The sequence below is a fragment of the Coffea arabica genome, chromosome 11c, assembly GCF_036785885.1.
Source record: "Coffea arabica cultivar ET-39 chromosome 11c, Coffea Arabica ET-39 HiFi, whole genome shotgun sequence".
NCBI lineage: Eukaryota > Viridiplantae > Streptophyta > Magnoliopsida > Gentianales > Rubiaceae > Coffea > Coffea arabica.
In genome coordinates, this window is record NC_092330.1 from 37,744,952 (window position 1) to 37,795,423 (window position 50,472).

At 34.4% G+C, this 50,472-nt stretch overlaps 4 protein-coding genes across 7 annotated transcripts; all 4 read right to left on the reverse strand.

Annotated features, from left to right (window-relative positions):
• Nucleotides 1-4,253: 4,253 nt before the first annotated feature.
• LOC113717655 (HMG-Y-related protein A) lies at nt 4,254-5,839 on the reverse strand. The gene is made up of 2 exons (XM_027242431.2): nt 5,480-5,839; nt 4,254-5,041 (listed from the first exon to the last, which is right to left on the reverse strand). Exons 1-2 carry the CDS (start codon nt 5,588-5,590, stop codon nt 4,532-4,534), a joined length of 621 nt encoding a protein of 206 aa, XP_027098232.2. The 5' UTR covers nt 5,591-5,839; the 3' UTR covers nt 4,254-4,531.
• A 1,999-nt stretch (nt 5,840-7,838) lies between these two features.
• Nucleotides 7,839-12,347, reverse strand: LOC140016914 (cysteine-rich receptor-like protein kinase 43). Of its 3 annotated transcripts, none has more exons than XM_072071085.1 (6): nt 12,134-12,347; nt 11,863-11,999; nt 11,413-11,623; nt 9,683-9,917; nt 9,385-9,535; nt 7,839-8,525 (listed from the first exon to the last, which is right to left on the reverse strand). In XM_072071085.1, the coding sequence occupies exons 1-6, from the start codon at nt 12,195-12,197 to the stop codon at nt 8,121-8,123; spliced, it is 1,203 nt and encodes a 400-aa protein (XP_071927186.1). In that variant the 5' UTR covers nt 12,198-12,347; the 3' UTR covers nt 7,839-8,120. The 3 variants fall into 3 exon arrangements, with proteins under 3 accessions (XP_071927186.1, XP_071927187.1, XP_071927185.1); XM_072071086.1 differs by having other exon boundaries at nt 7,839-8,429; nt 9,683-9,920; XM_072071084.1 differs by having other exon boundaries at nt 9,683-9,920.
• A 14,664-nt stretch (nt 12,348-27,011) lies between these two features.
• LOC113719014 (myosin-binding protein 2) lies at nt 27,012-31,206 on the reverse strand. 2 transcript variants are annotated; one of them, XM_072070799.1, is made up of 4 exons: nt 29,690-31,206; nt 29,387-29,569; nt 27,855-29,268; nt 27,012-27,727 (listed from the first exon to the last, which is right to left on the reverse strand). In XM_072070799.1, the coding sequence occupies exons 1-3, from the start codon at nt 31,044-31,046 to the stop codon at nt 27,887-27,889; spliced, it is 2,922 nt and encodes a 973-aa protein (XP_071926900.1). In that variant the 5' UTR covers nt 31,047-31,206; the 3' UTR covers nt 27,012-27,727; nt 27,855-27,886. The 2 variants fall into 2 exon arrangements, with proteins under 2 accessions (XP_071926900.1, XP_027099790.2); XM_027243989.2 differs by having other exon boundaries at nt 27,851-29,268.
• A 9,794-nt stretch (nt 31,207-41,000) lies between these two features.
• Nucleotides 41,001-47,905, reverse strand: LOC113716819 (putative clathrin assembly protein At2g01600). The gene is made up of 15 exons (XM_027241302.2): nt 47,601-47,905; nt 47,433-47,502; nt 46,921-47,018; nt 45,053-45,191; nt 44,776-44,903; nt 43,938-44,030; nt 43,742-43,792; nt 43,261-43,326; nt 43,102-43,167; nt 42,893-42,973; nt 42,719-42,799; nt 42,454-42,624; nt 42,276-42,351; nt 42,067-42,179; nt 41,001-41,606 (listed from the first exon to the last, which is right to left on the reverse strand). Exons 1-15 carry the CDS (start codon nt 47,688-47,690, stop codon nt 41,253-41,255), a joined length of 1,677 nt encoding a protein of 558 aa, XP_027097103.2. The 5' UTR covers nt 47,691-47,905; the 3' UTR covers nt 41,001-41,252.
• Between the last annotated feature and the right edge of the window lie 2,567 nt (nt 47,906-50,472).

A 50,472-nucleotide genomic window follows, 5' to 3' on the forward strand; every position in this document is an offset into this window, starting at 1 on the left:
TGACAATAGAACACGGACATGTCATCGAGATTCGAGAAGATCCAAAACGCAAACAGCCTAAAGTACCCAATCAGATACCAACCTGTACTAGAGCGAACTCAAAGACCAATCCAATAACACCTTGTCTATTATTTGGGCGCAGGTAAAAGGATCAAATCCTTTTATCTGCATTTTAATTTAGGATTTCCCCAAAAAAATTCGTCCCGTGCATCCAGCTGGATCGATGGTGATTCAATTCCCTGAATTCCTCCCTTGATCCCCTTCTTCCCCTAGTATAGAGTAAAAGTAGTTGTAGATTAAAATCTATCATATCCGACCAAAAAAAAAAAAACACATTGTCATAGCAGCGAAACGTTTTTGGAGTCCAAATGCAACCCTCCCCTAATATAGAGTAAGAGTAAGTCTAGATTAAAATCTATTGTGTTTGGCAAAAAAAAAAAATAATAATAATAACACTTTGTCACAACTGCAAAACGATTTGGAGTCCAAATGCAAAATGCTACCTTTTGTTTTGTTAACTTATTTGGAAGCATTTAACTCTTAAGGGTTTATTTAACCGGTGTCGGCGTGTATTCGTTAACACATTTAAATCACATTTAATCTATTACGTGAATATATATATTAATAATTATTATCATACTCTATATTTATCAACTTTTCCAATTTAGCATTCTTTTTTTTTCAAAATATTTATCTAAATCACACTTATCCAACTATATGAATACACATACTAATAATTGTGGGTTTGTCTAACGGGTGCTCATTCATTTATAAAAAGGAAAATAAATAAATATAAGGGAAGGTATATAATATTAAATAGGAAAAGTATATTAATGAAATGAAGGGTAATAATTATTAATATATTATATGAATATTAGATGTGTTAACATGTACCTAATAGGCATTCGTTAGAAACATTCAATAATTATTACCCATTTTGTATTAATCAACTTATCCAATTTCACTTTTTTTTTTTCCAAAATATTTATTTGCTTACCCTTTTACATGAATACACGCATTAGACAGACCTTGTTAAAAAAGATCTTACAATCAGTGAAAAAATACTCACTCTTGAAAAATCTTCATTAGAAAAATGGTGCAATCAATCTAGCTCCCTTTTTTGACCTGTTATTAGTGCAGATTTCGTTGTTTAATGAAATTGTGGTGTGTTTAATCTGGCTCCATCTAATAAACACGTAATTAGCTTGCCGAATTTATTATTGTAAACTGTCCTTCCCCATATGTCTTCATAGTAGTAGTAGAATGAAAACGCTTTGTTGATAAAACTGATGACTTGAAACCAGCAAACGAGTCCAAAAAATCCTAAGTGCAAACCATAGCGAACAAACAAAATGTTATGAAAACAACTTCAATCGGCGAGAAAACGGACAATGGACTCATGGACCATGTTTAATAGTAATGAGTTAGAGGTTAAATCAGATTACTACAACTAAGTGCATTTAAAGTTTAGCAGTAATAAATATATCCTAGGCCTCGTTTTCAAAGACCAATGATTAGGGGCTACTCCGGACTGTTGTTTCTGATTGGACTAAGGTTCTCTTTCATTCATGTGAAATGAAACAAAACCGAAAGCAACAAAATATTAGTCAGCTATGAGAATTTTGTTAGCAAAACAATATGCAACATACAAGATTATTTGCTGATATAGATATATATATATATATATATATATATATATGAAGAATTTTAAGGTTTTTAACTTTGTAAATTAGAACATTAAAAAAGCTAGCTTCCAAACTCTATTGTCTGGAAAGTGAATTATTTGCTCAAACTTATTTGTTTAAGTCATCAACGCATTTCTCAATTACCTTTTTTATTTTACAGATATTTACATCAAAAAAAGTGCTACAGTATTTGACCATATTAACATAATGACGTTGAAATCTAATCTCCACGTAAATATTAAAGCTGATTGGAGTAGGATTTGTAAGTAATTCATTTATTGGTAGTAGGAAGATTAAAACTGATAAAAACAAGTTCTTGGATCGGTCTATTCTATTTTTTCTAAATCTATCTCTTTTTTCCATCGATAGAAAAAGAAACACACACAATTAGATTAGAAACACTCAGGAGTTATCGTCAAATTGGGTCCAAAGACCGATCTAAGTTCTGAATCCATCTCAATATGGCTTGTTTTGACAAAATAGTCTGCTAAAAAGCCAGTTAGCAACTGATGAGTCATTCATCAATCCAACTTTGAATATTTGTCCGCAACCAACCATTAGGACATGAAGCCAACCAAAAATGAGGAAAGTGACAGCGATGTACTTTCGCCTCCTTGGTTTAGTTCCCATTCGTGTTTGCCAATGGATTCACGATACTTAGGATTGAAGTTTTGTTACAGTTGTACACTTGTTGTTTTTACTATTCACGATAATGTGTAGTTTTATTTGATTTGTGTTTGCGTATCTTAATTCAATGTTATGCAGGTGAATGTACATTGAATCTTGAAAAAGCAAAAAAAAAAACTACTCCCTCCGTCCCACTTTGATAGTCTTGTTTTCCTTTTTTGTCTGTCCCAAATTGTAGTCCACTTTTCTATTAAGAAATGTAGTAATCTTTCAAATTGTCTAAAATACCCTTATTAAATATCTTGTTATTAATACATTGTTATTAAATACTAACCCACTACATTGAATACATTGAGCTATTCCAATACTAACCCATTAGCTGTAACTGATATTAATTGGCACTCTTCGTGATTAGTATAAGGGTATTTTAGGGAATTATTACTCTAAATTTATGTTTCCAATCAAATTAATTACACTTTCTTAATCTGTGTGAAAAAAAAACAAGACTAACAAAACGGGACGGAGGGAGTATACTAATTGTGTTCAATTATGCCAAAAAATAAAGCCCATTAATCCCAAATTTGCTTCAGCAAAACCCGTGTTTGGCATCCATATGGCTTCTCAAACACAAGCCTACTTGCAGCAATGAGTAGTGTTTCTATACGAAAATAGTAATAATCAAAAAAACCACCAATGAAACTAATGACATGACTAAAATATGAATTGTGGCCTATATTATTGTAACTTTTGCAATTAATAGTTTTCATGATATTAGATAGGTTGAACTTTGAAGCATGTATTATTCTTTAACCAACCCAGAAAGGAAAAAATTCAAACTGCCATACATCACATAGTTATGATATATGTTTTTCAATCACCTTTTTGTCTCACATATATTACAGTATATTTTTCTTTAAAAACTTCAAAAACTTGCAAGCTTTAAAGCAAAATAATAAGTTGGGTTTAAAGCAAAATATATATTTTTGTTTGTATGGATATACTAAGTTGGGTTTTTACAGAGAAAAGCAAAATAATATACAACTATATGAGTTTGGCATGATCGTTTGATAAAGAGTTTTTATAGAAAAATATACTATAACGATTTGATGTATGTGATATAAAAAAAAAATTGAGAAATGTAATTTACAACAAACGTAAAAATTTTTCTGCGAAAACTAACAATCCAAACGACTTGTATTGATTGAGAAATATATTCACAACAAACATAACAATTTTTCGGTGAAAACTAACAATCCAAACAACTTGTCAAAAAAGGAATAAAATAAACCTTTACTGTTAAATATCCATCCAATCAATTACTGTCAATTGAAAATATGATCTCACTTCAGACAAACCTTCTGAGACGAAGACATAAAGCAAGAAAATACTCTACATTCTACCATAAAATAGCAGCAGCCAAAATTAAACACCTCCATTGTTTGTTTTTTGTACCCATCCAATTAAATTAGCGCCCAGGTTTGGTTCCCATCCTCAAAAGGAAAAAGAAATACTCCTAGCAGCGTACTAAAATTCAAACCCGAGGACTTGTTTGTCCCATAAAATTCAAACAATTTAACCAAAATTCAAATGCTTTGCTCTCCCGCTTCAACCAAAATTCAGACCGCCAACAAAACCCCCCCCCTCCCCCCTCTTTTCATTTTCCAGCCTGGTTTTTTTCTCCTTTTGAATAAACACAAGGCACCAACCCCATTTCAGATCTAACCACTCACGTAATGATGACAAATCCAATTAAAGAAACAAATAAAGAGCCAAGTTCACCCATGTCCTCAAAACCTTCCTCTTTTAAATTTCTACTAGTACAATTATCAATCAATGCAGAAGTAAAAAAAAAAAAATTCCCAGAATGTCACTTTTTTACAAGGAATAAAAAACACAAAAGAAAAGAAAAAGAAAAAGAAAAAGTAGGAAAAACAGAATTAATTTAAAATAAAAGAGGCTAAAGAAGCCTCCCTCAACTGCCGCTCCATTAATTAAATTTACATACATCGGCCCAATTACATCGTCACAAAGTCACAACAACACCCCCTAAAGGGCACCCCTCCTGTCTCGGCCCCATCCAACCAGAAAACACGGCCTAAATTAAATTAACCCAAACTACAAGGACTAAAAAAATTAAAAAAAGGAAAACTCAAAAAAAAAATTTAAAATTTAACCCGACAATTAGCACTACGACCCCTAAAAACTACTTCGCCTTTCAATCAAGCCCCTACGGTAGCGGTCGCAGCAGGTTTCACTTTCGGCGGCCTTCCTCTGCCCCTGGGAGCCCCACTCGGAGCTCCGGCGGAAGTCGAAACAGGCCCAGCTCCAGTCTTCGCCGCCTTGGGAGGCCGCCCGCGCTTCCTCCCGGACCCCGTCGAGCTCGGAGCGGTTTTCTTCTTCGGCGGAGCGGGAGGTGCGAGGGGATCCGTGACCTTGGGCGGGCGGCCGCGGGGGCGGGGAGGAGGTGGGACGTAGCCGGGTGGGAGAGCTGGCTTGGGCTTGGGTGGACGGCCTCGGCCACGGCGGGGAGGGGCATTCGGGTCCGGCTTGAGGTAGTTGTTTTTGAGCATGGCGAGCTGGCCGGTGGCCTTCATTCTATTGAGATGGTGGGTCAGCAACGTGGAGTGAGCAGGGGGGAGGTTTCCATAGGTGGATTCGATGTGCTTTGAGATTGTGGATTTGTTGGAGCCGTTCTTGTCGTTCAATGCTTCGATTGCTGATAAGATCATCTGCCAAAGGAAAAATCCAGATTTAACGAAATTATCAGTCAGATTCTTTTGAGAAAAGTATGTTTTTTAAGCTAAGAATTAGGTGAAAAAAGGTCATTTTGGCCCCCAAAAAATGGATAAGAACAAGAAAATGCAGTAAATCTCGGGAGTAAATGCTGGTTTCTTAGCAGAAAATGGGAGGAAAAAAACAAAAAAGAAAAGGAAAATGGGGGAAAATGTTGAAATGGGTTCCCTTTACTTCCCACCAAAAAAAAAAAAAAAGAAAAAACTGAAAATTTTTGGGAAAAAATCCCAGTTGAATTTCAAAATTTTGAAACTTAACATAAATTTTTTTAAACAAAAAAACCCCATTTAAAACCCCAAAAAAAGGAAAATAAAGTAAATAAAGTTATTTCACTAGGGAAAAAAAAAAAGAAAAAAAGGGTTTGATAAATTCACCTCAGGGTAAGGAGGGAGAGCTGGAGCTGGGGCTGGGGCTGGAGCTGGAGGAGGAGGAACTGGGGCTGAGCAAATATTTTCATTATTACTTTTGGGCTCTTCAGTAGCCATGCTGCTACAGGAGAAATTCCAGAAAATTCAAAGAAAAACGCCACACAAAAAAATTTTTAAAAAATCAAAATTAATTTTTTTTTTCCTTCTAGGAGGGAGGACTGAGGAGAGGAAAATTGGATTTGGATTTGGTTGAAAGAAATACGAAAGGATGAGATTTATTTAAAGGGAACTGTGAAACGAGAGAGACAGAGAGAGGAAAGAGTTATGTAGGGAGAGATCGGAAATGGGATCGTTGAGGAGAAAGTAAAGAAGGGGCTTCAGACTTTCAGTAGTGTTTTTCTGAGCTGATCCAACGGCTGGGGAGTGGCTATCGGGGTTTTAATCCAACGGTTTTCGTTCCTTTCAATTTTCTTTACCCGGATCGATGACGTGGCTGTCCATTTCTTTATCTATTTCGAAATCTTCTTTTTTACTCTGTTGAAATTACCAAAATGCTCCTCGATTTTAATGAATTCAACGTAAGGTTTTTAAAATATTGCGATGAAATCAAGTGCACGAAAAATTGATCCCACGTTGCAACGTGTCGAAATTTTATTGGATGGATTGAAGATAATCCAATGGCCTAGTAGGAAACCTGGGAGTAGGTGAAGAAGGGTGCAGAGGAGTATTATCTAAGGGATCTTCGGTCTAACATGCGAGTGCGTGAAACTGGGGTCCGCATTCGAATGATGGAAGCAGAGGGGACCCACGTAAAAGGGGTCGGGTTTGGGTCAATTGGATTGGGATTTTGGTGGGGGAGTTTGTGATATGGTGTACTTGAGGAGCACGTCGCTATAGTAAGGAGTAATTTAGGTGGGCCCAGATTTTCAATTGGTTGGCTGACCTGAGTTTTGACTTTTTGAGAATTTTCAATTGAGATGTGATGATTATCACAGCTGTGGATGTGGGGATAAAGATTCAAGACGCAAAGGACCGTACCATGTGCTTTACTTCTAGGAAGATGCCTTGGATTTAGCAGATTGATACCTTGATGGTCCCTTGATGATGTACTCTCTTTAGTGTCTACGAGGGCATGTTTGAGTAACTCTAATCCTGATTACAAGAAAACTCTTTAACTGCTAATGGAGCATTGGTTGTAACAACTAACAAGTTGGAAAAATCCTACGCTAAACTACATTTCGATTTAAAAGACAGACACGAATTAGATGATGATTTACCTTCTTAATTAAAGGAATTCCCTTTGCGTCTGACACTTAAAAATACGATAATTTTCAGTCACATTTTATGCTTGAAGTCCTACATAATTACATACATTAGGTGTTAGTGAATATTAGCACACTGGTACGTTTCAAGGGTAGAGAATTTATGACTCTAGCACAATAATTCTCTTAATTTTCAAGTATATAGATCTAGGTGTTAGAGATTTTTGGTTCAAATTTCGGTGCCGAGTCTTCCGCCTTTCCATTTTTTAAGTTTCACTTCTCTCTAGAGAAATTTTTTTTTTTTTAAAAAGGGTACACGTTTTATAGAGGATTCTTTTATTTTGAATTCTAAAGGCGAAGGTGTATTTTGCCTTTAAAAGTTTAAAGTTTTTACGTAATAGTAGTGTATGCACAACAAAGGGTGAGGTTAATCTCAAACTTTGATAGTGAACTCCACCCTCTTTTCTTGTTTACTTATATAGGAAAAAACCTTTAATAAAATGAAAGAATGTAGTGATAGGTGAAACGTGGGTAAAAAATATTAATCACGAAATATGACTAGTACAGAATTAAGCATTATTGTCAAACAATTGTCAATTTATAAAACATTTTAGTTTATAATGAATTATGTCAATTTACTTAGTATATGTTATGAGACATATCTTGAATACTTTATGCATTGAAAACTTAATATGAGATTTGATTGCCACATAGTATATATATATAGTGGTAATGATTTTGGTCACCACTTAACTAAATATCAAATAAATTGATTAAGGAGCTATCAATTTATGATCAAGTTACTTAAATTGATTAAGGAGAATACATACAGGTTTAGCATTGAACAGTATACAAAAGTTTGTACAGAGCTGTCCCTTGTTGCCTCTTTTGGAGAACCGCACAAGTTTCACAAGGCAGAGAGCCAGAGTAGGAACCATGTTGAATGTCTATATTCTGAAGCCAAAATTTTTTTAAAAAAAAAAGGATAAATGATTTGCCAAAAAATTTTTGGAATAATGATTCAGGTTCAAGGACGAAAGAACAAAGAGTAAATTGATGTTAAGTACTGTTCATAAACAACAACTTAATAACCAAGGAAAATCTGCTGAAGAAGAGGGCCCAGGCATGCTTGTTATAAAAGCTCCCCAAATCTTTCTAATCTTCCTGCTACAACACAATGTGCAAAAAACTCGAGCTCAAGTACAATGGCATGCAGCCAAGTTTTTGACCATATCTCTAGCAATATGATTTGACTCTGTTCTATTATCATTTTACCTTACACAACTCTATTTCCATCTAATCATGAGCTTCTATCGACTAATGAATTGAAAAAATAATCACACAGACCTATTATGCACAAAAGAATTAGCAAAATCTTCTCTGAATCAAGTGGAATGGTGCATGGGACGTTTTCCTTTTCGATCTGATCTTGGATTCGTTAATGCTGATGTGGTTGTTGTCGCGGTTACGCTGTTTGTTTTGGTTGTGGAGGTAAACGAATGAGAGTTGGAGGCACCAGAAGTTCCTGTAGTGGATGATACAGCAAGAGGCTTGTGAGACTTCCTGTATCTGGAACCAGGGTATCCAGGTCTTGTTGGCTCTTCCAGAGTGCCTGGCTTTCTTGACAGCATCACCACAACACGACGCATTTTTGGCCGTAAACGCGGATCAGATTGAACGCAGAGCAACCCAATCTGTATGCAAACTGATATCTGATCAGGATTCACTGATGTTACCAATGATGGATCCACAATTTCCAAGTGCTTGCCTTTCTTGTAAAGCTTGTAGGCCTATCCAGAGTAAAAGTTTATTCAACAGACATCTTCCCAAACTTATTTTGCTCGATAAAGGAATAATGATAACTAAGTGATCGCGAGTCTCTTTACGTTATAGAAGCACCATGTGGTAAACCATCAACAAATAACATTTAACTTGCAAGTAGAAATGTTGCTTTTTGAATTTAGCAGATCAGATAGCATAGATGATGAATGAGTTTGAATAGCTGAAACATCTCCCAGAGTTATCCGACCTAACTGGATTCATCTGTCTCCTTCCTCAGAAAAATGTCCCTTTTAGAATAATCCAATCTTAAAAGCACAAGTGAAAAAAGCCATAACAATAATTGTGAGAGCAGCTTTATTTATTTATTCTAGGTCTGGTATTAGATATCTGCTACATTTACCTTTAAAATTTTAAAAGAAGCTCAAGTACGGCACATGAAAGTTCATTAATAAGATCAAGAATTACGTTTATTAACAGCTTCAACTTTGTGAAGACTTTGAAAAAGGTTCACGATTTATCCCTTCTTTTAACCAACCATTTTCCACTTTTACTATGTGAAACAGATCCTAATCTGCAAATTCCTCCGGATGGTAGATTGAGGACTCAGCGCAATCACTATGTCAAAAAGCATAACAGTATCAATCATTCTCTCAAGCTACAGTTTCTCTCTCTCTCAAAATATGAATATATATTAGTAAACTGCTTAATGAACCACACATGCAAAGTTTAAGTAGACATTGGCCAGGAAAATTAGAGAGTCATGTGTAATATATATTAAATAGAAGGGAAGAGAGTTATAAAATCTAGATAACAGAAAATAATTGCTTTCCTAATATAATCTTGGGATAGGTGGTGCAAAACTCTTACCCATTCGAGAAGGCTCGTGGACTCAGTATCTCTGTTGAAGGTAGAATTCTTCTGACCACTTATCAGCTCCAGAACTACGACCCCAAAACTATATACATCTGCCTTTATAGATAGATTTCCGTGCATGACATACTCTGGTGCCATGTAACCACTGTGTCCAAGTTGAACAAGAAGGTTATAAACTTCGCAATCTAGTAGCAAGCTAGAGGAGACTGTGAGGGGAATTTGATCACCAATTCAAATGGCTGAACAACGACTCACAGTAGACTAAAATATACCGAATGGAGTGATTACATACTTGGTTCCAGCTGCACGGGTGTTAACATGCGTGCCATCTTCGTTGAACAGACGGGCCAAACCAAAATCAGCAATTTTGGGCAAATATTTATCATCCAGTAGGATATTGCTAGCTTTTATGTCAAGATGGATGATGCAACTATGTGCATCTTCATGAAGGTATAGAAGACCCTTGGCCACACCCACTATGATGTCATGCCTCCTGTTCCAATCCAGTGCATCTCGTCCACTAGACTCTACTTCAAAAGCATTACGGTCAATGTCAATAAACCAACAATAACATCTTAAATAGTATTTAAAGCTTCCAAATGTAAATCATAAGAATGGAACATCTGAATGAAATGAGTATCTTTACTATGTGGACCAGCAAAACACAACAATTTGTCATTGTCAATATTGTTTAGGCATCAAGCTTATGCAGATATTGCTGGTCTTTGGAAGCAAGCACACAACTTCTTGTTGTAGGATGGGGCTTGATACATGATTTCAAGTAAAATCTAGGCAATGTGGAGAAAAATACTGCAGCAGTTATCAGTTAATTCGAAATGGACTATTGATGTCGTCAGAGAACATCAATAGTTATGCCAGATAGCCTGGAGATTCAATTATACCCAAGGAGGGTAATGCATCATCAATGAAACAGTTCAATCAAATAAAACTTAAATCTTCAGACACATTCAAAATGCAATAGCTTTGAAATTACTCTGCCTAAAGCAACAGTCAGCTTATCCTACAACGTTCCTTATTCCTCACTGTTTTGGTTCTAAAATCTTCCCACTCATGTCTTGAATTTCGTAGCATTATACTTGTAGTATTATCCAAAACTGGTTGTCTTAAATTGTCCTTCAGTAAATCTGGAAGCCGTCAATCAGTCGCTCAAAGAGAACTAAATGAACTCCACTTAGCACAAAATTCTCTTTTCAAAAAAAAAAAAATCTGTTTTTTGTTCCAACAAATTTTTGAGGCGAAAAAGAATGTGAGATGAACTCCACTTAGCACAAAATTCTCTTTTCTTAAAAAAATCTGTTTTTTGTTCCAACAAATTTTTGAGGCGAAAAAGAATGTGAGAAGTAGTCCATTATTGAATACACATAGATACAACTATGGAGTTGAAAAATGGAAAACAACAGTCATTTTGCAATATTTAGCAGGCCAAGTAACTCAAGTGGAGCTTATTAATACCTGGCCAATCCTAATTTGATTAACAGATGGCTAAAATGTTGAGCCAAAGCTTGCTGGAGCATTGAATCTCTTAGTTTAAATGGTCAGGGATATCAAGCTCCAGTCAACTGAGTGTGTGCCAAATCGTATGAATCTGACTATATGCCCAAAAATTAGTCAAGCATACCAGCGACAAAGTTAGCATTTGGCCATTAAATAGAACAATCTTCCCAGCAGACATAAACTGATGCTTAAACGATTGCTTTATAACACTGCCAAGTCCACAAATTCCCACTCATATGCGGAGGAACAAAATCACACAAACAATATACAACTGCAATAAACTCAAAGACTCAAATCACTAAACCTTCAAGTTCGATATGAATAATATGAAACACAGTAATTGCAGAAGTGGACGCCTATTCTTATAGTTCTATACTGTAAGAATTCCACCGTGTCTTTCATCACTACAGCATGCATTTCATCTAAAATCCAATGATTGATTTCACTAATGGAGTAATCAACACATAAATTCAACCAAAACTCGAGAGGCTGGCTAATAGAACTTACTAAAGAGAAGCTTGTCAAGGCTTTCATTCGCTACAAACTCATAAACAAGCAGTTTTTCAGGACCATGAGCACAATATCCTAACAAATTCACCACGTTTCTGTGCTGGACTCGAGCCAACAACTTGGCCTCATTCATGAACTCTTTCTTCCCTTGCCTAGAACTCTGTGACAGCTTCTTCACAGCTATTTCCCTCCCATCATCCAATTTCCCCTATTTAAATAAAGAGCCAAAAGCAAATCCATCAACCAAATAAAATAAAAAAGAGGGAAGATATAACCCTCCAACCAAATTCATTTCTTTTTTGAAATTTCCAAAAAAGAATTAAAAAAAAAATCAAAACTTGATCACTTTTCCTTGAGTTCTCCCCTTTTGATGAAAACCCAAATCACAAAAGACAAATTTGGATTGAAATTCTAAAAAAAGATTAAATTTTGCTGATCATTACCAACCTTGTAAACAGGGCCAAAGCCACCTTCACCAAGCTTATTACTACGATGGAAATTCTTGGTAGCAGCAACAAGAACTTGAAACTGGAATTGCTTTTGTTCTTGTGCTGCAATCTTCTCCAAATCCTCTTCTTTTTGCCCTGTTTGATTAATCAAAATTCAAGTCAAGCAATTCAAGAAAACATCCCACAAAACAGAGTAAAGAGACAGAGCAACTATAAACCTTAATTGAATAGAAAAGAGATTCTGATAAGTGAACCAACAAAAATTTTACCTCTACTGTTCTTTGGAACAAAGGCTTTGATGAGGCCCTGGAGAAAGGCCTTTGACTTAATCATGGCTGCTTTGCATTGCCATGAAGAATAGAAGAGTCAAGAAGCAGCAAAAAGGTGCGGTTTGAATCTTGCGATGGGTTCAGAATTCTTATAATTTTCTAATTAGATGAGCAATAGTAAGATTGAAAATGTCACGTTGATCTCAGGTTAAGGTTAATGTGTATATATAAAAAAGGCCCAAGGAAAATGGAAACGCGGGCAGTTAGATATCTTCAATAAATTGAACGCGTTGACTTCGACAGTCTGCGGTAGCCCAAAAGTCAAACAGTCGCTAATAATACGAGTGATATAAAGAAACAAAAAGAAAAAGAAGAAATAAAGAATTTTATTTATGAGAATTTGGGTAGAAGATTATTTGAAATTTGTTTTGGAATAATACTGAAAATATTTCAAATACTACGTTTTATTTTTTGTTTTAAAAATTTTAAAGAGCAAAAAGAAGAAAAAATTTGAATGTGTAAAATTCATTTCTTTAAATTTGAAAATTTTGCTATGATCTTTACCTAATTATACTGCTCTTATCCAAACTTCATCTAAAAATACTCTGCTTTGCTCCCAAAATTTCACCTATGTGATATTGGACAAAATATATTTTTAACTGTGCTTGGATAGAAGGTTATTTAGAAAAACTTTTAAAATAATGTGTATACAAAAAGTGTATACGAATTCTCTTGTAATTTTTATTTCTCATTCTTGTATATGTTCTTCACATGGACGCATAAAATTCCTTAAACATATCTTTAGATTTAAGCATACTTTTTCTCAACTTTCATATTATTCAACAGAATGTAAAAATTACACAAAAAAAAAAAAAACAATCTTTGACTTGAATAAACTTCTCCAAGAAATTACATGCATTCAGGACTTTTCTTTTTTGAATTGAACATGACATATTAAGTGACGCGTGGTAGTTGTAGTATGAAGAATGTGGGGAAGCCATAATGGCCACAGAAAGGTCCATCATCAGGTATGCAGAAAACCAGATAATGACATGACGCCCCGCCCATAGACGAAGGTTGAGTGTGAAATAGCCAATCCCATGAACACGTTGGCCCAATAATCCTTTAAATCAAAACCACGGGTCAAAATAATTATATCAAAACTATCGATAATCCGATAGGTTGGACATTATGTATCCTTTTCTTTTCCTTCTTTGTTTCGATGCGGGATATTTTACTCCTTTTCTCTAGATCTTTGCCCTTTCTTAGAGTCCGTTATAATCCAAACTATTTATTGAGTCGTATACAAATTCTAGAAGTGACAACCTTTACAATTATAATTGTAACTACATACTTAGTCGTGCGCAAATTATAAAGGTGATTCACTCGAGTTCTAGAGATGATTCCGGTCTAATGTGACACTGTCTCTAGTAGATTCTAGAGGTAGTTTCAATGATTGAATGTGACACTTAATCATGTATAATACTTAGTTCTTACACTCATTTGCGTAGTCGAAATCATAATAACACTTGATCCTAGATTTATCCAGCACAGAGATCACGCATGGTTAGCTTTGATACCATTTGTAATGCTCCGCGCCCAACGGACTGGTTCAATAACCTTTTAAATTAGAATTACTCAAAATGATTAATCCAAAATTAAACCTGACGAAATCTTACATACCCTAACCTTTTCCTTCTTTGTCCCGACGGGGGACATTTCATCTCAAACTATCCTGTGGGTACAAGACATGTCAGCCCATCGAATTCTTTCAAGCTTTTTCTTTCTTTTGGTTTGAAGTTATTCTGTAGCAGGTTAAAACTTTAAAGAACTATTCAAAAAAAGAAGAAACGAGGATTTGTAGATTAAAAATCCCACCAAGGATTTCGGAAAAGTCTGTAAATGATATTTCTGTCCAAATGCTTAGCCCGAAAAGAAGAAAACTAGATAGCTTCCCGCACAAGAAAATTATGAATGCGAACCTGTAATGCCAAAGAGAGTTATTGGCAGGCTATGTTATTTGGAAAGGGAGAAATGATGATTTGAAAACTGCATTTTCGGTGCTGAAAAATGATAGAAACATATAATTAACTCCTTGGTACAATAACTCTGGGAATTTTCTATGTTGAAAACAAGGTAAAGACATGAATAAAGAGGCTCAATAGCAGTCTTTTAATTCTGTGTACCAGTCAAGAAGAATATAATCCTAAGATTACTTTACCAAGGTGGATTTTCCACGCTACGAGAAATGTTTGTATAATAAAAACGCGAACAAACAGCAGAATAAGCTATTCTAACACATATAAAAATATGTGGAAAGAGGAGAATAAATATACAACAAATACTCAACTTAGATGCTTTCTCTCAAATCCATTTTTCAACACTCAGTTCAATTATTTAAAACTCAACTCAACTCGATTTTTCAAGACTATACTTTTCTCAACTCTCTCTTCGAGAAATAATCTACTGGCACTACTGTGTATATATAGATCTCCATGTTACCTAATATAAACCTAAAAGATGTTGGAAACCGAGAGTGATTTAGACTTGGACATTTCCTAATCTCCTATGGAAACCTAACCTAATCACATAGACTAGTTAAACGCAATTGACCGAGGACTTGACTTCATGGAATTTAAGGAAACTATAGTAAGCCTAGACACCAAAACAAGAAACTAACACAATTAGGTAATAAAATAGTTTAGTTTAATTTTCTTCATTGCCTTCCTTAAATCAACTTCATCATTGTGATCATCTCCAATGCTATCTCGAATTTGGATCTTCATGAACGATCCAATCGCTGCATGAATAATGTGAAACACCAACTTACCATTGACATTCAATTTTGGCTTCATACGTGGTAGGAGGCAAAGCTTGTATTTAAATATGAAGGACCAATTTGCTTCGTTTTAAATGTGAGGGGCAAAAAGAATATTTTTATGAAATGTGAGGGATGAAACATGTCATTTTTCCAAATTTAATTAATTGAAAACTAAGGGTTTAGTGCTTGAGAGTTTCAGCACTATTTCGTTCTTTTGGAGAAGCAAATGGATTTTAATTAAGATTTTTTAATTGCTTTAATTTATTTGTTGGAAATATGTTTTTGCGAGTGATCTATTAATTCTACCCCCAAAATTTGTAATCGGGTTGTTAGATGGTTTGATTCACAACTGATAGTTTATTTCTAGAATGTAAAAACTTGGGTTTTTAAATGTGAAGAACCAATTTACTTCGTTTTAAATGTAAGGGATGAAAAGAATATTTTTACGAAATGTGAGGGATGAAATAGATCATTTTCTCATTAAATTTTGTAATTGACTTTTTAAACATCTATTGTTGGATGAAAGACATGTTTTTGTATTGAAAGAAGCTTCTATCAAATTCCTATTGGGGTTTTTCTTGGTCATCATAATAGTAGGGATGTAGATTTAGGGTGAGGGGATGTGAATTTAGCCCATGATCTTTGACTTGAATAAACTTCTCCAATAGTTACATGCATTCAGTACCTCTCTTTTTTGAATTCAACGTCTTCATACTCTTTTAGTAGTATTATCAAAATTCATGGCACTCCAATTATTGCCAATGTTGGTCCATTTCCTTTTCCGAAAAAAAAAATGGATTATCATTAACAAAAAATGACTTACAAATAAAAACCTCCCCATGCACTGGCAGAAATCAGAGGTTAGGATTTGGGAGGGCAAGACTAATGAAGATGTAACTTAAGTAGACACTCCTAAATTTTTGTAAAGAACTTAGGAGGCAGAGTTCAACGTTTATAAAGGAAATAAGTAAAAACTGTGTTAGTTCTTAAAGAAACATGAAAGGATTTTTAAAATCATATATGTCAACATTTTAAAATTTTTTAGAAAATGTAAAAGAATTTTAAATCTTGGGTGCCCTTACCAGCGTCGCATGCACTAATGGTCATTGTAGGCACAGGACAGCACTTCAGAAATTGGAGAAAGAGAAAATTGGGAAATATAATTGAGATAATGAATGGGATAAGGACATTGAAGCTGACCAAATAATGTCGAGTGCATGAATGACGAACAAGGAATGTGTTCAGAGCTTGACTGAATGACCAAATGTCACTTTTGGTTTCCTCAGACAATAATAGATAGAAATTATCATCTTTTGCGCAGAAAATAAGGGGAAAAAAAATTGTGTGTCGTGGTTTTCTATGTTTACGCTCTAATGTCGCTGTACAAGTGACTAACCTGTCCATTTGGGTAAATGAGTCATTATCGGAACTTTGATGCACGGCAACGATTTTCTTCTCAAACGACAAATAGACTTTCCACTAATTGAAAGACTATAAATGTTCACATGGAAAAGGATAAATCTATTATTTTCTTGTTTTTTTTTAAATACTGTAACATTAACGCTAGTCATTTGCAGTTGTCGAGTAAGTTTTGATCCAGTAATTAAAGTTGAGATCCTAAAAATTAAAATCCTGAATTCTAATCCCCCGATCCTCTCCCTCAACTTCTTAAATCTCATCCCTTTCCTATTGAAATTTAAAAAAAAAAAAAAAAGTCATTAGGCAATTATGCTGTGCTACACATGATGCATGAGTATGAAAATGAAATGAGTGCTATAGACGCTAGCTTTGGTATCTGGCACCAAGACTTTTCGAAGGAAATGGCACCAAGACTTAGAATTAAACTTGTACTCTTACAACATTTTTGGTGTTTGCTTTTGACCCCAATGGCCCGGCGCTAGAGCAGTTATTAGGTGTAGAAATATGCTGGCGGTAGCCCTCCTCCAGTCGCCAGTCTATTTTGTCCTCCGGCTGCGCTTGTATTAAACCAATCAAACATATCCAGGTAAAGTGGCTAGAAAAGCACAAGTGCTGTTGTTTACAGCTTTGACGCCTGGTGCGATCCTTGAGGGTAGATGCAATGGTCCCATTATACATTGTGAGTACAAAAATGACTAAGCATTTACTAGAGAAAGAGTGTGATTCTTAGAAGTTGCTATTTATTCTGAATTTAGTGTTTACATGGTTAATTTTGAGACTCAGAAAAATTGCTCCAACAGTTAAGATTCACTACTATATATAAGTTTCAATTAGTTGTTCTTTAGCTTTTCTTCTTTTCTTTTTTTTTTAAAGTTGTTCCTAAGCTTCTCGTGCACTATTATATACAGGTGATCCTGGCACATTTGATGTGTGTGCACTTGCTAAGCTTTTGATTCTATTATTGAAGAAAATGAATGAGAATTAGTTTTACGTAAAATAAATTTTTTGGGGTCGGTTATGCATAAATAGTTAAAAGCCTTAGTAGTAGGAAGTTTTTTTAATGTAGTACTCTCTTTTTTTTTTTTCGACACAGGGGTGTTCGAAACCATTGGACCCGACTAATCCCCTGCGGCTGTGAAAACCCCGCCCCAAGATTCACAACGCGTTAGCTCCCCGGGGGTCGATCTAGTGACCTGCCCCTTATGAGGGGACTACGGAAACCAGTCGATCTGCCCGGGGGAGAGCTTAGTGTAGTACTCTCTTTGGGTAGTTTTTTAAGTAGCATTGCGCCTAGTGAAGTAAGGGTAAACATTGGTAAAACATTAAAAGTGACGCTCATTTTTAACACCCAAAAAAAAAAAAAAGGGTTGTGGAGCTTTCTGTGTGGTAAATATATTAGGCTACATTTTCTTATCTTTTACACCTTGCTGGCTTTTGATTTTGATTACAACTCCAACACCATCACAAGGGAAGTTTTGGCATTTTCAACCTGAAAATTTAATGATTGTGGAAATGCATATGGTTAGGTGAAGTATGATGTTACCATTGTAGTTTCAGATTGACTTCACGCTTTCGGTCATAACATATTAGACAGCCAAACTAATATAAGCGTGTAAAATATCATCGTCAAGACTGATTCAATTCATGTCTCAATTAAATAAGGTTCGAAACCTCCATACTTACATTAAAAAAAAAAAAAAAAAATATATATATATATATATATATATATATATATATATATAAATATAAGCAAAACTTGTTTCTTCCTTGTTTGTATAAATTTGGAGAGAGTAACTTGATGGAGATGCTTGTTTGATTTCATCATTCTGGTGATTCATTTCGCAAAACTTTGATATCTATATAGTTAGATGAAGCATATGGTTAAAAATCGGAATAATTGGCGTTACACTTTTTCTGCGATGGAATGCCAATGTAAAGAAATCATTCCTTCTTTGTACGGGTTTGGAGAAAGTAATTTGGCGTAGATATATTTTTTCGGGCAAATTTCACTTTACCCCTATGTGATTTAGCATTTTTCACATAACCTCCCTATGGTTTCAAAAGCTATACACAACCCCCTTATGGTTTGGATTAAAGTGTCAAAGTGACGGGAATGATCATTCATAACGGCGTCACCTAAAATTTCAAAAATACCCTTATGTAAAGTTGAAATTTATTTATTAACCAAGGGGGGTTATGTGTATATTTTGAAAATCAAAAGGGGGTTATATGGTAAAGTATTAAACCATAAAGGGGTTATATGGTAAAATATAAAAATCATACGGGGTTAATGTGTCATATATTTATAAGGGTAATTTCGACATTTTTAGAAGTTCCGTTACGAGTGACTACTTCCGTTACTTTGACACTTTAATCCAAATCATGAGGGGGTTATGTATAGCTTTTGATATCATAGGGAGTTATGTAAAAAAAAGGTAAACTACAGGGGGTAGAATGTAATTTACCCTATTTTTTTCTTTTGGGTTAAGTTTGAAAGTTGATAAATTCATCAAAAAATTCATCTTATCACATTCACAGACAATATATAGCCATTGGAACCAAATCCAATGAACGAAACCCAATGCCATGGCCCATGGAACATGCGTATATTGACCAAGCACCATTTAGCAATTTCACTGACATTTAACTAGAAAAGAAACGTGAGGAGACGAGTCCCGGAAGCATTGAACTCGTAGATTGACCAAAGAGGCTGCGTCTTCCATTTTGGACTTCAAAAAGGCAAAACCCATTAAGATATACATATATTGGCAACTAAATGATTCAGATTCGAATAGTTGGAATAAAAAAAAAATTACCTTTGAAGATTTTTTTTTTTTTGTAAGTTATATTTGAGATTGTGCGTATTTTTGGAGTTGTTATTGTAGACTCCACAGTCAAAAACAGTTTTTTTTTTTAATAAAAAGAATATTCATATGGAGTTGTTATTTAAATTTTCTAGATCAAAACAATTTAGCGACTAGAACTTAGGCAATATAATGATTCACTGACCAAACAGGAGGTGGATAACTCTTTGTAGAAAATACTTTTTGGTGGAATTTAGTTCAAGAATCGAAACAACTAATTATAAGTGAAGCCCAGCTTCCAATTGGACAAAATTGGAATTTATTTTGGCATTATAAGCACTTGGATTGAATTTCCAATACAAATTTCACAACAGAACAGAGCAAAGCTGCCTAGTAATTTAACACCAAGTTTTAAGTAAGTTAAACAATGTCAAATTTTGTTTACCGAGTAATCCTAGAATTATCCTACATTAAAGGTTACAAAAATGTGTGTTTGGATTTTGAAAAATTGCTATGTTTTCCGTAAACACATTTTCCAATCACCTTTTTACCTCACATATATCAAATCACTACACTAATTTTTCTACAAAAAAGCCCAGAATAATGCAATCTAAACAAAGCAGTGCTCATGATGCAATATCAATTGGATTGATTATCTTTTGTGCTGAATTTTACACTGATGGAATTGCAGAAGTACGTATGAATTTTTATGATGTCATTACCCATTTTTTTGGTCAAGAAATATGAACGAATCTTTACCCCATTCACGTAAGAGTAGAAGATGTACTTTAGTTATTGTTGTATATAACATTAATCCATACTTAGTCATGCTCAAATGAAGAAAATTTCTACGGTCAATACTTACAACATATTCATATATACGTATGCTTTGACAAACTTGTATGTAGGATTTTTTTTTATTAATGTCAAGAATAGATAAAAATTGATGTCTTATGCTAGAGAAAATTTCAACGAAGAAAAAAAATATTAATTAGGGTTTCCTTTTTTTTTTTCTTTTTGCTTTAAACTTCTAGAAAAAGTCGTTCACAAAATAATATGTGACCATTTCTCACTCCGCTTTTCACATTTGACTTTAGTCTGTTAACTTAAAGCTCTTAAACTCAAATTCATAAAATAACCAAAGTCAACCATTATGGTTTAGAGTCTGTTTGTTTCAATGTAAAATTTTTTACCGAGGAGAACATTTTCAATGAAAATAATTTTCGTGAAAAAAATTTCATTTCCCTTTATTTTCAGGTGTTTGGTGCAGTTTTATGAAAATGTACCACAAAACTAAAACCTACAAGAAGAAGGACTCCTCCAATTACCACCATCCCATGTACATTGGATTTACTATCTCAACCCAGAGATTCATCCAATCTCCAAATCTATCAAACTCTAGAATTGGGAATTCATACTTTCTCAAACCAATTACACAGCATACCAATGAAGATTCAAATTCCTAATATGTCAACGAAAATTGCTTCGGTAATTAAAACCCTATAATTGATCAAACATCATATGGAAAAGTAGCACTTGAATTCTAGTACAAACTTTTCTGCACAATAGTCTTCCAAATTTCTCCTTCACTTTTCCAAATTTCTCTCACCCAAAAACTTATCAAGACCCACTCTTGGTATGCATTGTTTATGCTGGCATGGGAGGAAAGGAGTCAGGGGCGGAGCCAGAAAAAAATCTTAATGGGGGCAAAAATAACATTAAAATTTTTTATCTATTCTTTTTCTAATTTTTTAAGCAAAAAAAAAGTCTCATGCATAAAATCACCGTTTCACAAGTTAAAATATTTATCAAATAACCCATTTATTAGTTATTACATTAACTAAATAATTTTCAAATTTCTTTAAAACGGTAATAGTCTCATGCTCTAGAAATATATTTGCAAACAAATTTAAAATAATAATAATAATAAGTAATTGTTTAGAACCTGATTTTGATGGTCTCCTAAAGTTGGTGAAAAGAGCTGCAAAATGTGATAGATCCAAGTCCTAGAAGATCAATTGATTCTGGTGCAATATCTAAATAGGATGAAGTGGTCAAAAGAAAGAGTAACAAGCTTTGGTTGTGGGAAAAAAAAAGGACTCTCCTATGTATGTTAGGAAGTGGGGACAACCGAGAGTAGGATGAGGAAAGGGAAAGTACATGATAATTGGATGAAGTGATAAAAAGAAAAAGTAGTTGGCTTGAGTGTGGAAGAAGAGGAGCCGGTTGTGAAGGGAAATGGGGGACCACAGGAGTAAAGGGAACTTGGGGAGTGGGTACCAAAAGAAATGACTGATATAATTGGTACTTGGCCCTGTTGGTGGGAAAATGGGAACTAGAGGAGGAAAGTAAATGATATAAATTTTAGGGTTAATTACATTTACCTCCCCTGAGGTTTGACCAAATAACGAATCGATCCCTGAGATTTGACCAAATAACAAAAAGGTCCCTCAACCGTTAGTCTTTGCCGTTGACTGTTAGGGTTAATTACATTTACCCCCCTGAAATTTGACCAAATAATGAATCGATCCCTAAAATTTGTCCAAATAACAGATTCCTCCCCCACACTAACTTCTGTAACTTATATGTAACGGAAATAGCCAAAAGTCTGAATAACCCTTATTGATTTCCATCAAATTTTTGACCTATCGATTTTTGTGTTTTCAGAAAAAAATTTTGGTTAACAGATAAAATTTTGAATCCAATAAATTATTAATTTATTTAACAGATAAAATCAGAGTAAATTTTGATAGACCTTGTAATGCAAAATTTGCCATACACGTATTTTGTAATTTGGTGAAATAGTGTGACAAATTTTGGATTACATGGGGTAATACCCATTATCCCATAAAATACCAGTGCTTTACGACTTTTCCCAATTATATGAACAAAGTACCTATTTTTTCAAAAAATAATTTATTTAAAAGATAAAGTAAAATTAAAATTTCTAGCAAATAAGAGGGTTGAAAATGTAGTATGCATTTTTTCTTTCCATAATGTACTAGCTCCTTATACTTTTCCTATATTATATAAATGAAGTACCGGATTTCTATTGGCATTTTACTCTATTTATTAGTAACCCATTGTAAAACCAAACTAGCAGAAGGCTTTTCTACACAAAACACTTTGTCATGGCCGATTAAATAGTCAAAGGATATTTGAGAATTTGGTAATGGTCTCATTTTTGAAAATCATGTCCGTCTCATTTTTGTGGTGGATTGAGTGAACCTTACATTGCTTCTATAAATTTTCTTTCATCGCTCAATTGTCGGTTTCCTTTTTTCACTCTACTTTTTTTTTCCATTTCTTTCTTTGCTTTTCACATTTTAATTTCTTTTTTGTTTTCTAAGCTTTTCTTCTTTCTTCATTTTCTTTCTTTTGTTCCTTTATGCGCATATTTTATCAAGTTTGATTATTACATGCTTGGTTTTTTTCTTTTATACTGGTTAAAAACTGTTTTATTTAAGTAATAAACTCTTTGTTTAATTCGTTATTATTGAAACCACCTTCGATTTTTTTAACGGTAAGTTTTCTCTAACTACAAGTTTTACAAAGAGGGTAAATATGATATTTTACTACTTCTATTTAAGTGTCTTTGACGAGATTACTTAAAAAGGAGATACATGTAATATTACCACACCACAGGGATTTAAAAGTAGTTTGGTCAAACCACAAGGGAGATAGATGTAATTAATCCTTAAAAATTTGATGGAAATCAATAAGGGTTATTTAGATTTTTGGTTATTTCCGTTACATATAAGTGACAGAAGTTAGTGTGGGGGAGGAATCTGTTATTTGGTCAAATTTTAGGGATCGATTCGTTATTTGGTCAAATCTCAAGGGGGTAAATGTAATTAACCCTAACAGTCAACGGCAAAGACTAACGGTTGAGGGACCTTTTTGTTATTTGGTCAAATCTCAGGGATCGATTTGTTATCTGGTCAAACCTCAGGGGAGGTAAATGTAATTAACCCTAAATTTTATGACCCATTCTTTCACATTTTTTCTTAAAAAAATTCTGAGAGCACCTTTAAAATTATATCAAAATTGTAGATGTATTATAAGAATTTAAGGAGGGCAGTGGGGGCCCGTGTCCCTAGTGCCCCCACTTTAAATCCGCCCGTGAAAGGAGTAGAATTGGCGAAGATGAGGAGGAGGGAAAGGTGGTTGACAATGGTATTTTTCATTGCAGGTGTAAGGATGCATTTTTAACGATGGTCTCAGTTTGGTATTTCTTATTGGGAAAATCGTCCAAAACGTCCCTCACATTTTATAAAATGACTTTTTTCGTCCCTCACTTTTAAAAGTATAATTTTATATCCCTTACATATTCACATCGGTCAAATTTAGTCCCTAACTAGGTTTCCGATCATTTTTTGGCCGGAATCCATCATGTGCAAGGCACATGATTATTTTTGAAGGGTGAATTTGTCAAATTATATTTTACATAATCTAATATATAGTCCTCCACATTTTATAAAACAAATTTTTTCGTCCCTTACATTTTATAAAATGATTTTTTCATCCCTCACATTTCACAAAATGAATTTCTCCATTCCTCACATTTCAAAAAATGAATATTTCCATCCTTCACTAATTATGTGTGTAAGGGAAACCCTAAAAAAAAAAAAACATGTGTGTAAATACAATTTGTTTAAACACATGTATATGTCTATTTGATTTTGCTTAATAATACAAATAACATAAATATATGTATGTGTCTTTTTTATTTCACTTAACAATATAAATACCATATATTATACGTGATCATTTGATTTCATCTAGTATTAGCTAGTAAAAAATTTTGCATTCATTGTCAAGTTGCCCAATGAAGCTATTTTCGGTCAAAATACAATAATAATATGCAAATTAAGATTCTATTGGTAAATATTAGTCATAATCATACAAAAAGAGAAGATAGCCCACAAGTTGGGTCCAATTACATGTGTTTATGCTATTATTATTAAACAAAATCAAATAGACATATACATGTGTTTAAAAAAAATGTATTCATACACATAATTAGTGAGAAATGAAAAATTCATTTTTTGAAATGTGAGGGATGGAGAAATTCATTTTGTGAAATGTGAAGGATGAAAAAAATCATTTTATAAAATGTGAGGGACGAAAAAATTTATTTTATAAAATGTGGAGGACTATAGATCAGATTATGTAAAATAAAATTTGACAAATTTACCCTTCAAAAATGATCACGTGCCTTGCACATGATGGATTCCGGCAAAAAAATGATCGGAAACCTAGTTAGGGACTAAATTTGACCGATGTGAATATGTAAGGGATATAAAATTATACTTTTAAAAGTAAGGGACGAAAAAAGTTATTTTATAAAATGTGAGGGACGTTTTGGACGATTTTCCCTTTCTTATTTGTTATGAGTATTTTGATAAGTAGGCGCTGAAATGATTGATACGCTAAGTTTGATGGAAATTAACTTCCGTATGCCTGCTCCGTAAGTCATTTTACATCTTGTAGCGTAAAAGATTTTACACTGGAAAATATTTTCCCCACATCTTTTGCTGCCAAACACCAGAAAATCCGAAAACTATTTTCTGGAAAATATTTTCAGTTCAAACAACCAGACTCTTAATCAAGAAAAAGTTCCTTCTTAAAAATTACAAAAAAAACTTTCCTCTTTTTTGGGTGGAATGGCAATATGATATTCAATTAAAGAACAAGAAAGAAAATGGCCATTTACATTTAGGCCGATACTAAACAAGTGGACACAGGGACTTTGGTGCTCAATTTGTTAAAGAAAATTAAGCTAATCCTCCAACTAAATAACAATTGAGAAAACACATAAAATCATTACACAAAAGGTATCCATCAATCACCAAAAAACAATAAATTGTTCATACACAAAGAGGATAAATGGTACTGATCATTGTTATTCTTCTACAGTTCTAGTAGGCCATTAGGAATCTATCAAAATAAAATATTTGCAAGTACATATTACTAAAACACTGTCTTTTTTTTTTTCTTTTGATAAAAAACATTGAAATTTCATTAACTTTCCAACAAATTCACCATTAAAAATGGCGCGAAAAAGTCTGAAGGATTTCTCCACCAAAAGAGATGATCACGTATGAATTTAAAACGCTATCTTAAATAACTCAATTGGGTGCATAATTCCTGCTAAACATTAGATTTGCAAAGCATATTCCCTAATGATTACCCTCGCGATGATGATTGGATTAAAAACTGTTTCAAGACGGCGGTAGCCTGTGGAGAACTGGCCTCCTTCATGACTCCATGTGCAGCCTTGCTGTAGATAATGCAGTCGTACAGTTTCATGCAGTTTTAATTATCTGGTAGTGCTCCCTCGTTAAGTTTAGGCAGAAAGTTTCCAGAGTTGCTTAAGGAGCAAAGTTGCCAACAGGAGGATTATCCGTATCAAAGCCTTAATGATTAATGAGTATTATCAACTAAAAGAAACATGCAGTACTGACCTGCCATCAGATCAGTGATGTAGATTAAATCGTGTTGGACGATTTCCAGTAATCTGCTGATGAAATTTGTTTTTTTATAAAAAAAAAAAATTATTTGCGGAGTCTTTTTCGCATGATGGGTTTTTGAGAAAAAACTTTGTGGTATACAATTTGCTTGGGTAATCTGCATCTCAAGCAAATTGTTACGCGCAGGGCATGCAGATTGCCAAAAAAGGAACTGATTGGTTAACATATATCATGTCAAGTTTGGTACCAGAATGAGACACAGTGTTACATTCTACATCAATTAAAGATGGAAAAGAAGAAAAGGAAAGAAAAGAAAAAACCCCACATAAAGTGGTATAGTAATTCATCAAACAATGGCCACAATTTATTAGTGATTCTACACCAAAGATAGGGGTGAAAAGACGTGATAATTTATCAGATAGTGCACCCCAATTTATGCATGTACCTTTTACGAGAAAAAGGAGAAACTACATGCAGTGAAAGTTGAGGCCAGAATGAGGGCCATTGATGATTTGATGGTACTATAAACCTTTTTGGGATCATTTTTCTCTTGTACATGAACAAAATATCAAGGAACATCACTCATTTGACAGAACGATTTTTCTTGGGTTCACTACTCGTACATTTGATTCAAGAAAGAGGTGGATTTGATTTAGTAAAAGCAACCAGGCACCATTCCTGATTCCCCTCCCCAACCAAAAGAAGTGTGTTTTTTCTTTCTTTAAGATATGCTAAAGCAAATGGTAGGACAAAACACGGCCAGCTAGCAGAACATGTATGTGATATGTCTGATATTATGTTGCTGTCTATCACATATTCACATATTCCTAAAGAAAAGGCTTTTTCCACTGTCACTACACATAAAATATAATCACAAGAAATCATTAGCATCTTCTATATGCAAAGCTTGCATCTTTAATCATTCTGTTAAAACGCTGCCTTAGCTGTAAAACCATTTTACTATTCTGTTCGGTTTGGGATTAGTGATTGAGCTTTTAGTTGCATGTTCTTTTCAGTCTATACCTAACAAAGGTTGTTTATGCTTAAAGCATAATCAATACTGACAGCAACTCTTTTGCTTCCTTTTTTCAAAATCTAACTATTACTGTCCTACCATGTCTTGTAACAAGTCAAACCGATGAAGAATAAGCAGACCATAGTTAACAATGCTATAAATCAGAAAAATTTATCTGGTTTAGAACTAGAATATTAACTAGGACGAATTTCACAAGGTAATTTGTGATACAGTAAGATATATATATATATATATGTTGGCTTGGGACTCCATAAGCCTATATTCTGAGCTGACCAAAGTTTCCACCATATCAGCTGACAACTTCTTGCTATAGACAAACATATACTTACTTAAACACTCATTTTACATACTTACAAGTGGATACAGAGAGTGGATACAGAGTATTCACCGACTAACTTTGCCCTTCATATAATAAACAAACCTCTTGATGAAACGATGCAAAGATGAGATAGGAAAAGGGAAGTTTTTTACTCCTCTTTCCCTTACCTCGAAAATAATAAAACTAAAACTGGAAAAAAAAAGAAGAAAGAAAACAAAAAAACAAAAGCAGGATTTGCTACTCCTAAATGCCTAGAAATAATCTAGTCCTACCCACCTGGCACTGGAATCTTTAGTTGGATATCTCCAGCTTTGCAAGCCAGGACTTTTCCTCACAAAATACAAATGACAGGACGGACTCGTTCACTAGACTACACACAGATACATTCATCTTCCCCCTTTCCCTCAAAAGGAGGTGATGGACACCGCCCCCCACAAAAATTTGGGTGTATATTGATGGACTCAATAACCAGGGGAAACAAAAGAACAAAGTTCAGGCAGACACTTCAACTTCCTGTCCACCAAGATTTCCAAAATGTTGACCATTGATACCAGGAGCCTCCTCTTCCACTGAAGGGACTTCCCATGACAGTTTCACTTATGACTGACCCAAAATTTTTTTGGAATTTCATACAGCTATCTCAATGATGACCAGAGGATCATCCTCTGCACTTCTTCTTCCCTCGCAAGTCCATTGCTGCAACTGAACCCCAGAAATGCCGTCTGATATGCATTGACAAATTGGACAAAGAATACATCAGACAAATGTTTGTGTTCACCAACGTATCAATGAAAGAAGATAGTAAAATTTAAAATGACATGTATGGGCTAAAGGTGCAATATTACCAACCATCTTCTTTGGCATGATGTTGAAGTTCAATCTCATACTATAGCGCCATCACTGAAGTTTCTAGCTCGAAGCTCAACATTTCTCAAGTCTCGAAGATGTTGTAGTATTTCTTGAAGAAGATCCATTCCTTTGTCACCTTTCTTCAAGGAACTTATGCAATGTTTTAAGAACTCCCTATCTGCTTCAAGAGCTTGTAGCCTTTCATACAGATGATCCACCTCTTCCTCAATGGCCACGTTCTTGTCTTCCACTTCTAGATTTCTCATATCCAAATCATGCACCCCATTAGGATGATCAAAACCATTTAGATCTCCATTTAGTTCCACGTCTCCATTTTCATCACTGATTGCATCAAAAATAGGAAGAAGGCTCCTGCCTTTTATAGGGGTAATTCTTCTTTCATGGTGGTGTTTACCATTGATCATTTCCTTTGAGTATCCATTGACATGGCCATTTACTTCACCATCTACATGACCACTTACTCCATTTTCTTCATGCAAATGTTCTAGAGGTCTAACATCCTCAAAGCGTTGTTCATCTTCATTATCCAAAGTCACAAGCTTTGCTTCTAAAACCTTTAGTTGCTCTAGAATGGACAGCCTCTCTTCCTCAAAATCAGCTAAAGATTCTTCCAGATTCAGAACTGCATCCACAGGAGTGTTGTGGTGATTACTGCACTCATGATGACTATAATAGCTATCGTCTTCCTTTGCTTCTTGATTCAGATCAATGGACAACTCATCACTATCCTCAGCATTGCTGCATGAGGTTGAGGAGAATCCACTTCTAGCGCTTCCATCCTTGCTTTTTCTTAACAGTCTCATCCTTTCTTTTGTCTCATATTCCACTACTTTCCTCCTGCATATCTCCAGTTCTTTCTCTAGCTCCTGCTTTTCCTTTTCCCTCTTTACCATAAGCTCGTTTAAAAGTTGCAAAGCTTCTTGATCATATTCAGATTGTTCTTCCATCATTCTTTGATACTGCAAAGCTTCCATTTGCATTTGTGCCTTTTCTTCCTGAAGTCTGTTTATCATTGCCATTGTCTGATTAGTAGCCACTGCAGAAGCACTTCTTTCTTCTTCTAATTCGGCATATAAAGCTTGTAAAGCTTTTCTTTCAGCTTTTAGTGCGGTCTTCAGGCGTTCACTTGTCATGACACCATCACCGCACTCAAATTCACTGATGACACTTCCATCTAAAGAATCTTCAGTTCCTGAATCCTTCTTTTCAAGTAGCAGCAGTTTCTTGTGCAAAGTATGCAAACTGTCAACAGAGGTCGGCGTATCAGGAACTTTACCTTCTTCAATCCCATTTAAATCTGGACAAAATGATGATTGATTGCTCATTGTTAGCTCACTCAAATCAACTGACGAGGTATGCAATTCTATTGTCGATCCCAGAGCTTCCTCAGTACCTAAATAAAATACAGTTTGTTTTGGATTTCATTAGCACCTTGTCAAATAAAAAAATACACGAACGAACAAAGAAATTAGCTGTCAAATAATGTAGGATATACTTTAATCAAAGCTTACCATGGTCAGAATCGACTTGCATAATTGCCAAACTTGAGGAAGGATCTTTGGGTGTACATTCGTAGGAACTAATAATATCTTGAAGTTGAACATCGTCTGTTGCATCCAAATCAGGAATTTCAGTACCAATTGAGACCTCTGCATCAGTCTCATTAACTTGCACTTGAGAAACTTCTTCAAACGCTACATTTAAGGGCAAATAATTTCAATGAATGTGTATAGTTGAACCACACACAAAATACATGAAGTCATAGAAAAATGAAATTCACAGCACATTCAAGATTGTTAACATATTAGTAGTACCTGGAGGAAAATCAATGTGTTTGTCTTCCTCTTCTGCTGCTAGCATTGCTGGAAAATCATCCGTTTTTGGAGATGGAGTTGTAACTTCAAATTGTTCAAACACATCCCTTGGTGAATGAGATTCAACAGCTTGGAAAACCCAAGAATTTTCATCCTCTTCCATTTCCACAGATTCGAGTATAGCGTACTTGGGCTCCTCTTCACTTCTATAGCTAGACATTGCTGCCTCCGACCCCAATTCTCTGCACTTATTTTCCACAACCATTTCAATGTCATCCTTACAGTTCACCTCAGTCTCCAAATTTGTTTCTTGAATATCATCATGGGTCTGATCCTCATCCTTATTTGTGTAAGTCATCTGATCTTCCTCAGTTGCTGAATCGATCATATCAACTGGAACTAACTTATTACCAGTGTAATCAAAAAAGAATTCCAAATGGTGAGGCAGGATTTTGACAGAGGCATCCTCTTCTAGAGAAACCTGAACAGATTTATCCTTCATGGTAATTTTTTCATTTTCCTTAACAATCAGTTCTTCCTCCTTTTCCACAGCTTCTTCTGTTTCTTTCAACTCGGAGATAGGCAGAGAAACAGAAAGATTCTCTGCTTCTTCCTCCATTATGATAAAACCATCACAAAACTCAGAAAGCATCTGATTTTCATCCTTGTTTCCAAAAGCAGGGCCATTTTCACACTGATCAGTATTGAAATCTGATCTGTTTTTCTCCAACAAATCGCTGCCTTCTTCCTCAAGATGATGACCTTCATGTTTAACCTCTGTGATCAAACTTGTTTTCTCATCGGAATATTCCAAGACATCCCAAGAAGAAGACTTGATCAGAATATAAGAAGAATACTTATTACTATCCGACTCTACACCACAGCAAGAACACTTCAAATTCACCTCACCTGCATTCTCAAGCACTACTGTATCATCATCTCCTCCATCCCTTTGAACCATTCCCATTTCTTTCATCCATGGCAATAAAGTTAGATTCTTTGCCCGAATTTCCGGTCTCGAGGACAAGCAATCCTCACACATATCCTGCGACTGAACCAACTTTTGATGGTTTGAACAATATCCCAATTGAGAAATCTCTGCAGCATGAGCCTCACAGAGAAGATCTCTGTGCATGTTCTTGTTTTTTGCTGGCTCAAAGACGTGATCAACTCTAGAACACCAAAGGCAGGGTGGTTTTAGCCCAACATATTCAGCAAATTTGATGATCAGATAAGAAAACAGAGAATTTAGCAGTAGCAGAACTATCAAAGTCCATTCAAGAACTGCATAGATAAGAATAAGTGAAATCTTATTGGTATTCCTCTTTACCATAGTTGCAAACTTATTTGCTGCCATTTTTTATGATCAAATTCTTCAACATACACCAGAGAGAGAGAGAGAGACTGGTTTTGAGGTGGAATGGACAGAAAAGAAAGAGGTAGCAGAGAAGAGAAAAGAGGTAGATCAAAGTGATGAATTTATTTTAGACTAAGAAAGAAAGGGCGGTTTGAACAGAGAGACAGCCAAAGAAGACAATCTATAGAAAAGAATGAAGTGACATGATTGGAAATTAAAAGAAATCAAAGAAAAGCTAGAGAGAAAAAAAAAATCAGTGAACATTAATTCTTGGGAAATTTTGGAAGGAAAAAAAAAAGTCATACCTATTAGAGGCTCTAGAGTCAAATTTACAAAATGTGAGTTTATTCTAATAAAGATTTATGAGTTATATATTGTGGTGTTGTTGAATGTAATTTGTACGTATTGATCAATTATTTTGTGATCACAAATAAAAAAAATAGTATTAGGTTGATTCAATTGTGAAATGCGAAGGTTACTAGCATTTTGATCTTTGAGAAAAATTATTTGCAAACCATCCCACATTCAACAACTAAAAAAGATATGCTTTAGATTAGTCTAATTAAGAATGGGGCATTTGTTTAATTAACAAAAGTGCATGCTGTGGGCAGATCAAAAAGAAGTTGCATTTTTTTTTTTATGCAATTAAGAAAAAAAAAACAACAATTAGTGGTTGGGCAAATAGGCAATGAAACCCGGAAGGTGAGAGAATTAACTTTGGATCCAAACCACCTTTTGCTTTGCAAATCCCTGCCCGCTCCACCCTGTAATTTTCTACTTTTGGGCATCAAATGACGGAGCCCACCAACCAAGAAAATGGGTTTATGGGCCCCCACCCAAAGTAAGGTACTGGACCCATGAGGATGCCAGATGCTGGAGCTCATCATATCTGTCTATCTTCTCTTTTTCTTTTGTGTTTTGGTCAATAATCAAAAAAGTAGTTTTTGTTTAGTATTTTCATATTCCAGATCCGTGCGTTTTACAAGGAACTAATATGAATGAGATTATTCAGTACTGGTTTTTGAAAAACTTGGCTCTCCCGCACACCTTTTCAATTTGCAGCCACTCCGACCATTCTCTTTTTTTTTTTTTTTTATATATAATAATGTTTTTCTTGTTTTGGGATACATTCAATTCATGAAATAGACACTAGCTAGAACAAGTTATGCACTGAAGAACACAGGCAGGATTAGCTTCGATGTGTAAATGTAATGTATGTTGGTCGTGAAAACCTTGGTCTAGTGATTCCAAGATCTAGAGGTTTTAGACTCAAATCCCTCTTTTCTTATCCGTTTCTTGAATCTCGTGTATTCCCTACCACAAATCTACTGAAGTAATTTCTCGTCTTGATCCTTGATTTCACAATTAGTTATTCATAAGACCGTTAAAAGCATGTGTAAATTGTATTAGTTGAGGCTTTGTACACAAACATAGGAGTGTCCAAGAAAATGTTTGTTTTTATTAGCTAGATATTAGTACTAATAACAAAAAAGTCTTTTGCAAGTTAGTGCAAAAACAAAATTGATGCATGTGTTTGTGTGTGTGTGTGTTTACAATGTATTTATGTAATGTTTATTTATTTTGATATTTTGATGTAGCAATTAGTTGAATCTGTGAACTCCATGCTTTTTTTTTTCAACAGCCTGAATCAGACTTTTGTTGTTTTATAAACCTAATCCCAGAATTAACCTCAAAAGCCGGCAACTCTTGAGGCAATCCCAGGGACTTATATCCCAACCCAAACCCAACCCCAACCCCGATGTGGGACAAATGTACCTATAGGGGGGACCTGCTGCTAAGTGGGATACTACCACCCAATACCCTTTCAACCCTGAGGCAATTTGTCTTTTTTCAACAGCCTGAATCAGACTTTTGTTGTTTTATAAACCTAATCCCAGAATTAACCTCAAAAGCCGGCAACTCTTGAGGCAATCTGTGAACTCCATGCTTTGATTTGATTGAAATGTGTATTCGTACTTGTACTAAAATATTCATTATGGTAGTACAAACTCTGTGTGTGTGTGTGTGGTAGCACTAATAATTTGAAGGTCTCCCTAACTCAGCCACCCTTGTCAAGGCCACTCAAACTAATTAAATGAAACAAACAGTTCAATCCAGGCTGGTTGGCGAGGCTTTTTCAATTTTCAAGCTTATTTAAAACAACATGGAAATCATTTATGGTTGTTAGTCTGAATTTTATTAATGAGGAGAAGATAATTCGTTTGCTTCAATTATTTTTGTAAGGGTTGTCAAAATTTTGATATAAACTCAACCCACAAGGAGTTATGTATTGAAAGCTACTAGGTTTTAAGAAATGTAAGAATTTATTGTCTAATATTTATATAGTATTAATTTTCTATATATTGCCACTATTGATTAATGCATAACAATTCATCTAAATTTAAATTTAAAATTGAAATTTTCATGCATCCAACCGTGATATCATATATGTTGTTAGTGCATATAAGATTAACTGTATTTACATGTATTGACTAAGTCTATATAATAGGTTGTTGAATTTAATAATCCAAATTCCAATAAAAAAGCGATTTTTGTGTGGAAGAACATTGCTAACTATTACTTTCAGTTTTTAAGTATGCCACTGGCCACATGGAATAAGATTCAGTATAAAAATATTGTGATGGCCATTATATTGCTGCAATTAGATATTGTACTTTGCCTAAAATCGTATCATTGCAACATATGCTTTGTTCTGAATTTGAGCAATAAAATTTTTGCTGCCACATGCTTAGCAAATGTACCCTCTTCATGGTGGATACAGTCCGAAACCAAAGCCCTAATACTATACAGTGTTGCCTGAAATACTATCCCCACAAACCTCCTTTTTTTTTTTAAAAAAAAAAAAAAAGAAAAAGAAAAAAGTAGGAAGAAAGAAATTTTAAAAAAAAGGGTATTTTGTAAATTCACTATGTATAACCTCACTTTATTCCTTCCTCTTCCAAATGCTTTAGATTCTATAAATTTATTGAATCATGTATAGTGATTTAGTATTCAATATCACTACTTTGATTGCTAAAGGCTATACATTTCTTCCATTCCATCCATGTTATGGTACGTTTGGCTAGCATAAAGGCTAGCAAAGACAAAGTTCTATTGAAATTCGCCCCCTTTCTTCCAAAGTATTGAACAACTTTTATGTAAATTATTGTAAAGGATAATTTTATATATCTCCCTTCAATGTATGATATATATATATATGTATGTATTTTGATGACATAGCCTTCCGCTTTCTGCATTTAATTAAAAAGAAGCTCATTTCTTAGTAATCCACATAAGAGGAAAAAAAAAAAAAGTAATGCATAATATGCAATTATGAAACTAAAATTATGGAAAACCAGATAAATATTTTTTTTTTGCCAAAATGTAATATTAGCCGGTAGTTGTATTGACAATTTACTTCCATGATTTAATTACCAAACTAGGTCTGGTCTAAAGTCTCTTTTTTTTCCCCACACGCATTGATTCTTTATAATTAAATAATCAAAACTCCAAAAAAAAAAAAAAAAAAAACAGATGGGACCTTAATCTCAATTAACATTACATCTTTCTTTCTTTTTTGCTTCTCTATACAATTCTGTTAAGGCCCATGCAAGGCAACTTTGAGATGGTCTTAGTTTTTATAGCTTCCCACATGAATAATGGCAATTTCAAAAAAGACAGCTTAATTAAATTACTTAAATAGATGAAGTAATCTTTGGGTAGAATCCATTGAATGAAGGACCCAATGATCATCATCTACCCATCTTGCGTGGTGCCAAAGACATCAACCAACAAAACTATAAAATAAATGCCTTTGTAATTTGCTTAGTGCTTGCACAAATTAATGTACCACATCTTTATCAAATTTGGGACCCTTTTTGGTTGTAGCCAATAATAACACTAACCCTTGATCGAAGTTATCAAATCCGATTTAGGCCAAGAAGCAAATTAAAGAATCAATTTTCAAGTAAAGATAAATTCTTGGAAGTTGATGATGGTTAAATTGCCCTATATCCATGCTTCCTTGGAAGCATTGATATCCCATGCTAGCACGTCTTTTCACTTGAAAGAAAGTCATTTTGCCATGTTAATTAATTTACAATCTTGATGGTTTTAAACCCATTAAAAATTCTGAGAGATTCTATAGTCCATTTTGAACATTGTATCCTCAGATTAAATTTATTTTAGATGGTGAAATAAGTGTTTTGAGTCCTTAAATTGTAATAATTTTAAAGTAATATAAACCATTAATTAACACCATTAAGAAATATACTTAACCTTCAAACCAATTACATGTAGGTGTAATTTCATTTTGCAACTTATAATTCATCCAATGTCATCCACTTGCCAAAATAGTACTTTTTCTAAAGATATTTTGCCCTACAAGAGAATAAGATTTATTTGTTTGAGAAAATCTAAAATTCCTTTAGGTAGGGTCCCAATTTGGTATTACTGCTCAGTTGAATATTTAGGAGCACATATTAACTCTGGTTGTATTATATATATATATATATATAAAGGATAATTTCATTCTAATATCTACACTAATAGCAACAAGTACATTGAATATGACACAGATATATAAATATAAAATAGATTTAAAAAACAGTAAACTTAATTATAATATTGAACTCCAAGAGTATTTTCCACCATCAGAAAAATATCACTGCAATTTAATAAATCTGTGTGCATGTTTTCGAAAAGCTAAATCTAATAAAAATTGTTTCAAGTTCAAACAAAAATATATTCTGACTTCTAGATCTATAAAATCTCTAACCTCACCGACTTAAAAAAGGAAAAAAAAAATTTTGGCCGTATTTAAACCTTCGAAAATGCTTCATTTTATTTTGTTAGTATAAACATCAACTTAGAATCAAGACAGTGGAATAACTTAACAAGCGAAAAAATAATAATAAATCATCCAAATCAAATTTGGATCCATAGAATGTGAAACAAAAGAAATCATTTTGCAGCCAAAGGGAAAGGATCTGAAACGGCATGATTGCAAATAGGAAGCGTGGCGTTTACCCTTGTAAAGCGTAGGTCCATCTGTGCCAAAAACGCCGGAATTTGAGTTGACAAATGACATTTGCACACGGGGTAGAAAAGGCGTGTTTGGAAAACCGTCATCATTCGGTATGTTGGAGTTGGATAAAGATGGAATTCCGTTTCAACATAAATCAATAATTAATTTCCGCAGGGATAACTTTTCATGTCCACGCTTGTTGCTCATTTTAAAACAATACGAAATAATTTACAGAGATTGGAATGCAGAATTGGATTGTATGAACAAATTAGTTTCTGATATAAAAAAAATTAAGTTTAATTGAGACCTTACAAGTCAATTGATGCAGCTACTTTCGCAACACTTACTATCTAAGCAAGATTTTTGTGATAACTAAACACTGGATTTGCATTTCATTTCTCAAAAAAGCTGCATGCTACCGGCCCACTAAAATTATAACCCCCCCCCCCCTCACAAAAAAAAAGTATTTTCATTTTTCATTTTCTTTTTGGTGTTTTTTTTTTTCTAATTTGAGGTTATGTTTCTTAGCTAATAATTTTTTCTAATTTTCCTTAAAAATTAAAGATAAGAAACTAGTTTTTTGACCATTTTTGGTTTTGCAATATTAGCTTTGCAGTCCCAAATGAATGAGGTGAACGTAGAAGTGATAATTATCAAATGGCACTATTTCTTGTTAATGACACTCCAATTGTTAATGATAATTGGAGTGACATCAAAAGGGTTCTTAGCAAAAATATCTGTTTAATATTAGGAAAAATGACATGTTTCATCCCTCACATTTCTTTAGAATATTCTTTTCATTCCTTACTTTTTAAACGAAGTGAATTCATCCTGACATTTAAAACTTGAAATTATTACATCTCCGAACCCAACTTTCAATCTGAATCAAACAATCTAATAACTCGATAACAAATTTCGATGATAGAATTGATAGATCACTCAGTCAACTCTATCACATTTACACAACATTTATTGAACCAAAAAAAGGAAAAAAAATTGTAGCATGAAAAGGCCGTTCTTTATCTTGGAATAGTAGGGTTTCTTTTTTGGATAAATCTTTTCATGCACCGTTAATGTATATACTTGCGAGTCTAAATGTATATCACATATATAAAGTTTGGTGTTTAAATTAAAATTAAAATGATATTGCAAGGATATAGACCCGTCAATATATACAATGATAAAGTAAGAGAGATTAATCCTTCTTTTTTATGATATAATTTTTTTTGGATTCATTCACGTGAATATCAAGTTGAGTTAATCAAGTGATCTATCAATTATACCTTCAAAATTCGTAATCGAGCTGTTGAGTGGTTGGATTCAGATTGAAAGTTGACTTTAGAGATGTGATAGTTTTAGTTTTTAAATGTCAAGAACGAATTCGTTTCATTTTAAAAGTGAAGAATGAAAAAAATATTTTTATGAAATATGAGGAATAAAACTGGCCGTTTTAATTGCTACTTTTCTTAAAGATTTTCAATTTCATAGCCTACATTTCAACTTATTAGATAACTAAAAAGTCCATTCCGCATCAGACTGACCTAGTCCAGAACACACTAAAAAGACAAACTAAACAAAAACACAATTTTTTAATTTAAAAAAAAAGCACAAATATGTTATCCTAATACTCTATTTCGTATAGATTCCACCTATAAACATGTCATTGCAGGCAAGCTTACGTCAACAGCTCCAAAATGCAGATAAAAGAAACAAAAGTTGAGTAAAAAGGACTTTTTTTTATATATAAATACGCTTATAAAAATACGCTAGCTTCCTGCACTGTAGGTAAGGGGAGGGCCTCAAGAGATTCTGGGGTAATTCGAAGGGAACTGAATCACCATCGAACCAGACGGGTGCATGACACACTCACCTAAATTTTTTAAACAATGCCACATTTAATTGTGACAAATTGGTGGGAGGTAAAGTTTGAACCCTTATCTCCCACCTCATCAACCTTTAATGCATTGGTGGTGGTCACCAGCCCAAAGGCGGTGGTTAAGGAAAAAGGACTAGTTTCATCCATCAATAAAATTCTGAATCTGTCATATGTGAAAGCTCTTTCCATTTTGTTGTCTAGTGACCAGATAGATCGAGAAGAGTGAAGTGAAAGGAACAAATGGAAAGTCTAAAACATGCTTGTGAAGCTACCTCTCACCTTCACAATTTCTTGCATCTTTTCAATGGGAATTTTCAAGATACTTTTCCCCTTCAGTGAATTATTAATCACTTTGAAATTCCTCCAAGATGGAAATTCCTTCCAGCTGCTTCTTGATGCTTGCAAATTGCACGCAAGGTGTAACCTTAATTTTGTCAATCGTCTTTGTCAATCTTAGACCGAATATTCTACTATCCTAGGAACTTGTCCAATTAATTGTTCTTCTTAATGACGGTTGACATTGACCTATGCACATTAAAAGATATATAGAGTTGGAAGTGATGTCCACCAAAAAACTTTGGCTCGTGAATGGCCCAAAAGGTCACTAAATAAAAAATGCAAATTCAATCCAACAAGCAAAAACCATGATAGAACTTGGGTCCGCCCATGATGATCTAACCTAAAAAAGAAATGAAATATGGCATTTATCGTGTATTGGAGTCTTGAGAAGGTCTTTATACGTTTTCTACTTCTAAAGTTTCTCATGCTTTTTTTCTTTAAAACGATGATATTAGGAAAATAAATGGCATCAAGAAATACACAACACATGGATTTTCTCAGTAATAAATAGTTTTTATCGAAGCCTAATAAGGGCAGGGACTTAAGGGCCTCATTGGTGGATTTGCTGAAATTAAGAACAACCTCAAGAAATGATCCCAATTTTGAGTGTGATATTGCCTTCATGGTGGATGGCTGAAGAAGTACTTATGAACAATCCGTCAGCTTTCATTTGATGAAGCTCCATGGAGGGTGGGGAGCACTACTAATGCATTCTTTTGGATAGAAATTTCAATTCAGCAGGGAGCTGATTCAAGAACCCTTTCGGTTTCGATCATTCACAAGTTCAATTTTGCCTTGATGGACTGAATTGGCTTCCTCCCGGACCAAGGGGAAATTTGGACTGCTTTTCTTGGTTGCTCACATCATTGAAAGTAGCAAATTTGATCTACTAATTGTTCTGCAAAATTCTACAGGTTGAAAGCCAACAAGGGTATATGCCAAAGAGATTGATGACTCTAAGCTATTTTCAATTGAGTCATGTTTAGATTGTATCCGAGTTCAATGGGAGATTACTGCCTCCTTTTTTTTCCATTTATTATTGGCCTTATCTGTAATTTTCAAGTTCTTTGACTTCCATGTATATTGAGGTGATATGTTTCAACACATTTTTCTCCTCTATTCAAGTAAAGAATGTTTCCAAGTCATCAAATTTCGTTAGTTAACTTGTCCTTTGTCTTGCTTTGTCTCCATACAGCGTTCAATTTTAAAATTGAGAGAGAGAGATGATTTGCAAATGTTTGGGCCTTTGACAATATGGACAACTCAGCCCTAAAAGTCCATTAGTAGGCTATGTAGAACCCTTTCCAATTATCTCAACGATGAGGGCTGATACTAGATTTTGGGAAATTGGGCTCCAAAAACAAGTCTGATGACATCTCGTGCACAAAATGCCACTTAGGGTCTACTTTGCTCGTGCTCCAACAAGTCCAATTCCCTCTGAGTTCAATCTTCCTACACCCAAAAAAAAAAAAAAGATTTTATTGATTAATAAGTTAATCTTATATATACTGATAATGTATATATCATCATGTTTAGATGCATGACACATATGTAAAATTCGAATTTTAAATTCAAATTTAGATTATGTGTCATGCATCCAATGATGAAAGTATATCGAACAGCGTATAGAAAATTAATCCTTGATGAGTGAAGTGTGTATTAGCTATCATCCTATAGGCCTCTTTCACTATTAAAACTGAGGGTATTAAACAAAATAAATAAATAAATAAAACTCAGGCGTAGCAGTTACAATGGAACCTGAAAAACATACACAGGTTTTGCGAGTAATCAGCCAGCCTACACATAAAACAATTTTGGACCATATTTGATTGTCGGAACAAAGTCGATGCCACATAGAACTTGTTGACGTGATGGTGAATTAATTAACTCACTAAGTCTAAGTCCTCAACAATTTTGGACCATATTTGCTTTATTATTAGTTTATCACTCTTGATTAAAAAGGAAAATGGATTTTATAATATTGCTTACTATTTATTTTGACATGCAGAAGAGAAGAGTCTGTTGCATCACAAACACATATTTACTTGCACCACAAACACAATTTTCAACACATTTTTATCTTTTCAATCATTTTTTTATCTCATATATATTACATCATAAAAAGTGCTACAGTAATTATTTTTTAAATAATCTCGAATTCAAACACGCTCGAAACACATTATTCAAATAATCTCCTTTCAATTCAGTAATCCTTTCATATTTAAAAAAGCTCTCTCTCTCTCTCTCTCTCTCTCTCTCTCTCTCTCTCATGCTTGGTAACCACAATAATAGTTTTTTTGTATGATAAAAAGCTATCTTGTATTTTAGGCCCAAAAAACAAAAAAGACAAAGCTAAGAACTATTTTATCATAAGCGAGTACTCATGATCTATTGTGGGAGGTCTCAAGAGACTAACCAGTATCTTGTGTTTTGCTGTCGAATACTCTTTCACAAGTTAGGAGACAGCAGTTTGAGGCTTATCTTGGTACTTCAGTGTTTGTGGGCGGCGAAAAGAAAATCTTGGCTCACAAATCTGGTTCAAGTTGATTGGAAGACTTTTTATAGTAGCAGCCTTTTTACTGTGTTAAAGGAAGCTTTTTGTAAGGATGCTGATATTAAATTGCCACGGATCTCATTCAACACAGAGTTCTCTCATGTAAAGGTTAACAAAATTAGCTGAGCAAACTATTCAGCATCTGCAAGGTAAACAACGTTTACACCAATGATATAAACCGATTTAATTCAATTGGCAGAGATAATTTAGCACTTATTAATCGTGTAATCAGCCCTATCTAAAGAGTAGCATCTTCATTATCAATCAACTACCTTTACATTCTCAACACAAGCTCGGGAAGCAAGCTGCAAAATCATATACTATCATGTGGATAAAATACACAAGCCCACACTCCGCTCTCCATTCCAAAATGTACCAAAATCAACTAAGCCCAATCGGCAACATTTTGTATTATAGAAGCCCGGTGCTCCCAAATGGATTGGTTGTCTGGGGATGACCAACAGAATTGACAGGAAATGCAGTAAAACCAGCATCTCCAAAGGGATTTTGTTGGCTCATCATGTAGTGTTGCTGCTGCTGGTTCTGTGGATAGACAGGTTGGAATGGACCAAAAGGATTTGCCTGAGGCTGAGGCATAGCACCCATTTGAACTGAATGAGGAGGAGGAATGTTATTTGACACTGCAAATGGATCGTGCACTTCAAACGGATTCGGGGCAGGTACTCCATACATTGGTTGCTGGGAGGCTCTATATGCTCCATCGTCATACAAACTATTGAGCGTGAGCGTGTCCAATCCACCAGCCTGCCAAAAAAAAAAAAAAAAATTTGCAGAATGCAACTTTTACAAATTGGATAACAATCAATAATCCCAAGTCACAATCAGAAGAAGCCATTTAGCTTAATGCTGACATTTCTATCTTTATCAACATTGGACATCACAAAGAAATCTCAGAGTCACGATAGTCATTTCAAGAAATTCAGAGCTCAAATTAGTGGTGCTTTATTCCATAATCTTCTCTTTCTTATCTGCAAGTACTTTATCTTGACTTAAAATACCAAGTTTGTAACAGACATCATTAGACCTCACGTTTTGTTTCTAGCCAGCAGAACTGATTAAGTTGTCCAAAATATGTCATAAAAGCCAAACAATATCCAGCAACTATGGTACAGGATACAATAACGACCAACCTTTCACCCAACTAATCCATGGATTTGGAATCACATTGCTACAGAAAGGAATAGTAACAGTACAGAAGGCATACCAACTGCCTCTCCTGGGAGGACGATAAGTTGCTGCTGGGAGTAGTTACTAGGGCAAGTTCCCATCCTGTTGGGTCAAAGTCTTTTATTGAAGCAGAACTAGAATCTGTCGTACCTACATTGGCATGCATCATATGTTTAGTCATCAACTCAACAAGCAATAAAATTCAGACATACAACTCATCGGAGAAACTATGCAGAAATTACATACCGGATGGAACTATGGCTAAAGCCAAAGCATTACTTTCCTCAATAGCAGATGCATCAGGTGAAATGGCATTTAAACCCTGAGAACGTCATATAAAAAATGAAGAAATGGAAACAGTGAGTTCATCAATAAGAAATGAACATTAGTGACTGTATAAAAACATATGAAGGGATAAGTCTACCAGCAAATCATCAGGATGCAACTTGTTCGCAGGTGGGGGTGGTGGGGCAGCAGCCTCAGCAGTTGAGACAGCAGCATCATCTAAAGGCACTGGCTTAGGTTCATCAGGTTCCTCAGAAGGTAAAGGTTCTTCCTGGGGTTTGTAGGTCAACAAAAGTCTTTCTGGGTATTCCTGAAGACAACAAATCATTGAAAGTAACTTCTCTGCAAAAAAAAAGTTATTTGATTATAGTTACTCCATTTGCACATTTAACAAGCATACTGACCAAGGGCTGCGCCGGAAGAGACACCATCTTTGGTGCTTCTCTTATGTACTCTTCCATCGTCACAAGAAAGGATTGTGGCGGCTGGTGACAAAAAATGACGTCATGCTGGGATCCTTCATAAGAATTTATCACTATAATAATACCTACTCAAGAAAGAAAAGTATAAACTTCTACCTCTCGCAACACAGGAAACTGGAAATTCCTGGCAAGTTCTAACCCTTTGCAAACTTCATAAAAATCAGAAAGGCTTGCTGCCTGCAGAAAGATCCCGCTCATTGAGTGATACTAATGCCAGCTAAGATCCTCTGAATTCCAAACAACTTTGAAAAAAACATGAAAATTTTCAAATTTAACAAAATCCAAGTTAAGTTCAGAAACATCACCTGCTGCCCAGCTCTTTTATATATCTCAAGGGCTTTAATTGCTTCATGTCTAGGCATCTCAAAAAACTGATGGAATTTCAGGAAAAAGATTTAGCGGGCAAAAAATAAGGAGAATCTTTTTGTCAAAAGAACATCTCAAAGGCACAATAAAAAATTCACCTTGTCAACAAGATTGATAATCCCATCATTTACAGCACAATAAATTTTAAAGCTCTCCTTGAGCACCTGGGAAAAACATATATCCAAATGAACCATAAGTAATATACAGAAAAAATCCCATTCAACTGCTATATTCAACAATAGACAATGTTTCCCAGCACAGGTGCAGTCTATTTTAATTTAAATTTTGAAATCAGTTATCTGTTTATACCCACGTAAAGCACAAGAGTGCAAGTACCATAGGGAGGAATTCCACTAGAGCGGACTTCTGAAGCATGGTACTTTACAGATAGAAAGGGTATTTCCTTCAACCATACTTTTCTTCACACTACCCCAAAACAGTTTTAATTTCTTCAATCTCTTGGTGACAAGAGTCTCGAGTTATATTTTGGAGCAAATTTGACAAAATTCTAACAAACAGGATAAATTGAGAAAATTCATATTTATTTAACAGAAGCTAAAACACTAAGATAAAACGTACCAGAGCTAAGGCATACTGAATTACATAATTGTGGACAGCTGCTCCTTCAGGCTGAAAAATGAACCAGTTTCTTAGTCTTAGTTACCTATGGCTCTTAGACATTTAAAATCTTCAAAAGAGCAGCTACAGAAACAGACAGTAAAAAACGACTAAGATTTAAAAAAAAGAACTATCTTCTAAAGAGTCAGAAAACTACCCGACATCCAATAAGACGATATAGCAGCTGCTGCAAAGAGGGTAAGTGCTCTAGAAGCTCTTCGCTTTCCAACTCCCTTGTTCTGCTGTAACCCTGGGAACAAGGGCAAGGAAAATGACTTGAAGACCAAGAATTAAGACACAATAAACACAACTTTCAGTCGACCAAACATCACATGTTCTTATACATCAAGGCTTGGTCCTGTGAAGAAGGAAAAGTCTGAGCATACTTTTATCTTGTATTACTCACTATTCCCACAGAACAAAATCACATAGTTGAGAAACATCTGAATCCCTATTGCAGAAGAAAGAGAGAAAAAAGAAAGAGAAAAAACAGAGCCAAAATAAAAAGAAAAAAGCCTCAACATCTGAATCACTTTTGCAAAAATATAAGAGCCAAAAGAAAAAGATACAGGAAAAGAAGGAAAAGAAATTGTCATCTTAGATTCAAGTTAGCATCAACTCATGTAGTCGAATCTTTTCTTTGAGTTGATTGAGGCTGAAAATATCATCCGCTCAGAAGGTTCTACTAAAATAGAATAGTCCCCCAAACAGATCTTCAATACTGAAACAATTCCCATAATTGAAACAAAGAAATTTTAATTATCAAACACTTCCACAGTACTTGATAGCTCAAAAGAGAGATCTCATTAAGATGAGGCACCAAATATTCTTTGAAAACAAGCAACAAATTGCCTATTCTCTCTCAAACATGTCTAACTGCATTCAGACACAAGAAATGCAATCATAACAGCTCCCTTAAGTATTAGAAACCTACACAGACAGAGAAGGGGAACCACAAGGCAAAGAGATAATAGACCATCATGTGAACCACATACCTTTTCTTGTCCTTGGGCTGGCCTAGGAAGACGCTCAGCTTCAATATCATACCTGAGAATCTTAAAGCATTCAAGTCGCTCTTCCAGAAAGAGAGCATAAGTGCGCACCCAGCCAGAGCAATCCCAAGCTAGAGAGAGAAATAAGAATAGAAGAAACCAGGATCAACTTAGAACACTCAAAATTAATGAATCTATAGTCAAACATAAGTTAAACAAACATTCATCAAAAAGGACATAAAAACAAAGGGAAATAATAGACAAAGGTATCCTTCAGTACCAATAGGGCTTGAATCATCCTTGAAATTGGACATTTGTAGTACACGTCCTCTCTGCTGGAAATTCAAAAGTTCTTCCCGGAATGTAGGATCACCTTCCCTCAAAGCCCTATGAATAACTATCAGTGTCTTCAATGCTACCTGTTAATACAGAAAAAGACTGTTAACAGACAAGACATCACTCTAACCAAACCAATGAAACAAAAATCTTGTCCATAAACAAAATAATAGCAACACAAACCTCTCAAACACACTGTTCTTCAGTCTCTTTTGTATTTTTAATTTATCTTTATTTTTCTAAATCTTTTTTGATAAGTCACACTGCAATCTGGAAGGATTAAGACCATTACAGTGTAGATCTCTTCTGATCACACCACCAGGTCTTTGGGATATCATACCTTCTAGAGGTAATTACTGTAGATTCACAGAATAAAAAGACTTCAATTGCTTTAAGTAGAAATGGACACTAAATCACACCCATTTTTCATCTCTACGTACAGTTGGCAATGTATAACATTTCCACCTAGAAATGCAGGACCAGTGAACAACAAAAGAAGGTGATGACTTTGGTCTTAAAATACTTTTTTAAGTTTACAAACATAAATATTACCACAGCAACATATGCACTACAAGAGAATGAATCAGATGTGAGACAACTATCAGCACAGCCCATAACCGCAATACATGAAAAGAAGTTACTTTCAATCGCCCAAGGAAATCATATCTTGATGCTTCAAAGTGAAAATTACATGGAAGAAATGGAATGTAGAATCAATTTTCTTAAAACTCCTTGTCCTATGTACTATATGTAAACAGACTCCAACCACTTGAAAATTTTGACCACCTTCAAGCTAAATCATTGTTCCTTGACAAGATGCCATTAAGCTAAAGGCCAAAAGACTCCACAAACAACATACCAAAGAAGAAGAATTATTAGCCATGGGCCAGATTAGCCAAACGAAAAAAGGCTGTAAAGCTAATACATAAAAACAGTATATGATATCTCAATGACCACAACTGAACTTCAACAAGATGTCAAAGTGATAATGGGTTAACAATATTCTTTGCATTGTCAAATCCTCAACCAGTTAAACTACATTTAGCTAGGGAAATAAGACTATAACTCCAATGAATTTAGATTTAACCATTACTTGAACAGATACGTAGCATAAATGAAGTGAGAATCATACAGCTGAACTCATATTAGAGTATCCTTTTCCACAGCCCATCTGCCCACCAAAAAGAGAATGACTACTATCCATGAATAAATTTTGTGGAAGCAAAGCTCAAACACTCAAAAGATATCAACCTGAACAAGGTATCCAGAAATGGATGTACTCTAGTAGTTAATAGTCTTCTTTACTCGTCATAGATAGGGCCTAGTCTCACTTTCTACAGTCCCTTCCCCTCCCTACTTCTTCTTTTCTCCTCCCTTTGTAAAGGTCTGACAAAACACTGATCAAATGCAACACCAGCAAATAAAAGATCAGTTAGGTGCTGGACTTGACCAGGACCTTGACAATTCACTCACTTTTGATCAGCAAAAAATGCAACTCTTGTTTCTTTGCATAGTAAGAGGAAAAAAGAAGGGGGGGGGTTCACCTTCACCAGTGAACTAACATACTTAGACTTTAAGCGCACTGATATTCTAAATCAACTGATAATAACTACCTAATTCCAAACTTTGAGCACACCGGTATTGCAAATCAAACTAATAACAACCATCCAACTCCACATTACAGTCAAAAGCACAACTAACGCTACTGAAAGGGTCAACCGCAATACTCAGCTAAAAGCATGATGAAAAATTGCAATATACAATGATCACACAAAGCTAAAACATTTAAATTATCAGCAGAAAAGTTCATACCGTCCAATTATGCGTCTTTGCCAATCGCCTAGCAAGCGCATGTATGCAGTATGCAACATCAGCACGCGGTCGAACAGCTGATGTGGCAAGCAAAATTTCTGAAAGAAACAGCCAAAGCACAGCAGTCCAACCAGCAGTTCAGACATTTTGAATCTCACAAACAATAGCAAACAATCAAACTAAAAATTCAAAAAAATCCATCAAACTCTCAGAAACCAAACCCCAGTTCCAAAATTATTTTTTTTCCTTTCTCACCAAAGGCCAAGGCCAAGGCTAAAATTCGAAAGCCGCAAGCAAAAACTCCATTTCCCCACAAAAATATCCAACATTCCATTTTGTCCCAAAAACTCGAACCCCAAGTGGAAAGTTGACATATTGCTCGAAAAATCGAAAACCCATGTAAAAATCCACATATTCTCCTCAATTAAAGCAAAACCCACAAAAATCTCAACCCAAAAATCGGATCTATTAATCCAAAAAATATATATAAGTGTTAATAAGTAACAACTCACTTCTAAGATGCCTTTCTTTGGGCGGACACTCGACATGATTAGTAGCCTTAACAATCGCCACATCCAAATCCTATATAAAAAGGAAAAAAAAACCCCAAAATTTGTTACTTCCGATAAATCAATCAAGAAAACTGACGACAGCCCATCAAATAAATCTTAAAAGGGTACCTTAAAATCGCTATTAACATGGGCAAGTCCAACTTTTGTTTGGTCCTTAAGTGCACCATAGGCTTTTCTCCATGTCTGAAGCGTCCCCATTTCTCTCTATTGATAAATAATACCAATAATCCTTCCCTCTGAAACCTTGCCGCGGAGATCGCCTAACCTCTCCTTCAGAATCGGGTAGAAATCGCTCTCCCTCGTTTTGTTAGAGCCCCGGAAGAAAAGGAGAGTATAGAATGGGAGGATTTTTTCTTTTTCTGTTTGTTCGGTTGACGGAGGAAAGAGAGAGTGGGGTATAGTTACTGTTACTGCGTGCTGTGCGTGTGATCTGACTGTTTGGCAATGAAAAAAGTTCAATTTGGCGGCCCCTTCCACACAGCCAGAGTATAATGAGTCATCATTAGTACAGCAAAAATTTTTGGGACCCATCTTAATTTTTTAATTTTGCAACTTTTTGTAGCATTAATAAAATAATTTAAAAGTTCCCAATTTTAATTCGTGTGATTTTTTTTTCTTTAAATAGAAGATATTGATTTACAATTCCACTCATCTTATCATACTCAACCTTCCCCGTGCATTGAGTGATGTTGTTGACACTTAAATTTTATTAATAGCAAATTATGTCATGTTGTAAGTTATGAAAAAAATGGATAATACGAAATGTTTCATTAACAAAAAGTGGAGTTTCATTATTATTAATATTCTGTATTTCTAATACAGCACTAGACACTTGGTGATAAATTAGAGGAAAAATCGTCCAAAACGCCCCTCACATTTTGTAAAATAATTTTTTTCGTCCCTCACTTTTAAAAGTGTAATTTTATATCCCTTACATAGTCACATCGGACAAATTTAGTCCCTAACTAGGTTTCCGATCTTTTTTGGTAGGAATCCATCATGTGCAAGGCACGTGATCATTTTTTAAGGGTAAATTTGTCAAATTATATTTTACATAATCTGATCTATAGTCCTCCACATTTTATAAAATAAATTTTTCCGTCCCTCACATTTTATAAAATGATTTTTTTCATCGCTCACATTTCACAAAATGAATTTCTCCATTTCTCACATTTCAAAAAATGAATTTTTCATTTCTCACTAATTATGTGTATGAATTCATTTTTTTAAACACATGTATATGTCTATTTGATTTTGCTTAATAATAATAGCATAAACACATGTATGTAATTGAGCCCAACTTGTGGGCTATCTTCTCTTTTTGTATGATTATGACTAATATTTACCAATAGAACCTTAATTTGCATATTCTTATTGTATTTTGACCGAAAATAGCTTTATTGGCCAAATTGACAATGAATGCAAGATTATTTACTAGCTAATACCAGATGAAAATCAAATGATCACGTATAATATATGGTATTCGTATTGTTAAGTAAAATCAAATAGACACATACATATATGTATACTATTCGTATTATTAAGCAAAATCAAATAGACATATACATGTGTTTAAACAAAATATATTCACACACTTTTTTTTTAGGGTTTCCCTCACATACATAATTAGTGAGGGATGGAAATATACATTTTTTGAAATGTGAGGGATGGAGAAATTCATTTTGTGAAATGTGAGGGATGAAAAAATCATTTTATAAAATGTGAGGGACGAAAAAATTTGTTTTTATAAAATGTGGAGAACTATAGATTAGATTATGTACAATATAATTTGACAAATTTACCCTTCAAAAATGATCACGTGCCTTGCACGTGATGCATTCCGGCCAAAAAATGATCGGAAACCTAGTTAGGGACTAAATTTGACCGATGTGAATATGTAAGGGATATAAAATTACACTTTTAAAAGTGAGGGGCGAAAAAAGTCATTTTACAAAATATTAGGGACGTTTTGGACGATTTTCCCTAAATTAGAATGACATGAGCATTAATTAGTGTCAAAAAAAGTATTAATTAGTGTTAAATTCAGCACTTGTAAAGATCCCTACAAGTATTGGATCGTCTAAGAAAGAACAAAACATCGGGAAAATATAGGAAATGTGTGGATCTATTGTATTAACCAATTGAGATTGATCATTTTCAATTGAACTTTCTATTTAGTCAACTGAGATTTAAATTGACTAGAAAAGGGCCATCCAATTTTTGGAAAGTGGCTACTACATAATACATGGTTCACATATAAAGTTTTGGGTTGAATATTCTTCCAATTGATAAATATGATGAGAATTGCATGAGTGATCTTCATTTGTGGTCTCCAAAATATTGAAATAAAATAAGAAAAGTGAAAAAATTATAAGAAGCCCTTATGAGCAAAGTATAATAGTATTGGATATTATTTCTCTTATATTATAAACATGTTTTTCAATCTTTTTTTTATATTTTTAATTATTTTGTTATCTCACACACATTACTTCACAAAAACGTTACGATAATTATTTTAAATTATATTCAATTCAAACACACTAATGAGATGAAAATGTAACTACACCTCTTACACGAGTTTTTTTTTTTTTTTTTTGAAGGACCTCCTACATGAGTTTAATAGTATTAATTTGACCATTGATGACGTAATAGTAAAAGAAGATGTGTTAGTATAATAATTTTGAGGGTATAAAGAAATTTTGAGGGTACAAAATAAGATAATATTTTGTGCGCATATGTACAGGTTGGAGCACATGAGCCACACAACTGGAACGATCAAAGAAGCCTGCACAAGAAGTAATCACTGCTGGCTTTCGATTTTGGAATCTTTTCTAGACGTCCGGTCGATAATTTAACATGCTTCTCTTGGTTAATATTTTTCAGCTTTTGGGAACGCTTTAGTGCAAGAAAGTAATGTGGCAAGCAAAGGTTACGTAGGAGGGCACAATTAGTCAAGAAACTAATCCCCTTATGATTATTG

Excerpts from the sequence above, each read along its gene's own strand:
- LOC113717655 (XM_027242431.2), bottom strand. The coding sequence starts at position 5,590 with ATGGCTACTGAAGAGCCCAAAAGTAATAATGAAAATATTTGCTCAGCC. Across the intron at positions 5,042-5,479 it reads CTCTCCCTCCTTACCCTGAG|ATGATCTTATCAGCAATCGA; the intron begins GTGAATTTATCA and ends TTCCTTTGGCAG.
- LOC140016914 (XM_072071084.1), bottom strand. The coding sequence starts at position 12,197 with ATGATTAAGTCAAAGGCCTTTCTCCAGGGCCTCATCAAAGCCTTTGTT. Across the intron at positions 9,536-9,682 it reads ACCCGTGCAGCTGGAACCAA|TGGTTACATGGCACCAGAGT; the intron begins GTATGTAATCAC and ends ACTTGGACACAG. Across the intron at positions 8,526-9,384 it reads CCACGAGCCTTCTCGAATGG|GCCTACAAGCTTTACAAGAA; the intron begins GTAAGAGTTTTG and ends TACTCTGGATAG.
- LOC113716819 (XM_027241302.2), bottom strand. The coding sequence starts at position 47,690 with ATGGGGACGCTTCAGACATGGAGAAAAGCCTATGGTGCACTTAAGGAC. Across the intron at positions 47,019-47,432 it reads CAAAGAAAGGCATCTTAGAA|AAATTTTGCTTGCCACATCA; the intron begins GTGAGTTGTTAC and ends TGTTTCTTTCAG. Across the intron at positions 44,904-45,052 it reads GGATGATTCAAGCCCTATTG|CTTGGGATTGCTCTGGCTGG; the intron begins GTACTGAAGGAT and ends TTCTCTCTCTAG.
- LOC113719014 (XM_072070799.1), bottom strand. The coding sequence starts at position 31,046 with ATGGCAGCAAATAAGTTTGCAACTATGGTAAAGAGGAATACCAATAAG. Across the intron at positions 29,570-29,689 it reads ACACATTGATTTTCCTCCAG|CGTTTGAAGAAGTTTCTCAA; the intron begins GTACTACTAATA and ends CCTTAAATGTAG. Across the intron at positions 29,269-29,386 it reads GCAAGTCGATTCTGACCATG|GTACTGAGGAAGCTCTGGGA; the intron begins GTAAGCTTTGAT and ends TATTTTATTTAG.